A 72,089-nucleotide genomic window follows, 5' to 3' on the forward strand; every position below is an offset into this window, starting at 1 on the left:
TTTCCCAGTTCACCTTGACTGATGGTAACACATTCCGTTTGTTCACTTTTGTTTACTTTAGCGGGCTGCCCTGCGGTTACCGTGGCAGCGTACGGTACTCCTGTGAGTGCTCCACCTTTCTATTTTTCTTTCATCCATTTTTCATGTTCTTCTTCTTCTGCATGTGCACGTGCTGGAGAAGAGCGGGGGGGGGTGACAGTAGAAGAGGGGGGGGTGAATGTAGAGGGGGAGTGACTGTAGGGGGAGTGAATGTAGAGGGGGGTGAATGTAGAGGGGGAGTGACTGTAGGGGGGGAGTGACTGTAGGGGGAGTGAATGTAGAGGGGGAGTGACTGTAGGGGGGGAGTGACTGTAGAGGGGGAGTGACTGTAGGGGGGGAGTGACTGTAGAGGGGGAGTGACTGTAGAGGGGGAGTGACTGTAGGGGGAGTGAATGTAGAGGGGGAGTGACTGTAGGGGGGGAGTGACTGTAGAGGGGAGTGAATGTAGAGGGGGAGTGACTGTAGAGGGGGGAGTGACTGTAGAGGGGGAGTGACTGTAGAGGGGAGTGACTGTAGGGGGGGAGTGACTGTAGAGGGGGAGTGACTGTAGAGGGGGAGTGACTGTAGAGGGGGAGTGACTGTAGGGGGGGAGTGACTGTAGAGGGGGAGTGACTGTAGAGGGGGAGTGACTGTAGGGGGGGAGTGACTGTAGAGGGGGAGTGAATGTAGAGGGGGAGTGACTGTAGGGGGGGTGAATGTAGAGGGGGAGTGACTGTAGGGGGGTGAATGTAGAGGGGGAGTGACTGTAGAGGGGGAGTGACTGTAGGGGGGGTGAATGTAGAGGGGGGTGAATGTAGAGGGGGAGTGACTGTAGAGGGGGAGTGAATGTAGAGGGGGAGTGACTGTAGAGGGGGAGTGACTGTAGGGGGGGTGAATGTAGAGGGGGAGTGACTGTAGAGGGGGAGTGACTGTAGAGGGGGGTGACTGTAGGGGGGGTGAATGTAGAGGGGGAGTGACTGTAGGGGGGGAGTGACTGTAGGGGGGGTGAATGTAGAGGGGGAGTGACTGTAGAGGGGGAGTGACTGTAGAGGGGGGTGACTGTAGGGGGGGTGAATGTAGAGGGGGAGTGACTGTAGGGGGGGAGTGACTGTAGGGGGAGTGAATGTAGAGGGGGTAACTATAGAGGGAGAGTGACTCTAGGTGGGGGTGGCTGCTCTCTGGGGACTTCAGACACTCTGATCCACATTCAGCTGTAGGACTGGGGGTTATTACCTGTGATAAGACCTGTGATAAGACCTGTGATAATACCTGCGATAATACCTGTGATAAGACCTGTGATAATACCTGTGATAATACCTGCTATAATACCTGTGATAATACCTGTGATAATACCTGCTATAATACCTGTGATAATACCTGTGATAAGACCTGTGTCACGTAGGGCTACGCCCCCCTCTCCCCGCTGTCACTCCAACGTCTCTGTTCCTCCTGGTTTTGTTATTCCCTGTCTGTTTATCCCGCCCAGCTCGTTGTCTCTGATTCCTCGTTGTTACCACGCCCCTGTCGTCATTGTTTGCACCTGATCCTTGTTTGGTGTTCTGTGTATATATAATCCCTGAGTGTCCCTTGTCCCTTGTCGGTTGTTTTGGATGTTGGGTTTTGTACCAGTTTGGATTGTCGTTCGCCTGTGGTTCGAGTTCTCTGTGTTTCCCTGCCTTGCTCGTGTTTGGGGAATTCCCAGATTCGGGCAGACGGAATGAATGTGCAGACGAGCGTTGGCTTGGCTCTCGGTTGGCTTTCAAAAGCCATTGTGAGCTCCCGATACCTCCGACGAGGCGGAGTCACAATGAAAGCCACCGAGAAGCAGTTGTGTCTGTATGTTCTTCCAGGCGCAGACCAGACCGGGGAAGGAGGAAGACCACGCCCCCGGTCCAGAGCCCCGCTGCCACAATGCATGAGGTCGTCGCCTACCCTGAGGAGCTCCTCCCTCCTTCGATCCTGCCGGCCTCTCCCCTAGATACGCCCAAGAATTTTTTGGGGGGGAGTAGTGGTCACTCAACCCAAGAGTGACCGGCTCGGACCCTTAATGACGTCTGTATGGCGGTCACGCCCCCCGAGGACGTCTGTATGGCGGTCACGCCCCCCGAGGACGTCTGTATGGCGGACACGCCCCCCGAGGACGTCAGTATGGCGGTCACGCCCCCCGAGGACGTCTCGTCCACGCCGGTTCCTGTCCCCACGACCCGGAGGAGGTCCACGCCGGTTCCTGTCCCCACGACCCGGAGGAGGTCCACGCCGGTTCCTGTCCCCACGACCCGGAGGAGGTCCACGCTGGTTCCTGTCCCCGCGACCCAGGAGGGGTCGTCCACGCCGGTTCCTACGCGGTTCCTGTCCCCGCGACCCAGGAGGGGTCGTCCACGCCGGTTCCTGTCCCCGCTGCCCGTCGGCAGTCCATGCCGGTTCCTGTCCCCGCGACCCAGGAGGGGTCGTCCACGCCGGCTCCTGTTCCCGCTGCCCGTCTGTGCCCCCTGCTCTGCCCTGTGCCCCCGTCTCTTTGCCCGTGTTCCCCTTGCTCCCTTGTTCTGTCCCTGGTTTTGTGTTGGTCCTAGTCCCTGTGTGTGTGCCTGTTCGTGTTCTTGTGCCCGTCCCTGTGTCGGTGTCTGGTGGTGTCCTCTCTGTCCCCGTTCCCATGTCTGTTCCCCAAGTTGTGACCCACCTTGTGCCTGTGCCTGTCTCTGTTGTTCATGCTGTCTTTGCCTCCGTGTTCTCCTCTGCCCTGTCCCCTGGCCCGACTCCCGTGTCTGTTCCCAGTCCTGCTCCCGTGCCTCGCCCTGTCCCTGCCTGTGACACCATACCCCAGCCCAGCTCCTGGCCGGTCTCTGGTTCCCCTGTCTCTGTCCTGCCTCTGTCTCCTTGTCCTGCTTTGTCCTGTCCTAGTCCGTTTCCCTGTCCTGTCTGCCCTTGCGTGCCCCGGAGTGGCACGCTTTGAGGGGGGGTACTGTCACGTAGGGCTACGCCCCCCTCTCCCCGCTGTCACTCCAACGTCTCTGTTCCTCGTGGTTTTGTTATTCCCTGCCTGTTTATCCCGCCCAGCTCGTTGTCTCTGATTCCTCGTTGTTACCACGCCCCGTCGTCATTGTTTGCACCTGATCCTTGTTTGGTGTTCTGTGTATATATAATCCCTGAGTGTCCCTTGTCCCTTGTCGGTTGTTTTGGATGTTGGGTTTTGTACCAGTTTGGATTGTCGTTCGCCTGTGGTTCGTGTTCTCTGTGTTTCCCTGCCTTGCTCGTGTTTGCCTTGTTTTCGTTATGCCCGTACCTGTGTGTGTTTGTGTGTGTGTGTGTGTGTTTGTGTGTATCCTGAACTCCGCCCACCCACAGCATCCTCTGTGATGCCCAGCTGTGCCTCCCTAATCTGGTCTGGCTGATATGTTCTCTCTCTCTCTCTCTCTCTCTCTCTCTCTCTCTATCTCTCTCTCTATCTCTCTCTCTCTCTCTTCAGTACCACAACACTGTCCATTCTCTCTAAATCTGGCTGCATTTTGCAGGGCTTGAGTCAGCGTCTGTCTAATAGAGCCAGTTTTGATGATCCTGTGATGTAGTTAATCCTGTTTACAATTCTGGGAAAGATACTGTAAAAACTAGCTAGCAGGGTTCTGTAAATGAATTGTAAAATATTCCTTTTCTTTGGTGCAATTATTCCTTTTCTTAACATCAGTAATGATTCTGACCCCTAAAACAGAGCAAGGAGTTGATCTGTTACCTAATTAACATGGAAATCCACGTGGATTCACTGGTTTACACAAAAGAAAGAAAGACAAAGCGTGGGGTCATTTTTTTAGACATAATGTCGATAATGTGCTCCTTGGTTCACCTGGTCTCCAGTCAAAGGATGGAGGGAATAATTAAACTCACCAAACACAAATATTGACCCAGAATAATGCACTGAGCCCAGTTTCCTGCTTGCCGTGCGTGAAGAAGAGAACCCTGACTGCTGGTGCAGTTAGATCAACATTAACCATGCGCAGAGTGCCTGTAAATGTGCGGCCCTGGGGTACATTTGTCATTCATATTCAGAAGAAAACTCCTGCCACTTCTGTCTTGCATCCATAATGGCCTGGTGTAGCCACTTGGGCCCGGAGTCTCGGGCTGAGCTCCTGGTTTAGTGTTTAATATTGCTCTGGAAAACATCAGGGAGTCTGTGTTTCTCAGGTAGGTCCTTCAGACCTAACAGACAATCCACAAATGTATTCCAGTTCATTTCCCACATCACCTGAACTGAATTATTTTAAAAGAATATCCCAGTGCTGAAGCTTTCATCTGTGTATGGGGTCCTTTAAAGAAGGTTCACAAAGTATATTTGACAAATGTTTTATGAGAGAGTTACAGACGGCTTAAACGTGACTCATGGCACAGTTTTACATTCAAGTAATGAATGTTTACAATCACTGGCACAAAAACTGTATCTTAGTAATATCACATGCTCAGCTTATTTTGTGAACCTTTAAATGTTTTAATGTAATTGTCCAAAAAGTGAGTTATAAATCTTCATTTATGGATTAGCTCAACAGCTAGTTTAGTATATCCAGCTGACCTAGAAGCTCCAATTACTTATAATCGAGGTCAGGTTGCTTAGTTCCAGAAGCTACTTCCTTATAGGAACCTCTGCAAAGAATTCAGTTTGATGTAATACACGATGATGAGGCTAAAATTTTACCATATTAAACAAATCTGTATTTATATGCAGTGATAAACAGATGTCATTGATGGAGGTAGAATGCTCATGGCAGTTCTAGAGTGTTGGGAACGAGTTCTAGAGTGTTAGGGAGACAGTTCTACAATGTTGGGAAACAGTTCTAAAGTGTCGCGAAACAGTTCTAGAGTTACAATTCTAGCTGCAAGGGCCTTTTCCTGCATGCTAGTCAGGTGTAGATATATGGGCATAGGTGTAGTTAACGCCAGGTCAATCAATCAATCAATCAAAGTTTATTTGTATAGCGCTTTTCACAACACATGTTGTCACAAAGCGCTTTACAGGATTTAAAAGGTTAACAATACTATGGGTCCAGAACCCTAATGAGCAAGCCAAAGGCGACAGTGGCGAGGTCGTACTCATAGCTAATTTACGTAGTGGATACTGCATGACTTTTGTCATCTCAGAATCCTTACACAGCATGCACTGTGTGACATTCATCACCCATGACCTGCTGCTTCGGTGATGTAGAAGTGTGCTCAGAGAGACTGCAGAGGAAACTGATGCACAACATGACCTTTGACCTGAAGGGATCCCTGACGAAGTTCTCTTGATCTCTGTTCACTAAATCACATATGGGAATTGTACATCATGTGACTTTGAAAAGATGGAGCCCGAGCTGCTAGTTTGGGAGTCGTGGTGATGGTCGTCATGCTCGTCATGCTCGTCATGCTCATTATGGTCGTCAGGGACAGGTGCAGGTCCCAGATTTCCTGCGTCAGGAATACCAGGGTTAAAATCATGTAGTGTGCACTAGGCATTAGTTCATTATAATTATCATTAATACCCTAAACACTTGTGGGTGTAACTTAAATCTCATTCTTCACTCTTTTCACATTAGGTTTGATGCAGTTTTTATTTCTGAGCAACACTGTGTAAGTATAACACATAACTACTTAGTCTTTGGTTTAGAAGTTAAATGATGATTCACTACTGCAAATTCAGCATCTTAATCTGGGATCAAGAAATCCATTCCTGAAATTTGATTTTAAGACAAAAAGTGGGCAGTTTCTCTGAGTGTGTGTGTGTGTTTGTGTGATAATATGTGCATATGAGTGTGTTTGTATGTGTGTATATTTGTGAGATTGTGTACTGTATGTGAGATGCATCATGGTATTAGGTTAATCCAGAGGCTGATGATAAATTTATATCCAAGCAGCCAATGTTTTCTCTCTGGTACCGTCAAACATACACCAATGTGAGTTTGCCCCCAGCAAGCCCTAAGTCAGCATTACTGTAAGGCAGTCTGTAGGGAGCTGCACTAGGTGTGGGTGAGCGTTCTCTCCGCTCTGATGCCCCTCCTGCTACACATCAGCTATTTAGCCCACTCTTTAGGAGCTGTGTTGGGTGTGTGTGTGTGAGAAAGCACAGAGGACCATGTGTGTGTGAGAGAGAAGCACAGGGGTCTGTGTGCGTGCGTGTACTGTATGTGTGCGTGTGTGTGTGTGTGTGTGTGTGTGTGTGTGTGTGCGTGTGTGTGTGTGTGTGTGCGTGTGTGCGTGTGTGTGTGTGCGTGTGTGCGTGTGTGTGTGTATATGTGTGTGTGTGTGTGTGTGTGTGTGTGCGTGTGCGTGTGCGCGTGCGCGTGTGCGTGCGTGTGTATGTGTGTATGTGTGTGTGTGTGCGTGTGTGCGTGTGTGCGTGTGTGCGTGTGTGTGTGTGTGTGTGTGTGTGTGTGTGTGCGTGTGCGTGTGCGTGTGCGTGTGCGCGTGCGCGTGTATGTGTGTGCGCGTGCGCGTGTATGTGTGTGCGTGTGTGCGTGTGTGCGTGTGTGCGTGTGTGCGTGTGTGTGTGTGCGTGTGTGTGTGTGTGTGTGTGTGTGTGTGTGTGTATGTGTGTGTGTGTGTGTGTGTGTGTGTGTTCATTTCTTGCCCAGCTGCTGCGGATGTGAGAAGGGATCTAAAAGGAAAAACCAACAGGATGCACAAAGACTTCACAACATTATTATCATTGTGTGTGTGTGTGTGTGTGTGTGTGTGTGTACTGTATGTGTGCGTGCGTGTACTGTATGTGTGCGTGTGCGTGCGCGCGCGTGCGCGTGTGTGTGTGTGTGAAGCACAGGGGACCGTGTGCCCTACTGGTCCAGTTCCCACAGTTCTAGCCTTGATGTCACAATTAGGAATCTTAGGTAAACAGTGTAGCCATAGCAACAAACATGGAAGCAGTATGGTAGCTAATCAAGAGATATCGATACACACAGATACTCTCAGATACTCTCAGATACTCTCAGATACACACAGATACACACAGATACTCTCAGATACTCACAGATACTCTCAGATACTCTCAGATACTCTCAGATACTCATAGATACACACAGATACTCACAGATACTCTCAGATACTCACAGATACTCTCAGATACACAAAGATACTCTCAGATACACAAAGATACTCTCAGATACTCTCAGATACACACAGATACTCTCAGATACTCACAGATACTCACAGATACTCTCAGATACTCTCAGATACTCACAGATACTCTCAAATACGGTACTCACAGAAATACACAGAAACTCACAGATACTCACAGATACTCACAGATACAGATACTCACAGTTACACACAGATTCTCACAGATACTTCCAAACACACACAAACTGACTCAAAAAGGGTAAATGTTTTTGCTTTGTAAACACCAGAGTGAACAAAGTTAAATACATCTTAAAAATGGTTCTTCAGTGGGGTAGAATAGTGATATGTAATTAGAGCATACATTTGATATGCTAATCTATTCCATTCAAAATAAGACCTTACTAATATGACATTGCGTTTTCCTGCTGCATTGTCCTTTCTCCTCTCTCTCTTTGTCACAGACAGAATGGATGACCTGCCAATCATCATTAGATTTCCCCGCCCACACCCACGTCTCCTTCCGTATTGAAATTCTGTTTTCATTGCTCATACCCACTGTTTTACAACACGTGATTTCTGGTTTCACTTCATTTTGATTAAAGTTACTGGGATTTGCTAAAGCTATTGTGCCTCGTCACGTGAGACTTGGTGTTGGGTCAGTGTTCTGTGGTCAGTGTTCTGGGTGTTGGGTCAGTGTTCAGGGTGTTGGGTCAGTGTTCTGTGGTCAGTGTTCAGGGTGTTGGGTCAGTGTCCTGTGGTCAGTGTTCAGGGTGTTGGGTCAGTGTTCTGTGGTCAGTGTTCTGGGTGTTGGGTCAGTGTTCTGTGGTCAGTGTTCTGAGTGTCGGTCAGTGTTCTGTGGTCAGTGTTCTGGGTATTGCAACAGTTTTCTGGGTGTCAGATCAGAGTTCTGGGTGTTGGGTCAGTGTCCTGTGGTCAGTGTTCTGAGTGTTGGGTCAGTGTTCTGGGTGTTGGGTCAGTGTTCTGTGGTCAGTGTTCTGAGTGTCGGTCAGTGTTCTGTGGTCAGTGTTCTGTGGTCAGTGTTCTGGGTATTGCAACAGTTTTCTGGGTGTCGGATCAGAGTTCTGGGTGTTGGGTCAGTGTCCTGTGGTCAGTGTTCTGAGTGTTGGGTCAGTGTTCAGGGTGTTGGGTCAGTGTTCTGGGTGTTGGGTCAGTGTTCTGTGGTCAGTGTTCTGAGTGTCGGTCAGTGTTCTGGGTGTTGCAACAGTTTTCTGGGTGTCGGATCAGAGTTCTGGGTGTTGGGTCAGTGTTCTGTGGTCAGTGTTCTGGGTATCGGGTCAGTGTTCTGTGGTTAGTGTTCTGGGTGTTGGGTCAGTGTTCTGGGTGTCAGGTCAGTGTCCTGTGGTCAGTGTTCTGGGTATCGGGTCAGTGTTCTGGGTGTCCGGTCAGTGTTCTGTGGTCAGTATTCTGGGTGTTGGGTCAGTGTTCTGGGTGTTGGGTCAGTGTTCTGGGTGTCCGGTCAGGGTTCTGTGGTCAGTGTTCTGGGTGTCAGATCTGTGTTCTGGGTGTTGGGTTAGTGTTCTTTTGTCAGTGTTCTGGGTGTTGGGCCAGTGTTCAGTGGTCAGTGTTCTGGGTATTGCAACAGTTTTCTGGGTGTCGGATCAGATTTCTGGGTGTCCGGTCAGTGTTCTGTGGTCAGTGTTCTGGGTGTCAGTCAGTGTTCTGTGGTCAGTGTTCTGAGTGTCGGTCAGTGTTCTGTGGTCAGTGTTCTGGGTGTTGGGTCAGTGTTCAGGGTGTTGGGTCAGTGTTCTGGGTGTTGGGTCAGTGTTCTGGGTGTCCGGTCAGGGTTCTGTGGTCAGTGTTCTGGGTGTCAGATCTGTGTTCTGGGTGTTGGGTTAGTGTTCTTTTGTCAGTGTTCTGGGTGTTGGGCCAGTGTTCAGTGGTCAGTGTTCTGGGTATTGCAACAGTTTTCTGGGTGTCGGATCAGATTTCTGGGTGTCCGGTCAGTGTTCTGTGGTCAGTGTTCTGAGTGTCAGTCAGTGTTCTGTGGTCAGTGTTCTGAGTGTCGGTCAGTGTTCTGGGTGTTGGGTCAGTGTTCAGGGTGTTGGGTCAGTGTTCTGGGTGTTGGGTCAGTGTTCTGTGGCAGTGTTCTGAGTGTCGGTCAGTGTTCTGTGGTCAGTGTTCTGTGGTCAGTGTTCTGAGTGTCGGTCAGTGTTCTGGGTATTGCAACAGTTTTCTGGGTGTCGGATCAGAGTTCTGGGTGTTGGGTCAGTGTCCTGTGGTCAGTGTTCTGAGTGTTGGGTCAGTGTTCAGGGTGTTGGGTCAGTGTTCTGGGTGTTGGGTCAGTGTTCTGTGGTCAGTGTTCTGAGTGTCGGTCAGTGTTCTGTGGTCAGTGTTCTGTGGTCAGTGTTCTGAGTGTCGGTCAGTGTTCTGTGGTCAGTGTTCTGTGGTCAGTGTTCTGGGTATTGCAACAGTTTTCTGGGTGTCGGATCAGAGTTCTGGGTGTTGGGTCAGTGTCCTGTGGTCAGTGTTCTGAGTGTTGGGTCAGTGTTCAGGGTGTTGGGTCAGTGTTCTGGGTGTTGGGTCAGTGTTCTGTGGTCAGTGTTCTGAGTGTCGGTCAGTGTTCTGTGGTCAGTGTTCTGGGTATTGCAACAGTTTTCTGGGTGTCGGATCAGAGTTCTGGGTGTTGGGTCAGTGTTCTGTGGTCAGTGTTCTGGGTATCGGGTCAGTGTTCTGTGGTCAGTGTTCTGGGTGTTGGGTCAGTGTTCTGGGTGTCAGGTCAGTGTCCTGTGGTCAGTGTTCTGGGTATCGAGTCAGTGTTCTGGGTGTCCGGTCAGTGTTCTGTGGTCAGTGTTCTGGGTGTCCGGTCAGGGTTCTGTGGTCAGTGTTCTGGGTGTCAGATCTGTGTTCTGGGTGTTGGGTTAGTGTTCTTTTGTCAGTGTTCTGGGTGTTGGGCCAGTGTTCAGTGGTCAGTGTTCTGGGTATTGCAACAGTTTTCTGGGTGTCGGATCAGATTTCTGGGTGTCCGGTCAGTGTACTGTGGTCAGTGTTCTGGGTGTTGGGTCAGGGTTCTGTGGTCAGTGTTCTGGGTGTTGGGTCAGTGTTCTGGGTGTCCGGTCAGGGTTTTGTGGTCAGTGTTCTGGGTGTTGGGTCAGGGTTCTGTGGTCAGTGTTCTGGGTGTTGGGTCAGGGTTCTGTTCGCTCTAGCTCTCTACCATGTCTACCTGGCTGAAGCTCAGGGAAGGATGTACCCACTCTTTGCATCACATAGGTTTCTGTGCACTGGTCACGGGGGTGATGGGGGTGATGGGGGTGCTGTCATTGTGGTGTAGGTAGACTAGCACAGTTAGGTAGCTCTCTGTTTCAGGACTAGGTTAGACAATCAACATCCATATTAGAGAAGCTCCTCTTTGATTTATCAGCCATTCACCCAGTCACAGCCAATCAGGGTCAAACAAGAGAACAAATGTGGTGGAAGCAATGGACATTACCAAAAAAAAAGCTGTCAAGCTGTGTAAAAGTACCGCATGAAACACTGCATTAGACTAATGTACGTGAAACACTGCATTAGACTAATGTACGTGAAACACTGCATTAGACTAATGTACATGAAACACTGCAATAGACTAATGTACATGAAACACTGCATTAGACTAATGTACATGAAACACTGCAATAGACTAATGTACATGAAACACTGCATTAGACAAATGTACATGAAACACTGCAATAGACTAATGCTGCTGTGTGGTCTTGTTTAATGATAACTGGAATCACTGTCAATAGAAGATATAACCTAAAACGAAATGATCATTGTTGGACTGAATGCATTAGCATTGCTATAAGTAGCTAGTGAGTAGCATGTGAATGTCTGGATAAGTCATTATGCCACTGCATTCCCACTGCACTTCCACTGCGTTTCTACTGCATTTCTACTGCATTTCTCTGCATTTCTGATGCATTTCCACCGCATTTCATCACACTCTGAGAGAAAAATTAAAACAATCCTAGATTTCTTTTTAATACTATTTCCAAACTTACAAAAAATCAAGCAGGCACAGAACCTCAGATTCCAGTAAACCTCACTAGTAATGTATTTATAGATTTCTTTGATAATAAAATAGAGAATATTAGACAAAATATAAAACCTTTTATTAGCAATACAACTGGTATGTCATCTGGTTTGGTTGATATTGATTTAAATTACAGACTTGATGCTTTTCATCCACTTCCACAATCAGAATTAGAGAAAATAATTTCTTCCTTAAATTGTGCTACCTGCACACTAGACTCGGTTCCCTCGAAGTTATTAAAAGAGGTATTACCAGCGGTAACTGAACCTCTTCTAACTATAGTTAACTCATCCATTACAATAGGTCACATGCCCAAATCATGTAAATTAGCAGTTATTAAACCTCTGATTAAGAAACCAAATCTTGATCCTACTGTACTATCTAATTATAGACCCATTTCAAACACATCATTTATATCTAAGATCATAGAAAAAGCTGTTGCCCAGCAGTTATGCCTATATCTGCATAGGAATCACATATTTGAAAAATTCCAATCTGGTTTTAGGCCCCATCACAGTACTGAAACAGCATTAGTTAAAGTAACAAATTATCTCCTCCTTGCTTCAGATCAAGGCTATGTATCACTGTTAGTGCTTCTTGATCTTAGTGCAGCTTTCGACACAATTGATCATAGGATCCTGCTAGAAAGGTTAGAACGCTGGGTTGGAGTCTCAGGCACAGCCCTTTCATGGTTTTATTACTGTAACTCACTACTGTCAGGATGTTCAAATAGGAATTTAAATAAACTTCAAATAGTTCAAAATGCTGCAGCCAGGGTTCTGACCAGAACTAGAAAATTTCAGCATATCAGTCCAGTCCTATCAGCCCTGCATTGGCTCCCAGTTAAATATCCGTATTCCTTTTATTAACTTATAAAGCATTGCACGGGCTTGCTCCTGAATACCTTCAGGATCTTATTTCCTATTATGAACCCCCACGTCCACTAAGATCACAGGGTGCTGGCCTTTTATTAGTTCCAAAAATTAACAAGGTAACAGCAGGGGGAAGAGCCTTTTCTTGTAAGGCCCCCCAGCTTTGGAATGATCTTCCTAAATGCGTCCGGGACTCTGACACAGTAACAATCTTTAAGTCTAGGTTGAAAACCCACTTATTTAGTTTAGCGTTTGATAATTAATATCCCCCTTAGATAAAGGTACAGATCCAGGGGTTCATAGACGAAGGGTTTTATGGTAGACTGGGGCGCTGGTGCTGTCATCCTGTCACTGCTCGTGGTCACTCAAGTTTGTTGACAGTGCAGTGGACGGATGCCATTGTCTCAGGATGCCCCCAAGCCTGTGTTACCTTCTGGTTCTGCCTTTGTTAGCTAGGCTGTAGTAATTTAACTTAGTGCCGGAGTTGCTGCCACACTCCAGAAATGTTTATAATTTCACCTGTCCTGTATATGTCCCCATGCAGCGCTAATTTTCCCTGTTTCATTTCTCCACATGGCTGCCCGCCTGCTTGAGGAATAATGAGATGAGGAGACCAGCGATCCATCCTGGGCCAGCCACCTCCTGCCAAACCGGATGCCTACACCATGATGGACATTATTATATCTCTTTCCTTTTCTTTCTCTTCTTTCTGTATAAATTGTTGTTGTTGTCATGGTGACCGGTGTCGGCCAGAGGATGGGTTCCCCCCCTGAGTCTTGGTTCCTCTCAAGGTTTCTTCCTCATGAAAAAACTAGGGAGTTTTTCCTTGCCACTGTCGCCCTTGGCTTGCTCACTGGGGGCTAGGACTCGGCACTTGTAAAGCTGCTTTGTGACAACAACTGTTGTAAAAAGCGCTATATAAATAAAATTTGATTGATTGATTGACTCTCACTGCATTTCCACTGCATTTCTACAGTACTACCGCTGCATTATTCACTGCATTTCCACTGCATTCTCATCTCATTTTCACTGCATTTCCACTGCATTTCACTGAACTGCACTATCAATTACAGTTAGTGGAGTCCATTCAAATGATAAACTCAATCCTGACTCTGAAGCCTAATGTATGGAAGCAGATTTACATTCATTCAATTGTAAGTGATTTATCTGTATTTGTGATACAATTCATATACTTTTTATTATTAATATATACATTTATTTACTCACCTCCCTCTCCCAGGCCCCCTCCCTCTTGACTTTCCCTAGTAAACTAATAGTGAGAAGGAGCACACCTTAAGCTGTTATCGAGACATTGAGCACAGGACAAGTAAAGGCAGTGAACATGAGCCCCAAATGAGCCCAAGATGAGACAACATACTGTAATAAACAAAGAAAGAAGGAGCTTTTATCTGCTTAAAGGAGCTGCTTAAAGAAGGAGCATTTATCATCAGGTCTAAAACTGGAACTCAGCCCAATGGCAATCAGGTATTTTATGATTCATGTGATTATCAATTATCATTGAATTCATTAAAAAGTTTAAGCTTAATATATTTTAAGATGACATTTCATACAATATAGCCTGAAGCTGCTTTCCAATTCTATGCTTACATTTCAGACTGCAGTGGCAGATACATGAAAAAAACCATTCAGAAATTGAGATGAAAAACAGACCCAAATACATCCATCACCACATAGGTCATAGGTCATAGGTCAGACCACCTGCAGTGTGCAGGACCCAGCTGGCGAGCCCCTGGTGCAGAGCAGCCTTCAGCTGGGTGGCAACAGAACACTGATGTAGCACTGACCAGGCAGTAACGACGTGATGTTTGTCCTGAAGGGGAGTGATCAGCAGGACATGTGCTATTGGGGGGCGGCGGGTGTTTGGGGAAAGAATCTCGCCTTCATTGTCGAATCACTATGTGTTTTGCAATGATTTGCACTGGGAACAGGATTAATTTTTCCCCTAAAGTTCCTGCTTGCTCTTATTATGCTGAACGCTGAAATAACTTTAAATAAAGCTGAAATAATCATTAATGTTTAATGATGTTCAATGCGCTTTAATGGAGGCGTTTTGATTCGTTGTTGTGTATTCGTGTTGGAATTCGAAATCAAATTTCCTCTGAACCTTGGACATGCCAGCCTGAAAGAGAGAGAGAGAAAGAGAGAGAGAGGAAGATGAAGACAGAGAGGAAGAGTAGGGGACAGAGATATTTTGGTAGCCTCTGATTTTGCAGAACTCACAGACGTCCTTTCAATGGCACCTCAACTTTACATTTGCATTCATTCACGTAGGCAGAGATTTTTAACCAAAGTCCTCTAGTCAGCACTCAAAAGTGCAACTGCAGAAAGATGGAGGACTCTGGTGGAATCCTGATAGAACACTCGTGGAACCCTGATGGAACACTCGTGGAACCCTGATAGAACATGTGTGGAACCCTGATAGAACACTCATGGAACCTTGATGGAACCCTGATAGAACACTTGTGGAACCTTGATGGAACGCTGGTGGAACCCTGGTGTAAGGTCTGTTGAGAGCTCTGGGTATGTGTCCTGCAGCTTTCTGTCTTTTTCCCATAGTATCTTCATCATGTTGAAAACTGACTTCTCAATGGGATAGGCAAACTTTAAAATCAGTTTTAAGTTTATGATTCATGTTATCATTTCGCAATAATTCACAGATTGGAGCAAAAAATGTTGAGGTGTATAATTTGATTTGATAACTATTCGTGGAGAACCTGACTGTGAGAATATGATTTTGTGAGAATCTCAAAAAAAAAATCACATTTCAGCCTTTTACTGTCTTACTGTTCAGATCATGCTGTTGTTGGACTGAATGCATTAGCACTGCTATAAGTAGCTAGTGGGTAGCATGTGAATGTCTGTATAAGCCCTTATGCCACTGCACTTACACTGCATCTCATCATATTCTCACTGCACTTCCACTGCAGTTCACTGCATTTCTGCTGCTATTCATCACATTCTCACTGGAGTGTAAGTGCAACTTGTCTCCTGCTCTGCCTCTGTCGGCCTGTCAGCAGTAATTCCCACGCACACACATTCGATGTGTTGAACACACTTTTCCTCTCAGCCTGGTGCCAGCTTGCCCTTCAGGCACGATGCCACCTCTCCTCTCGGGCTGGTTGTCATGGTGGGATAGTGATCAACACCTCACAGAGTGAAGTAGTGCCCTAACGCTGCACTCCTCACATCCCCACAGAGGTGTCATATAATGGTTATATAATAAATAAAGCCATGTAATGTCATGATACCAATGAACACATAACAACACACAAGATCCCCAAAGTGTATTTCATATAGTTTCAAAAATGAAATCCCAGCTTTGCATTAAACTAAGGGCGCTGATCATTTCACAGAATTTCACAGATTTATCATTTCCAATAGCAAAGCATTTTACACTATGGACACTGGATTAATGGCATATCTGTTTGCACTGCCAGTTGTCGTTATGGCATATCTGAAGTAAGGACATAAGACAAGATCTTCTTTTGGAACTTTTGAAACCCATGGGATGAATGTTATGATTTAAACATATACTTTTTCTATTACATACTGGTTTAAACTCCTAGAAGTTCAGAAGCACTTTGCTTGCACAACTGATGACGGAAACATCTCAGGTAGAGGTTTGAGCAGCTTCTGCAAAAGCATCGCTTTTTTGACTTTTTTGTGGGGTTTTTTTGAGAATTTCAGAGCATTCCAGGTTAGTTTCTGTGTAGAGAAAGTTCTCTCTGAAGTCCTTTTCTGTCATGAGTCTCTTGGTTGGTTTTGCTAATAGGAAGAACCAGACATTATGCATGCACACAAAAATCTACTGGAAAACATCCACAGAATGGCACAAATATTCATCTTTTTTACAGGCTGGACTATGTGGTTTTAATTGTGTGCAAATATAATCATGTCCAGGTCATGTGACCATGGGTTTTGCATTTCAATACGCCAGAGCAAATGCTACAGAAAATGTTTAACGTTGCTTGTGTCCGGGCTTAGATCCCTTCCCTCCTGGGTCTCGGCTCTGATTGGGTCGATCCTGAAGCTTCACACCCAATGAACCACAGTGCCGGGACAGTCTCAGCTTCCCAGGCTCTCCATTCAGTAGCATTTCTTGAACTTGATGAGTTTGTGGAAGGCCTGTTTGAACTCGTCGTTGAACACGGTGTAGATGACGGGGTTGATGAGCGAGTTGAGATATCCGAGCCAGGTAAAGAGGTCGAAGAGCCCTGGGTGGAACCAGCAGTCCTTACAAATGGCCGTCACCAGCGTTCCCACGAAGAAGGGCAGCCAGCACACGATGAAGGCTCCCAGGATGATGCCCAGAGTCTTCGTCGCCTTCCTCTCCCTCGCCGCACACAGACGCTTTCTCTCCAGCACGCTGTCCGCCAGCTTTACCTTCACGCTGTTGGTGAAGAGTGGAGACCCTCCTCCTCCTCCTCCTCCTCCTCCTCCAGGATGAAGGTGCCCCTCCGGGTGGGCGGAAGAACTGAGCGAGCAGAGCGAGGAGCCGGCCGATGTCTGGATGAGCTGGGCCGTGGTGAAGCGCTTCCCGTGCGACGCTGACGGCGTCTTGAATATCCTGGAGCGTGCCGCCACGTAGATGCGTCCGTAGAGGATGACGAGCAACACGGTCGGCACGTAGAAGGCGCCGAAGGTGGAGTAGAGCGTGTAGGAGATCTGGTCCGTGTTGACCATGCACTCGGTCAGCTCCTCGTGGGCCTTGGCCTGCCTCCAGAACAGGGGCGGCATGGAGATGGAGACGGAGATCACCCAGACCACGGCGATCATGACGGCCGCCCTCCGCGTCGTCCGTCTCTTGGAGTACTCCAGCGCGTCCGTGATGGCCCAGTAGCGGTCCAACGCGATTACGCACAGGTGCAGGATGGACGCCGTGCAGAAGGTGATGTCCGACGACAGCCAGATGTCGCACACCACCTGGCCTAGTGTCCACGTCTTGCTCACCGTGTAGACGATGCTGACGGGCATGACCAGGATGGACACCAGCAGGTCCGTCAGGGCCAGAGATCCGATCAGGAAATTGGCAGGAGTGTGCAGCTTGCGCGTCAGGACAATAGTTGCGATGACAAAACCGTTGGACAGCATGGTGGCCAGGGTGACCAGCGCCAGCAGGGCGGCCAGGGAGATCTGTAGAGCCAGGAGAGTGGACTTGTCCCAGGGCTCCTCGCTCTCTGGGCCGCCCGTGGTGTTCGGAAGGTAAAACTCGGTGGTGGTGTTATAAACATCCATTAATCTCTGCTGATTTTATGCCGATCTTTTTTAAAGAAACTGTTGCTTCACATGGGGTAGCAGCTGCTGTTTCCGTTTTGTTCAATTCAATACTTCATCAAGCAATGAAGAAAAGCAGTGGGCTGCTTCAGAACTCAGCTGCTTCAGAACTCGGCTGTTTCAGAAGTCAGCTGTTTCAGGAGTCATGTTCATTGTGCACTTTAATTTCCCATGCTTAGAACAGAAGCTTGCACTGCGGTTTGATCATTCCTGCATCAGGACTTCATCCAGTTCTGTCCATTCCCGTCCGGGTCAGCTGTGAGGGAGCTCACACGAGAGAGCACAGCATCGTGTCTCATACTCGTCTCCTGACCTAACCCGCACTCGTCAGATCACACTAGTAATGTCTGTTTCAGTCGTGTGTGTTTGTTTAGCTTGCTCTCTCCGTATGGCAGAAGCAAACCTCACAGGTTGTTTCGATGGCCTGCTGGAGCTTTGCTCTCACGCCGACACGCTGCAGGCTGCCGGTTCTCCTTCAGGAATGTCGTGGGCGCCACCCCCACATGGAGGAGGAGAAGCCAACGCGGCCTCAGGAGTGACAGACGTCCTGAGATGTCCAGAAGGAAGTCCTGACGGAAGACGCTAAGTGCCACCCAGATTGAGCTGAGCTCAAGAGGAAGGCTGGATTAAATCCACATCATCGTGAAGATCTACACAACAGAGAGGGAGAGAAATAGAAACACAGAGAGAAGAAAACATTAGGATTTAGGATCCAGAAGCACACATGAACACGTTGGCCCGGAGGGCCCCTGACCTGAGTCTGTGCAGATGGAGGGGCCCTCGAGGGCCACATATGAGCCACATATGCAGGAGGGGCTTGGCAAACACTTTAATAACATGCAAATGGGATGTGTTATCACCACTTCTATTATCTGTAATAGAGAAAGCATACGCACACACATCAAAACACAGTGTCATTCATCTTCAGCATATCTCCCTGCCCACTCACACACACACACACACACACACACACACACACACACACACACACACACACACACACACACACACACACACACACACACACACACACACACTAAACCACCCACAAATGATTTCAGTTATGGTTAGCTATTCATCAATGCCTGAGCAGGCTTGGGCTACTAAGAGCTTTGGTTCTTAATCACACGCTAAAAGTAAAAACAGCACAATCCAGCACCTTGTCCAGGGTCACTGCAAAGATCTGAGCGTGTCTGGGCCATGTTTCCATCAACTGACTTACGTCTTCTATAAAACAGAACTGCTGAGAGCTTTATCTTCCTCCATGTAACATTTATTAAACAAAACAACATGGGAAGGATTTGGCCATCTCTCATCAAACACACTTCCGAATTAGGACCTTAACTCAGTGCTGGTGAATCCAGCCATTACAGAAAGTGGTCAATCAAACACAGCAATCACACTTCACCCCATGACTTCAGCCTGATAAAAAGCTATTTGTTCAGAGTCCTGTCTCTGCGGTAGAACACACACACCTTAAAGCTCCTCTGTTGTCTTTCTAGCAGGTTGAAAGGTCAGCACATAACGGTGTGGCAGTTTTTATGCTGAAGGCGTATAAATGGCATTTAGAGGTGGTAAGAATGTGATTTGAAGACACACTGAATCACATTTTCCACTGTCAAAGCTTTTAATTCTGAGAAGAGAGAGCAAGAGAGCATGAAAGAGAAAGAAGGAGAACAAAAAGTGACTGCATAAAAAAGAAAGAGGCACTACATGAGAGGCAGAGTGAGACAGAGAAAGAGAGGGGGAAAGAGGGAGAGGGAGAGGAAGAGTGACAGAAAGGGAGAGAGGGAGAAGCAGAAAGAGGGAGAGAGAGGCAGTGGGAGAGAGTGACACAAAGAGGGAGAGAGAAAGGGAGATGGAGAGAGGGAGAGACAGAGAGTGACAGAAAGGGAGAGAGGGAGAAGCAGAAAGAGGGAGAGAGAGGCAGTGGGAGAGAGTGACACAAAGAGGGAGAGAGAAAGGGAGATGGAGAGAGGGAGAGACAGAGAGTGACAGAAAGGGAGAGAGGGAGAGACAGAGAGGTTTGAAGATAAGGAGAGAAAAAAGTCCTTCTTCCCCGTGCTGATCACACAGTTAACTCACCAGATTAATAATCCCCACTAATGAATGTAATCACTTTTCCCACTGGCCTGTTAATCCTGAGAATCCCCATAATAACAGATGTGAGCAAAACTACTGCAGCATAATCACAAATGTCAACTAAACTCATTCAGAGAGTGGTAGCGTTGGTCCTGAAAGTAGCAGTCAGACGCTAACAGCAGTCAGACGCTAACAGCAGTCAGACGCTAACAGCAGTCAGACGCTAACAAACTCTGCACTAGGTGATGGAAACAGTGGCGAGTCGTACGGTGAGTTCACAGCATTCAATCATCATCCCCTTCACGTTCACGTCTCACTCTGGCTGGTTGGAACTCCGTCCAGTTAGACCCAGCAGGATACGGGTCTTCACCCACTGGATGGCAGCGTACCCGCCCCGGCGGGACAGAGGGGCGGCGGCAGGGCTGTGTGGGCTTGTGGTGATTGGGCCGCTGGTGTAGGAAGGAAGATGTGGCCACAGGTCGTCAGCATGGAGCATCCAGCCGCTAATAAAGCAGAGACGAGAAGCTGGGACGGAACAGCTTAAGGGAGGAGTTCTGGGTTAGGGGAGGAGTTCTGTGTTAGGGGAGGAGTTCTGTGTTAGGGGAGGAGTTCTGCGTTAGGAGAGGAGTTTTGTGTTAAGGGAGGAGTTCTGTGTTAGGGGAGGAGTTCTGCGTTAGGGGAGGAGTTTTGTGTTAAGGGAGGAGTTCTGCATTAGGGGAGGAGTTCTGCGTTAGGAGAGGAGTTTTGTGTTAGGGGAGGAATTTTGTGTTAGGGGAGGAGTTCTGCATTAGGGGAGGAGTTTTGTGTTAGGGGAGGAGTTCTGCATTTGTTTTCCTTTGGTTTTGCGGAATTGGCACAAAAAGAGCAAAACAGACAGATTGAACAGTCTAGTCATTAAACTACAGAAGCAGAGCAGTGTGGACAGAGAGAGAGAGAGAGAGAGAGAGAGAGAGATAGTGAAACAGAGAGAAAGAGTAAAAGCTGCTGACAGAACTTGGGCACTTTTGTAGGTCTATAAGAAAGCATTCTTATAATACCAATGACAAAGATTTAAAGGTGGATACCTAATCTTAATTATCTTATTTTGATTAAATGGTTAAATGACCAGCAATCATCTGCTCAGACACAGCAATGAAATGTATCAGGGGAAATATTGTCCATTCATAACCTACAAACATTAATATTAATATTAAATGTAACATATAAGCATAGGCTAATAATTCATGCATGATATGTGTTATGTAACTTGTGTGTGTTGCACAGAGGGCACAGCAAGTTAGTGCTAATAGACACTAGTAAGATAGTAGTAAGATAACAATAGATCAAAGACTTTATCATCACACATCTCTTTGGGGTTTTCCCAGCTGCCTGTGGACAAGGTGCACCTGGCCCCCTCCACTGAATCAAAATTCATATTTGTGGCCCACTGATTGAGTGGACTCTCCTGACACTCTCTGGTGTCCCTCTGTGCTTACATCACCTGTCTGCTGCTTCATTACATCACTATACACCTGTGGCTGTAAGGCCCCACTACTGAGAGAGAGAGAGAGAGAGAGAGAGAGAGAGAGAGAGAGAGAGAGAGAGACATGCAGACACAGAGAGAGAGCATGAGAGAGAGATAGAGTAAGAGAGAGAGGGAGAGAGAGTGTGAAAGTGTGTGTGTGTGAAAGAGAGAGAAAGAGAGTGAGAGAGAAAGAGATTTATAGCGAGAATGTGTGTGTGTGTGTGTGTGTGTGTGTGAGAGAGAGAGAGAGAGAGAGAGAGAGAGAGAGAGAGAGAGAGAGAGAGGCATTGCTTGGAAGTCCAAAGGAATCCTGATTTAGAAGGTCATGCAAACTGCATCATGTTTTAACTAGATGAGTCCCACTGTGAGAGGAGAAAGAAGCTGGTATCAGGTAGACACAGGCAGCTGGAGAACGAGGGTGAGAGAGAGAGAGAGAGAGAGAGAGAGAGAGAGAGAGAGAGAGAGAGAGAGAGAGAGAGAGAGAGAGAGAGAAACAAAGAGGGACATAGAACAGTGAGAGAGGGAGAGAAACCAGAAGAGAGAGGGAGCAGAGGGAGCGAGAGAGAAAGAGTGAAGGTGAAAGAGAAAGAAAAAGAGAAAGCAAAAGAGCGTGAGGGAGACAGAGATAAGATATCAGCTGTAATTCAGTCAGACCTGAATTGCCAATTTTTTTTTTCAATTTTTTAGCAAGCAACCACAGCGCCGGTGTGTGAGTGTGTGAGTGTGTGAGTGGCTTGGGGGGGGGGGGGGGGTGTCTCCTGTACGGTAAGAACCCCACTCTCACTGCAGGAGGAGAGACCAACACGGTCTCCAGCACACGGAGCTGTAGCACCTGTGGTCTAAATAGTGAAATCATATTAAAATAGAGCGTTTACGTTCACGAGAATTCTGCATTCAGGCTGATACCTCAGAGGTTGGTGTTAACCTTGAGATCATGAAACTCCTGCATTCTGACATGATGCTGAAGTTGGGCTGTGTTTCAAAACAAGCGACTCATAACAGTAGTTGGGGCACATAGTGAAATCGATCAGTGCATGAGATTCGAGCTTTCTGCATGCTACCATGTTATCTGTGGTTGTGCAGTTGAAGCCTGTGCAGGCGTGCTGTGACATCACAGACATCCCTTCAGTCAGAGGAACAGTGAGAAGAACAGTGAGAAGAACAGTGAGAGGAACAGTGAGAGGAACAGTGAGAAGAACAGTCAGAGGAACAGTGAGAGGAACAGTGAGAAGAACAGTGAGAGGAACAGTCAGAGGAACAGTGAGAAGAACAGTGAGAAGAACAGTGAGAGGAACAGTAAGAGGAACAGTGAGAAGAACAGTGAGAGGAACAGTGAGAGGAACAGTGAGAAGAACAGTGAGAGGAACAGTCAGAGGAACAGTGAGAAGAACAGTGAGAAGAACAGTCAGAGGAACAGTGAGAGGAACAGTGAGAAGAACAGTGAGAGGAACAGTCAGAGGAACAGTGAGAAGAACAGTGAGAGGAACAGTGAGAAGAACAGTCAGAGGAACAGTGAGAGGAACAGTGAGAAGAACAGTGAGAGGAACAGTGAGAAGAACAGTCAGAGGAACAGTGAGAGGAACAGTGAGAAGAACAGTGAGAGGAACAGTCAGAGGAACAGTGAGAAGAACAGTGAGAAGAACAGTCAGAGGAACAGTGAGAGGAACAGTGAGAAGAACAGTGAGAGGAACAGTCAGAGGAACAGTGAGAAGAACAGTGAGAGGAACAGTGAGAAGAACAGTGAGAGGAACAGTCAGAGGAACAGTGAGAAGAACAGTGAGAGGAACAGTCAGAGGAACAGTGAGAAGAACAGTGAGAAGAACAGTCAGAGGAACAGTGAGAGGAACAGTGAGAAGAACAGTGAGAGGAACAGTCAGAGGAACAGTGAGAAGAACAGTGAGAGGAACAGTCAGAGGAACAGTGAGAGGAACAGTGAGAAGAACAGTGAGAGGAACAGTCAGAGGAACAGTGAGAAGAACAGTGAGAAGAACAGTCAGAGGAACAGTGAGAGGAACAGTGAGAAGAACAGTCAGAGGAACAGTGAGAGGAACAGTGAGAAGAACAGTGAGAGGAACAGTCAGAGGAACAGTGAGAAGAACAGTGAGAAGAACAGTCAGAGGAACAGTGAGAGGAACAGTGAGAAGAACAGTGAGAGGAACAGTGAGAAGAACAGTGAGAAGAACAGTCAGAGGAACAGTGAGAGGAACAGTGAGAAGAACAGTGAGAGGAACAGTCAGAGGAACAGCACAAGAGAAGTATGAACTGTACTTATATGCAATGGTTTGCTGGCTTCCAAAGTTCGATTTAGTTCAAACATCAAAATAGGCTTAACAATGAGAGCAAGACACTGAAAATAAGAAGATTAATGACAGCAAATGTTTCTTTTCTGCCTGATCATCAATGGTTAACACGTTTACGCTTCCCACGTTATGTGCATTTCATCTGCGTACGTAGGATGATTTCCTACCTAACACACTCTCCTTGTTCTGTGCTCTTCTCATCTCAGTGCTGCAGGAAACTGTGGGGCGTTGGGACAGAAAAACAAACATTTGATGCAGTAGGAGAGAAGCATTCTGAGTTACCAAAGTCCAAAAGCCAAAAGCCTCTGAAGTCTTGGTAGCCTGATCCACCTGACAGGCTGATCATTTTAACAGGTTGCTCCACCTTGCAGGCTGCTCCACCTAACAGGTTGATCATATTGACAGGCTGCTCCACCTTGCAGGCTGCTCTTCCTGACAGGCTGCTCCTATGGACAGGTTGATCTTCCTGACAGGCTGCTCCACCTTGATACGCTGCTCTGGCTCACAGGCAGTGGGCTCTGCCATCTCCTCATGACGCAGGCAGGGTGATGGTTCAGAGAGCAGCATCGATTGGATCATGTGAGACACCTGAGTTGCGGTCACATTCCAAATAGCAAGTGTTCACTCAGAATCTGTGGCTCTGCTGAGGGGATAACAGACCAGTGGGCCCTGGAGAGTCTGCAGCTGAGGAGGAGACGCTGGTCTCCTGAGCAGCATGGCCTGGTCACCACACTGCTAGGGGCCAGACTGCGAAGCCTAGCCGAGACCCTTGTTAGCATGATGGGATGCAGCAAACCATGCGTAATGTAAACTGCTCCAAGGATTCATTCAAAATCACCATAATTTTATACAGCAGGCTCGAATACAGCAGGTTCACATACAAAAGGTCGAAGATACAGCAGGTCCAGGTTCAGAAGGTCCTTACACTCCTGAATTAAATAAGGCAGCCAGTCTGGTCAGAGACAAATGAGCTGAAAGGGTGAATGAGTGAATGAAAGAGTGAAAGAAGCACTGAGGTATTTTCTCTCTTCAACATATACTTCTGACAGCTGGATATAGCATGGAGACAGGGCCTGACAGGGAGATGGAGAGACAGACAGGTGTGGAGAGACAGATGGAGAAACAGACCAGCATGGAGAGACAGATGGACAGACAGATGGGAGAGACAGATTGGTGTGGAGAGACAGATAGAGACACAGACTAGCATCAAGAGACAGATGGAGAGAGACTGCTGTGAAGAGACAAATGGAGAGACAGACGGGTGTGGAGAGACAGGTGTGGAGGGACAGATGGAGAGACAGGTGTGGAGAATGAGAAGGGAACGGGTTCAGATGGGGCAAGGACACAGTTCACCCAAAAAGCTCTGTTACAAAAGAACTTGGCAATGCCGCTAAACTTCGTCTCTGCGCCAAACCCAAACTTTTTCTCTAAGTCAGCTTATGCAAATCCCCGTCAGAGACTCTAGTTGCAGGTGCAGGTGCCGTCTCTGCAGGGCCACGCTGCTGCAGTAAATCTTCACAGCTCGTACCTGTCCGGCCTCCACAGGAAACCCCTCACCAGCACCTGGCAAGGTGGAAACTCTGCAGTCCACTGAGCTAGAGCTACTCATAACCCCACCTCCAACTGGGCTAGAGCTACTCTTAACCCCGCCTCCAACTGGGCTAGAGCTACTCTTAACCCCGCCTCCAACTGGGCTAGAGCTACTCTTAACCCCGCCTCCAACTGGGCTAGGGCTACTTTTAACCCCGCCTCCAACTGGGCTAGAGCTACTCTTAACCTCGCCTCTAACTGGGCTAGAGCTACTCTTAACCCCGCCTCCAACTGGGCTAGAGCTACTCTTAACCCCACCTCCAACTGGGCTAGAGCTACTCTTAACCCCGCCTCCAACTGAGCTAGAGCTACTCTTAACCCCGCCTCCAACTGGGCTAGAGCTACTCTTAACCCCACCTCCAACTGGGCTAGAGCTACTCTTAACCCCGCCTCCAACTGGGCTAGAGCTACTCTTAACCCCGCCTCCAACTGAGCTAGAGCTACTCTTAACCCCACCTCCAACTAGAGTAGAGCTACTCTTAACTCCATCTCCAACTGCAGTGGAGCTACCCTTAACTCCGCCTCCAACTGGGCTAGAGCTACTCTTAACCCCGCCTCCAACTGGAGTGGAGCTACTCTTAACCCCGCCTCCAACTGGGCTAGAGCTACTCTTAACCCCTCCTCCAGATGTCTGTGCTCCACAGTCCCAGACGTGAAAACAGCTGTACTGTATGTCTGGCAGCGTGTGCGAAACTAGACCAGCGTCTGGCTCTTCCTCACTGCTACCACAGCTCCTGTGTGCTGGTCCGTGCAAAACAAAAGAATAAATTCACATATAAAATGCCAAAGCTGCTACCTTTGAGGCAGTGCCCTGAGCTGCAGACCTGGACAGCTGGTCCAGACGGACTGCTCTAAAGGCGCAGGGTTACATCATGCGTCTGAAAACACCACCTCTTCTGCTTTTTGATGCATTTTGACAGCGAGATCGCAGGGCCCCAGTGGGGTGGGCCGCTGTGAAAACAAAGCATATGCTGAAAGCTATTCCTGCCCCAGCCACCTAGCGGCAGCAGTGAGGTCTCCAGAACAGACCTAATGGTAACCCCAAAACCATAAGGGAAAGACTGTAGATACTGAATAACTACAGAAGGCCTGGACCACAGAGCGCATATTAAACTTTAATGAGGAAATTAACCTCTTTTAAGACCTAGTGACATGATTACTCACTGATTTACAAAAGTATTTTTGACCTTTATTTAAAAGAATCTATCTAAGAAACTTTCTCCAGGACTCAGGACCCATTCACACCTGTCATCAGCTGTTCAGAAACATGCCAAAGCCGTCCAACTATGTGGATATCCATGAGGTTAAAACTGGAGTGATGAAAGTGAACCCAAAAGAGCTTCAAACGGAGTGTAAACACGCATTAGTCTTTCACTGGAGTCCTGGGGCTGTACAGCACCTCTAATGAAGCAGCACAGGTGAGCTGTGTGTTTGTGCGGGAGTGCTCCCAGCCACCAGGGTCACACTCCTCTACGGTCATTAGCCTAGAACACAACACGAAAAAGAGGTTGCTAGCGTTTACTTTCGTGTGACTTTTATTGAAAGTTGCTCAAGGCCATTAATTAACTGGGTTAAATCTTGTTTACTGGTCATATTGGAGATTAACTGATAAAATCTGTTTGGGTTGCATGTCACAGGAACGTCTCATGGTTCCAAGTGATCTGCACATGGTTGAAAATGCAACCAACCTTTATTCACAGTGTGTAACATTCAATAAAAGGCAGTGAGGTAAACTAGGAAAGGAAAAGTATGCAGATAAGTGTTCATATGGGTCTAGAAAACAACATTCTCAAAAATAGCACGGCAGTCCTCTCCTAGACACAGAGCCTACATCCGTCAGTGGTACCAGGAAAAGCCTCGCTGAGATTTCTTCCAACAGACTCTTCCAGAAATGTTAACGCTCAACGCAACAACACTGTCTGCACAGCAAAAAGCAAGTGTTGAATGAACTCTTACAGTGTTGAATTACAGTGTTGTCATTTGTATTTTATTTAGACTAACAGAAACATGGCAGGTGTTTATTTTCATGTATGCCAAAAGGATTTCATCACTGAAATCAATGCTATGGATTTAAAATCACTTCTGTAATGGCACGAGGCTTCAGCATAAAATGAATAATCTCTCCACCTGTTCCACTTTTACCATAACCAGTCATATCACTTAGAATTGAAGCTGGTATCCATCAAAACATAATAGCACAATGATTTGCATAATTTGCATAATGTTAACTGGTGCTTATATATTCCATTCATCTTTTGCAAACAAGTTTTTGACTGTTTTGATGTGTAGAGTGGTAAGACGTAGTCAGCTGGGACTTTATTTAAGCTGTGAACTATGAGAATGATGTACTGTTTCAAAGCAAAAGGTCATTGTATACAGTAAGGGTACACACACACACACACACACACACACACACACAAACACACACACACACGCACACACACACAAGCACAAAACATTTAGCAGCTGGATATAAGTATGTCTCACTAGTGAGGGACTCACTAGTCTCTTCTCTCACTAGTGGGACAGATGGTCTCTTCTCTCACTAGTGGGACAGATGGTCTCTTATTTCACTAGTGGGACAGACGGTCTCTTCTCTCACTAGTGGGACAGATGGTCTCTTATTTCACTAGTGGGACAGATGGTCTCTTATTTCACTAGTGGGACAGACGGTCTCTTCTCTCACTAGTGGGACAGATGGTCTCTTATTTCACTAGTGGGACAGATGGTCTCTTATTTCACTAGTGGGACAGATGGTCTCTTCTCTCACTAGTGGGACAGATGGTCTCTTATTTCACTAGTGGGACAGACGGTCTCTTCTCTCACTAGTGGGACAGATGGTCTCTTATTTCACTAGTGGGACAGACTGTCTCTTCTCTCACTAGTGGGACAGATGGTCTCTTATTTCACTAGTGGGACAGACTGTCTCTTCTCTCACTAGTGGGACAGATGGTCTCTTATTTCACTAGTGGGACAGATGGTCTCTTCTCTCACTGGTGGGACAGATGGTCTCTTTCTGTCTTTCCTTTTGCAGCTTTGTCCTCATTCCATTTTTTTCTGTATATTAACTTTCACTAACACGTTTTATAAATCACGGATGTTTCACCAAGGCAATTGCTAATAACTCTACATAAATAATGGCAGTAAAAATTCATTTTTAAATATACAATCAACTACAAAATAACTTCCTGAATTCATTAAAGTGGCTACGCATTTACAAATGTATGTTATGTAACTGCAAACAATATTTCTTAGTCTTCCAGTAAACAATGACTGAAAGTGAAGACTTGCTCTAGGTTGATTATATTATCGCTCTCCCTTTAAGGAGATGAATGGACTTCTTTAAGGAGCGTTTATTTCACTTAGTTATTTGACTTATAACATTTCTTCAATTTTGTTCAGTCATGCATACCCAGTTCTTCATACGATCTCCTTTCTTTGCTCTGGCAGCAGATAGACTGTGGTTGTATGCCAAAGACTTTTGTGTGGTGACTGGAGTGGATTGAATGTTCTTTGCAAGGGCCTGACAGACGGATGGAGAGACAGACAGGTGTGGAGAGACAGATGGAGAGACAGACAGGTGTGGAGAGAAAGATGGAGAAATAGATGGAGATAATCTGCAAAACCATGACCCACCCCACCATATCCACCAGGACGGTTGTGTGGATGGCAACACACGTGTTCTTCACGTGTTCTTCATGTGTTATTCATGTGTTTGAGCTTTTGTACTGTTAGGGATTCATGCTATCTACATTTCAGGACCTTCGCCAGTATGAAGATGAAGATAAGTGCTTTTGCTGTGTCTTTAGAGTTGTGTCTTTAGGGTTGTGTCTTTAGGGCTGTGTCTTTAGAGTTGTGTCTTTAGGGCTGTGTCTTTAGGGCTGTGTCTTTAGAGTTGTGTCTTTAGGGCTGTGTCTTTAGGGTTGTGTCTTTAGGGCTGTGTCTTTAGGGTTGTGTCTTTAGGGCTGTGTCTTTAGGGTTGTGTCTTTAGGGTTGTGTCTTTAGGGCTGTGTCTTTAGAGTTGTGTCTTTAGGGTTGTGTCTTTAGGGTTGTCAAGGGTCTGGGCTCAAGTTATTGTTTGCAGAGGCTTCCAGAACCTTTGGTTGGTTACTGCTTCAAGGTCAGTTGGATTTCTCAAGGATGGGATGTCCTTGTCAATGTACACAAATGGGACAAAAAATATATCCCACACACACACACACACACACACACACACACACACACACACACACACACACACACACACACACAAACAAAAAAAGAAACCATGATGGTGCCCACTGTAAAGTCAGCTGTTTAGTTTAGAGTGAGAATGGGAAGTAGAGAAAGAATGATAGAGGTGACAGAGGGAGCAGGAAGAGAGAGAGAGAGAGAGAGAGAGAGAGAGAGAGAGAAAGAGAGGCAATGAGACAAGGAGCAAGATAATGCATGCAACTGCATTTCTATGTCTGAAGGGTCCAAACAGCTTCATAACAAACAGTCTCCAAAATTTACAATTGTAAAAAAAAGTGTTTTGCTGCAGAAAACTGAAAGACTACATTCAAAAGTTTCAGTCTGGTCTAAGTTGAACAAGGCCTTGTTACTGCATTAACTGAGCCAATGTGAGCCCATATCAACATGGCAGTGCGTAGGGTAATTTGTGTCTGGGAGTGGGTGGATTACTCATGCATATGTAAATGTAATTGTAATAAGCGGCAGTGGAAGTTGGGAGTGTTTAACTTCACAGTGCTGACCAGGAGACCTGACGCTCCCCTGCAGCACTGGCTTCTGTCTCAGGGAGAGAAAACTCACTTAATGAAGAGATAGAAGTGTAAATAGAGCAAGACGTGCAGAACGCTGACTGGTGTGAATTACAAGTTCTCTCTCTCTCTCTCTCTCTGTTTCTCTATCTATTTTTCTCCCGTTCTCTCACTCTTCCTTCCATTCAATAATACACATTTAAGCACATCTTGTTTTTTCTGTTTCTCTCTCTCTCTCTCTCTCTCTGTCTCACACACACACACACATACACTCACACACACTACGCTAACACTGATGTTCTAGGCTTTCATGAAAGCTGCCATATTAGTTTAGCTGAAATGGTACAGAATGTGCAGGATGGTGGACACGTGGTCACATGACCACCCCAGGTGTGAGGATGTTTAGGCCACACAACTTTCAAATCATTCCAGATCGCATCTTATGTGAAACCTAGAAAACTGGCAGATCTTTCTGGTGAAGGTGTCTTTTTGTACAGGTCTCATAATGCTATGCCCTCTTTAAAAGAAGTTACCATCATGTTCCTCACAAATGACGGAGAGCGGTCACACAGAGGCACATCCTGAAAGGTTCTCTTCCTGTTTCTGTCCTGTTTGTGGACATCTCTGCTACTCTCTGATCCATAGCAGATCAACTACTGCTTCACAAACATGTTGACATCTTCATACATAAGATCTTCACTGCTTTGGCATCAGAGCTTCGTTTTTATGCTAAACATCTTCAGATGTCAGATTGCTGGGGTGAGATTAGTGAATGTTAGAAGCTGAATTCTGTTGGCATGTGACACCCAAATGTAAAAGAGCCTCCATAGGTAGGTAATGGGTGGGAGGAGTCACGGGTGGGAGGAGTCACAGGTGGAAGGAGTCACGAGTGGGAGGAGTCACAGGTGGGGAGAATCCATCTGCACCTGAACGCATCTTCTGAGTGAGGCTGTGTCAGACCCTTGATAAGTACCCTTACATGTTAACAGTTGATGTTAGCACATAGTGATCTGTAGTGAACATCTCTAAAGCAATCTTTCTAGCAGAAAGTGTCAAAGAAAACATGTAAGACCTCTCACTGCTGTCACCATATGTCTAAGTGCACAATGCATCTAACCAGCCCCCAGTTGGCTGGAAACTGAACTGCAGCGTGGAGCGTCCATCTAACTGCCTCCTGCTCCACCCAGCAGGATGGAGATGGAACACTGGAGTTCACTGTCCTGCTCAGGCAGACCTGCTTTCTCCAAACACATTAAATAATAATAAAAACCCACTACAGCAATTGACTTGAGTGAATATCCAGGCCCCAGTGCAGACTGGAATGATCTCAAGCAGATCGATGTGTGAATTATAGATGTGTGCGGCTGTACCTGAGCAGGAGAGCTGCTATGTAGGAATGGGGAGAAATACTCTAAGTGGTTTACTAGACTCAAAACCCAAAAACTGCTGTCTTAGGAGCTGACATGAATGTGTGCATAAATCCTGCATGACGGAAACGATGTTAAGTGTCACAGGTGGGGGTGGGTGGGGGTGTCACAGGAGGGGGTGGGAGGGGCTCGTCATGGAAACAGCAGCAGGATGGAGGGGGTAGTTCAACTTTGGCTCCTGCACAGCTTCAGTAGGAATTACAAATGAGCTACGATGTGAGAATCGAAAATATTTACTGCAACACATTTCACATCATTATGATTATGTCAGCAGGTCGAGTTGTAGCTGTGCGTGGGTCTCAACGCTCTGCTGTCTGTTGCCTGATTGCTACGTCCTAAACCCGTCAGGCCTGACAAACAGCATCCACCCTCACATGTGCCCCCTCCTCTCTGCTGGTCGCACCATCTCTGAATGTTAGGAGTGCTCAGACACATGGCTGCTTGTTCAAAAGCGTGAGATTAGCACTCTCCAGCTAGTGATGGCTCTCTCCAAGCTTAAGCTCAGACAGAGAGCATGAAAATGGACCCCCAGAAGACTCCTGCTCATTGCACATGAACCCCAGGAACACCAGAAACACCCCAGGAACACCCCAGGAACACCAGGAACCGGTTCCCCATTCTGGAATGTCAGGATGTTCCGTCACAGATGGCAATGACCCAGTAATCTGGTACTGTAGGCAAAGAAATCTGGACCAATCTGGAGTAGATAATCTCACAGTTCTAAGAGGATGAAGACAAGGAAAGAAAATGGAATTCTGCAGGGCAAAGATGAGTGGGCAAAGATGAGTGTGAGATTCAGACTGTCTGACTGTATGTAGCTGACAACGTTGCACTACTGTTCACTGATGGTATCTTTAGGGAAAATTCAATCTCCAAGGGCATTTTCAAAAGCTGGACTCAGACAAATCTCACTTTATACTTCAGAGAGGTTGAGCACTGTACCGATTTCACACCACAATGATTTTCTATTTTCTTCCCCCTCAGATTAATTTCCGCTGTGATAATATTTTAATTCTAATGCCGCTTGATGTCTGGAGAAATTGTTGAAAAGTGTCTCTGCTGCTTTGCTGTGGGTAAATAAGTTGTTAGATCAGTCCGGGGCTAACTCTCTCTGTCTCTCTGTCTTTCTGTCTGTCTGTATGTCTGTCTCTATGTTTGTCTCTTGGCACTCAGTGGTTTTCTTTCTCACACTGTCTATGTCTTTTCTCTGTTTCACTCTGTCTTTCTAGATCTCTCTGCATCTCTCTGTCCTGCAGTCTCTCTCCATCCTGCAGTCACTCTCTGTCCTGCAGTCTCTTTCCATCCTGCAGTCTCTCTCCATCCTGCAGTCTCTCTCTGTCCTGCAGTCTCTCCATCCTGCAGTCTCTCTCTGTCCTGCAGTCACTCTCCGTCCTGCAGTTTCTCTCTGTCCTGTAGTCACTCTCCATCCTGCAATCTCTCTGTCCTGCAGTCTCTCTCTGTCCTGCAGTCTCTCTCCATCCTGCAGTCTCTCTCTGTCCTGCAGTCTCTCTCCATCCTGCAGTCTCTCTCTGTCCTGCAGTCTCTCTCCGTCCTGCAGTCTCTCTCCGTCCTGCAGTCTCTCTGTCCTGCAGTCTCTCTCCATCCTGCAGTCTCTCTCTGTCCTGCACTCTCTACATCCTGCAGTCTCTATCTGTCCTGCAGTCTCTCTCTGTGACTCTCTCGAAGAGTTTCTGTGTTTCTTCAGCATTTTTGCAGGTTTTCCTTACTCTCTCTCTCTGACATTTCTGACATTTACTCTCTCATTTGCTAGTACAGGACAGTTCACTGACTGACAACATTCTGCTTCATAAATTATTGCTTAAGTGATATTCTGTGGTCAAATATAAGCACAGCCTGCACCAACCGCTTATCAACAAAACAATACAAACGACTGAACGAGAGCTAACGGTGTCGGTCGGCCTGAAGCTACGCTAGCCGAACACACCATCTACTACACTATAATTGGCACTGTAATTAGAATCGTTTGGCCTAACTACCCCTTTGGACATTAACAACTTTTTGCTGTTCAGCCGAGTTTGCGTTTAATAGGAAAGTGCTCAGGGTGCATAAATCGTGCGCAGCTACTGCCGTATGATTAGTGTGAAACAGGAGGGCCAGACTCCTTTGCCAGAAGCTGATACACTATAACTGCAGTATTATAATTGCAAATACACACGAATGCGCTGGAACAAGAGAATGAAGCATTATGAGTATTTAGCACTGGCTCTGGTGGAGGTGGAGTTAGGGCTGGCTCTGGTGGAGGCGGAGTTAGGGCTCATCTCACAGATGGCTGGCTCTGGTGGAGGCGGAGTTAGGGCTGGCTCTGGTGGAGGCGGAGTTAGGGCTGGCTCTGGTGGAGGCGGAGTTAGGGCTCATCTCACAGACGGCTGGCTCTGGTGGAGGCGGAGTTAGGGCTCATCTCACAGATGGCTGGCTCTGGTGGAGGCGGAGTTAGGGCTCATCTCACAGATGGCTGGCTCTGGTGGAGGCGGAGTTAGGGCTCATCTCACAGACGGCTGGCTCTGGTGGAGGCGGAGTTAGGGCTCATCTCACAGATGGCTGGCTCTAGTGGAGGCGGAGTTAGGGCTTATCTCACAGATGGCTGGCTCTGGTGGAGGCGGAGTTAGGGCTCATCTAACAGATGACTGGCTCTAGTGGAGGCGGAGTTAGGGCTGGCTCTGGTGGAGGCGGAGTTAGGGCTCATCTCACAGACGGCGGTGCAGATGGTGCAGATCCTCCAGTGTCCTTTGACAGGTCAGTAGTTTGTTTTGAATGCGTAGCACAAATGCAGTGGGACTGTCTAAGTAACACAGAGGAGTTTGTTGGCCATGATATTCTCACACGAGTGAGACTGAATAAGTTCTGTTTGAGGAAGGAATCCTCCTGGGCTGGTTATTACATTCACATGAGCAGGTAGCAGAGCTGGTCTTCAACCTCACCATGAACTGAAGCAGAACATGACTGCCAGCACACACACACACACACACACACACACACACACACACACACACACACACACACACACACACACAAAGACACACACACATTTTGAACATTCTTCCAGGAGCACCTTTGTGAGGTCACATACTGATGGTATGTGTTCTATCAGGTGTTCTATCAGGTTGAGGTCACTCAAATTCATCCACACTAGACGCCATGTCTTTGTGGACCTTGCTTTGTGCACTGGTGTACAGTCATGTTGGAAGAGGAAGGGGTCAGCTCCAAACTGTTCCCACAAAGTTGGGTACATGGAATTGTCCAAATGTCTTGGTATGCTGAAGCATTCAGAGTTCCTTTCACTGGAACTAAGGGGCCAAGCCCAGCTCCTGAAAAACAACCCCACACCATAATCCCCCCTCCACCAATCTTTACACATGGCCCAATACAGTCAGACAAGTACCGTTCTCCTGGCAACTGCCAAACCCAGACTGGTCTATCAGATTGCCAGATGGAGAAGCGTGATTCATCACTCCAGAGAACACACCTCCACTGCTCTAGAGTCCAGTGGTGGCGTGCTTTACACCACTGCATCTGACGCTTTGCATTGCACTTGGTGATTGATGATGGTGATATATGGCTTGGATGCAGCTGTTTGACCACAGACACCCATTCAAACAGCTAATCTGAAGGCCACATGAAGTTTGAATGTCTGTAGTGATTGACTCTGCAGAAAGTTGGCGACCTCTTTGCACTATGCACTACTTGCACTTCGTGGGTGAGTTGCTGACGTTCCCAAACACTTCCATTTTCTTCTATATAGCTCACCTGATTCCAATAATTTGGATATATGTAGTGTATATATGACTGTGTGTGTGTGTGTGTTTTCAGGGACTCTCAGACATGTACCATGACCTAATCAGACACGTGACTGTACCATGACCTAATCAGACACCTGATTGTACCATGACCTAATCAGACACCTGATTGTACTATGACCTAATCAGACACGTGACTGTACCATGACCTAATCAGACACCTGATTGTACCATGACCTAATCAGACACCTGATTGTACTATGACCTAATCAGACACGTGACTGTACAATGACCTAATCAGACACCTGATTGTACCATGACCTAATCAGACACCTGATTGTACTATGACCTAATCAGACACGTGACTGTACTATGACCTAATCAGACACCTGATTGTACCATGACCTAATCAGACACCTGATTGTACTATGACCTAATCAGACACGTGATTGTACTATGACCTAATCAGACTTCTGTTTGGAGGTACAGTCAGTGCCCTGCCGTGTTCTGTCAGCCTCTCCATGTGTGAGGTCACGTACAGGTTAGGTAGAGGTCAAGTAAAGGTCAGAAAAAGGTTATGTACAGGTCAGATAAAAGTCAAGTAAGGGTCAAGTACAGGCTAGGTACAGGTCATGTAAAGGTCAGGTGCAGGTTAGGTACAGGTCAGGTGCAGGTCAAGTAAAGGTCAGGTAAAGGTTAAGTACAGGTCAGATGCTAGACAGGTGCAGGTCATGTGACAGGATCAACATCAATGACCAGATCATGGTTTGGTTCTGTAATAAGGGAGGAGCCTAATTGCAGAACTGTTAAAGTTAACTGTTAACTGGATGCACTGGATACGATGGATCCACTAGATTCTTCAGTCAATAACGTTAGAGCGACTCTGTTGATAGGCTGAGCCTGAGATGTGCGTTGATGCCACTCCTGCACTTGTGGACTGAGCCCTTAATGGACTTTCGTCTGGCTGCAGGAGCTGGTCAATGTGTGCTATAATGAGAGCAAATAGGTGTAGTCAGTGAATTTGAAAGGGACAGCGAGTGAATACTTACACCTGCTCTAGAGTTAACGAGATCAGAGCAACCAGCAGACCGCTGCCCGTTCGAGAAACTCACTGCCGCTTTGGAAAGTCATAAACTAACAGTCAGAGTCGCTGTCTGATTGATTTTCTGGTTGATAGATCAATATAATGACTGATCGCTTTACTCTTTGTGGTTGTTTAATTGATTAAGTTTGAGTTAAAACATTTTTCACTGTCAACAGTGTCTCTGTCAACAGTGTGTGTGTGTTGAATTTGATTGACACCCTTGTACATTAGTGGAAGTCTCACTGGACATCCTGTGTCCATCACATCTGAGCCAAGATGTGGCTTCAAGGGCATAAAGGACCTGGGGCAGTAGAACTGGGACTGGAAGATGGAACAGAGATACAATGAGGCCTGGCTTGGGTGCCAGAGAGAGGGGGAGGATGAGAGAGAGAGAGAGAGAGAGAGAGAGAGAGAGAGAGAGAGAGAGAGAGAGAGAGAGAGAGAGAGAGAGAGAAGATGGAGAAGTTGAAGAGGAAGGCAAAGAAAAAGACACTGCAGGCTTAGAACATTGAGGATGAGATTAAACACATCTGAGGGAGGGGGATGGAGGAGATGAGAGGGATGGAGGTGGTGGAGGGGTAGAGGGGGATGGAGGAGATGAGAGGGGTGGAGGTGGTGGAGGGGTAGAGGGGGATGGAGGGGGATGAGAGGGGTGGAGGGGGTGGAGGGGTAGAGGAGGATGGAGGGGGATGAGAGGGGTGGAGGTGGTGGAGGGGTAGAGGGGGATGGAGGGGGATGAGAGGGGTGGAGGTGGTGGAGGGGTAGAGGGGGATGGAGGGGGATGAGAGGGGTGGAGGTGGTGGAGGGGTAGAGGAGGATGGAGGGGGATGAGAGGGGTGGAGGTGGTGGAGGGGTAGAGGGGGATGGAGGGGGATGAGAGGGGTGGAGGTGGTGGAGGGGTAGAGGGGGATGGAGGGGGATGAGAGGGGTGGAGGTGGTGGAGGGGTAGAGGGGGATGGAGGGGGATGAGAGGGGTGGAGGTGGTGGAGGGGTAGAGGGGGATGGAGGGGATGAGAGGGGTGGAGGTGGTGGAGGGGTAGAGGGGGATGGAGGGGGATGAGAGGGGTGGAGGTGGTGGAGGGGTAGAGGGGGATGGAGGGGGATGAGAGGGGTGGAGGTGGTGGAGGGGTAGAGGGGGATGGAGGGGGATGAGAGGGGTGGAGGTGGTGGAGGGGTAGAGGGGGATGGAGGGGATGAGAGGGGTGGAGGTGGTGGAGGGGTAGAGGGGGATGGAGGGGGATGAGAGGGGTGGAGGTGGTGGAGGGGTAGAGGAGGATGGAGGGGGATGAGAGGGGTGGAGGTGGTGGAGGGGTAGAGGGGGATGGAGGGGGATGAGAGGGGTGGAGGTGGTGGAGGGGTAGAGGGGGATGGAGGGGATGAGAGGGGTGGAGGTGGTGGAGGGGTAGAGGGGGATGGAGGGGGATGAGAGGGGTGGAGGTGGTGGAGGGGTAGAGGGGGATGGAGGGGGATGAGAGGGGTGGAGGTGGTGGAGGGGTAGAGGGGGATGGAGGGGGATGAGAGGGGTGGAGGTGGTGGAGGGGTAGAGGGGGATGGAGGGGGATGAGAGGGGTGGAGGTGGTGGAGGGGTAGAGGGGGATGGAGGGGGATGAGAGGGGTGGAGGTGGTGGAGAGGTAGAGGGGGATGGAGGAGATGAGAGGGGTGGAGGTGGTGGAGGGGTAGAGGGGGATGGAGGAGATGAGAGGGGTGGAGGTGGTGGAGGGGTAGAGGGGGATGGAGGGGGATGAGAGGGGTGGAGGTGGTGGAGGGGTAGAGGGGGATGGAGGAGATGAGAGGGGTGGAGGTGGTGGAGGGGTAGAGGGGGATGGAGGAGATGAGAGGGGTGGAGGTGGTGGAGGGGTAGAGGAGGATGGAGGAGATGAGAGGGGTGGAGGTGGTGGAGGGGTAGAGGGGGATGGAGGGGGATGAGAGGGGTGGAGGTGGTGGAGGGGTAGAGGGGGATGGAGGAGATGAGAGGGGTGGAGGTGGTGGAGGGGTAGAGGAGGATGGAGGGGGATGAGAGGGGTGGAGGTGGTGGAGAGGTAGAGGGGGATGGAGGGGGATGAGAGGGGTGGAGGTGGTGGAGGGGTAGAGGGGGATGGAGGGGGATGAGAGGGGTGGAGGTGGTGGAGAGGTAGAGGGGGATGGAGGAGATGAGAGGGGTGGAGGTGGTGGAGGGGTAGAGGGGGATGGAGGGGGATGAGAGGGGTGGAGGGGGTGGAGGGGTAGAGGGGGATGGAGGGGGATGAGAGGGGTGGAGGTGGTGGAGGGGTAGAGGGGGATGGAGGGGGATGAGAGGGGTGGAGGTGGTGGAGGGGTAGAGGGGGATGGAGGGGGATGAGAGGGGTGGAGGTGGTGGAGGGGTAGAGGGGGATGGAGGGGGATGAGAGGGGTGGAGGTGGTGGAGGGGTAGAGGGGGATGGAGGGGGATGAGAGGGGTGGAGGGGGTGGAGGGGTAGAGGGGGATGGAGGGGATGAGAGGGGTGGAGGTGGTGGAGGGGTAGAGGGGGATGGAGGGGGATGAGAGGGGTGGAGGGGGTGGAGGGGTAGAGGGGGATGGAGGGGGATGAGAGGGGTGGAGGTGGTGGAGAGGTAGAGGGGGATGGAGGGGGATGAGAGGGGTGGAGGGGGTGGAGGGGTAGAGGAGGATGGAGGGGGATGAGAGGGGTGGAGGTGGTGGAGGGGTAGAGGGGGATGGAGGAGATGAGAGGGGTGGAGGTGGTGGAGGGGTAGAGGGGGATGGAGGGGGATGAGAGGGGTGGAGGTGGTGGAGAGGTAGAGGAGGATGGAGGGGGATGAGAGGGGTGGAGGTGGTGGAGGGGTAGAGGGGGATGGAGGGGGATGAGAGGGGTGGAGGGGGTGAAGCACTGTCAGACAGACTGGATTAGTTCTTCAGGCAGGATGAGCATGACTGTGTCACCATCACTGCACTGGTCCACCAGTAAAGCTCCCCTGAAGCCCCGGTGACACTATCGGTGTGCTTTAATTCCTTTGTGCGTCTCCGTCTGGTGGACACGCGGACTGGACAGGCATTAATGAAACAAGAAGCAGAGCAAAACGGATGAGATGAGAACAGGCGTGTGAGGGAGAGTGGTGGTCTTGCCCTTTAAACATTACAGCAGATGCAGACTAGGGCAGGTGTGTAGAAAAGGACTTGATCTGCACACAGTGAGACATGCTCCAGTGAGACCTGCTCCAACGAGACCTGCTCCAGTGAGACCTGCTACAATGAGACATGCTCCAGTACTGGATATGCAAGCAGTGAGACCTGCTCCAGTGAGACCTGCCTCAGTGAGACCAAATCAAATCAAATCAAATCAAAGTTTATTTGTATAGCGCTTTTCACAAAACATGTTGTAACAAAGCGCTTTACAGGATTTAAAAGGTTAACAATACTATGGGTCCAGAACCCTAATGAGCAAGCCAAAGGCGACAGTGGCGAGGAAAAACTCCCTATGATGGTGGGGAATAGGAAGAAACCTCGGGAGAACCAAGACTCAAAAGGGAACCCATCTTCCATTGGGCGGCCCGTTAACACACAAATCACACAATCAGACTAAGTAAAGGTAAAAATGAAAATTCTGGGTTATGATATTGTCACTGTAAATGTCTGTTGATGAATGCCAGGCTTTCATTCCGTGTCGGAGCAGCGATGCTGGTATTGTAGGCTCCAACTGCAATGTTACTCTCCAGGTGAACCTCGGAGAAAAGATACGTGATGTAGTAAATATGTAACAGATTAATCAAAGGCCAAACTAAACAGATAAGTCTTTAATCGAGTTTTAAACATTGAGACTGTGTCTGAGTCCCGAATAGAGGCAGGAAGATTATTCCACAATTGTGGAGCTTTAAAAGAAAAGGCTCTTTCACCTGCTGAGACTTGCTCCAGTGAGACATGCTCCAGTACTGGATATGCACGCAGTGAGACATGCTCCAGTGAGACATGCTCCAGTGAGACCTGCTCCAGTGAGACCTGCTCCAGTGAGACATGCTCCAGTGAGACCCGTACCAGTGAGACCTGCTCCAGTGAGAACTGATCCAGTGAGACCTGCACCAGTGAGACCTGCTCAAGTGTGACATGCTCCAGTGAGACATGCTCCAGTGAGACCTGCTCCAGTGAGACCTGCTCCAGTGAAACCTGCTCCAGTGAGACCTGCTCCAGTGAGACATGCACCAGTGAGACCTGCTCCAGTGAGACCTGCTCCAGTGAGACCTGCACCAGTGAGACCTGCTCCAGTGAGACCTGCACCAGTGAGACATGCTCCAGTGAGACCTGCACCAGTGAGACCTGCTCCAGTGAGACCTGCACCAGTGAGACCTGCTCCAGTGAGACATGCTCCAGTGAGACATGCTCCAGTGAAACCTGCTCCAGTGAGACATGCTCCAGTGAGACCTGCTCCAGTGAGACCTGCTCGAGTGAGACATGCACCAGTGAAACCTGCACCAGTGAGACCTGCTCCAGTGAGACCTGCTCCAGTGAGACATGCTACGTGCATTTGTAGACTTGTTGTCTCTGACAATGATGAATCCCTGAGGCTGAATCACTCAAGTTGATCCACTCAGCCACTGAGTTTCTGTGCCAGCACTGTGTCCTGAAAACAGCTGTTGTTGGCACATCACAAGCACAACAACGACCATTTCAGTGATGTCCCATGAGCTGAAATACCAGGCCAGAAGAAAGATGACAAACCAGCATTCAACACTTTAACCGTTGGCACCTTCATTCTGGTGGATTTCGAGGAGTGTGTAATTTATGAATTATGTTGAAGTTTTTTTTCAGTATCTCAATAGTCTTAGCCATAAGAATTCATTTCCCTCTCAGCACTCAATTCTAAGGCATCCGAGTTCCATTTTGCAGTCATATCTGAATAAAGACCTGCTCTGTCTGGGAGGGAGATGCGTGGTACAGACTCATCTTCTTCTCCTTGGTTCTCTTCCAGAGATTCTTTAATTTATGGGTAGGAATGAGAGCTGTGAGGCTGCAGGTCAACGCAGCAGCTCTTTAAGAACACTGAGTACCTGGTCAAACGGCAGAGCGGAGAAGACTTAGTCGCTGCTCTGATACCTGAACATTTCAGGTTCCTCTCTTTTGTACCTGAGCAATCAGTGGTTGAGCTTAGCTTCACAGACACTTGAGCTGGAGATGATATCTACAATGCAGAGTGTAGAAAATCAAGCTCTTGAGAATGTCTCCGATGCTGCAGTATTGGTAGACTCTAAAGGTGTAAGAGAATAAATAAATAAACAACCCTCTACTCTCTAAACAACCCTCTAGGTGGATCCGTATCTGGGAATGACGGGGAAGGTGTGTGAGATTTGGAAGCATCTCCTGGCTGGAACTGACCCACTCCTCTGAAATGTGCTGTATGATGTTGCAATGACAGCTTCTCAGTTCTGTCAACTGCTGACAATTCCATGCAGGAGCACACAGAGGATCCCGGCGTGCCGCTGCTCTCCTGCTGTGATTCTGAGCAGGCTGGCGCCTGGTTCTGACAGTGCAGCCGTGGCCAGAGATCTTTATTCTGCAGCAGGTGAATACAAGCATCTGTGGAGGTTCTGATTAAGGGAGAGGATCTTTCTCCTTCTGATGTGGCTTCTGGCCTCTGTGTGTGTGTGTGTGTGTGTGTGTGTGTGTGTGTGTGTGTGTGTGTGTGTATGTCAGTATTCCTTTTATCACCTATTCATTTTATTTCATGTTATTTCATTAGTCTTTATCCATGTTATATTCAATAATGTGTTCAATAAAATGCACAATACATAGTTGACAAAAATCAATCAATAAAAAACCCCCAGCAGTTTTAGTCATTCTTCATATTCATATACCACATGCCTGTGGTCCACCTGAAGCAGACAGTGCCTGGTGTGCAACAGAATGTCTCCTCATACAGAAAGGACGTCCTAGACCTACACTGACAGGACAGGTTTGGGAGCGTAGAACAGCGCTTCAGACTCTAGTGGCATAGGTGTGATGTGTGTGTACACCAGCAGGTCCTCACACTTCTCTCCTGAAACACGTGTCCCTGACCTCTAGGGTTAGGTGTTCACCTCCCAGGATGCAAAGTTTCTGGAGTCGCTTTCCCAGAATACCGTGGCTGGGGTTTTTAAGACTGAACAGTCTGAGAATAAGACAAAGAGTGACAGTGAAGAGAGGAGAGAGAGAGGGGGGGGGGGTGAGAAAGAGGGCAAATGAAAGAGAATATCTCAAGATGAAGAAGAAGAGAAAATCAACACCGACTCTGTGAGAGTGAATGTGCCCACAGCTTGTGCCGAGGCCAGTGGGCAAGGCTCCCGTACAGTGGCGGCGTGTGGCTGTGTGCTATAATTACCTGTTATCACCGAGTCCGTAAATCACTTCTCTTAGCGAGCCTTACGTGTGCACGCGCACACTCACTAACTAAACACCGAATACTGCTGCTCGTGATTACAGCACGGGGAGCGCGTGAGGCGGACAGCGTTGATCACTGCAGTTCAAGGACATGTTTTGAATGAACATGTGAAGAGGTTTCATTTTAAATGGCATTTTAGTGTTACTGGGACTCTACTGTAACTGAATTGTGGAGTCCTCGCGTGCGTGCATCTTTGAGAATAGCAGGTATCTCACCAAACTTCATGCCTTCTGCTTTGTTCTCTTGTGATGGTTTAAGCCTCTTGTGGTGACGCAGAGTAAAGAGTCGCGCTGATTAACATGTACAACGTTAAACCCCTTCGCTATTCGGATACCTCTAGATGGACCCAAATGAACTTCAACATCCTAAAATCGAATTACATATTCTGGATTATGCTGTTTGGGAATGACAGGAATCATAGAAACAAGTGGATACGACAGATAGAAAACCAAAAAGAGATGCGAGTGGAATGAATTCATCCATCTCTCCATCAGCTTCAACGTGCACAGCGCATTTATTCCGTCATACCGTTTGTAGCTTTGCGCCAAACCCGCTGTTCTTTGAGACAGACTAAGGTTTGTCCAGATTAAATCAACTACTGAAGTGCAATCGGGATGCAAATAAGGGCGGTGGAAAAGAGCCTATAAAATGATAAACACAGGTTGAAATATTGTTTTCGGTTGCATCCCATCATAAACTTCATTAAAATTTCGAAGCGTTCGCTTAACGGATTGAAACTCAAGTCTCGAGTCTCACTCTTTGCAAACTACAAAGAACTCAAAGTTATGTAGAGTTGGTTTGGCTTACTCGGTCCATTAGACAGAAACGCCGCTCCGCTGCCCCGAGAGAAGTTGCATCATATTACAGGCGTGCGTGGGTGGTGTGTGTCCATCTCAAATCCACATCCCATCATATATATATATAGAAGCTCCCACAGCCCTTCTGATGTGAGCCTGGTCCGCGTGGCTCAGTCTTAGTCCACAACCCGTAGGTGATCCAGCGCACAGTGTCGCGCTAGTGCGTCGCTTTCATTTCGAAGTGGCTTGAAAAGTGACTCGGTCGGTTAAACGCGGTACACGACGCCTTCACCAGAAGACGCAGGGAACAAACAAACAAACAAAAAAACTCCGCAATGAAACAAAATAAAAATAGACTGAACATACACCGACGCCTCTGCGACCCGCCCCCCCACAACCCAAAAAGCGCACTGTCCCGTTTGGTTCTGCAGGACGCGGGACACGGGACGGGGACGTGTCCTCTGAGCGCGCGCTGTTCTTCCGTCTGCATGGGTTGCGCGCGCAATCCGGTTGAGGCGGTGGGTGCTTTGAGCTCTTCTGCGACTTATAAAAGCAGGAAGTTTTTTTTCTCGGGGATCTCATTCTATTATGAGAAATGTAGCAGCGCTATAACGGTATGACACGTTCTGTTACTCCCTCGGTCTTTCCTCCCTTTCAAGAGTTATATACTATCAGACTCTGGAGCACCCTCATCAAACCCAAACGTCCTGAAGCATCTGTCCTGGTTACGCACACGTAAACCAGTCTGTAGTGAAACTGGAACATTCTGTGTGAATGATGTGAACGTCATTATGGTCAGATATTAGACTGCAATCACGAACACAGTAGCTTAATCTTTCTTGAATGATTCGGGGTTACACAAACCCAAACACGTCCCATGCGGCTGCGTTATTTACGGATTTAGACTCAAACACAATGAGAAAGTTTACCGAGGTGCCATGTTACTGCCCGGATTCATTACCACTCTCTGGATGGGTTTAAAACACCGGGCGCCTCCGTTTCTCGGTGCTAGTCACAGATCGCCCTGTCCGTTTCCGTAATGAGAAGATAACAACATGGAACAGAAATCTAAATGGAAAAGGCGCGCGCGTGCTTAAGTGCGTCTTTCTCTCTACACCGCTGTGTGTGTGTTCCTGCACGGCAACATTTCTGGGAACCATATGCATTTATACATAAGTGCCGATTCAGCAATCTGAACTCTTTTATATTATCTTCAAGAATTCAAATGCATAAAAATGAATGAAAAAGAAGAAAGAGTTCAGTTTGACTACACGTTTGAACACATGTCCCGATGCAGTGTACGGTGGACAGGCAGTGACGAGAGTCCATGTGTAGAAATTAATCTGGAAATTATCTAGGCATTAAAGTAGTTTAAGCATTCAAAGAACATGGAAGCTCAGGTTACATTCTAGAACCTCAGGTTACATTCTAGAACCTCAGGTCACATTCTAGAACTGTATCAGACTGTTTTTGGTGATGTGTTTCCTCTAGCATCACTGTAAAAACACACAATGGCAACCACACACACTCATGCACTCATCCGTCTACATTACCCTTCAACCACACACACTCATGCACTCATCCGTCTACATTACCCTTCAACCACACACACTCATGCACTCATCCGTCTACATTACCCTTCAACCACACACACTCATGCACTCATCCGTCTACATTACCCTTCAACCACAGCCAGGGATTCTGCAGAGTTTCTGTACAGACCTTTTTTCCTAGTAATTGAGCAACACCAACACCCCCCCCCCACCCCCCACATGCACGCACACACACACACACACACACACACACACACACACACACACACACACACACACACACACACACACACACACACACACACACACACACACACACACACACACACACACACACACACACACACACACACACACACAAACACACACACACACACACACACACACACACACACACACACACACACACACACAGTCCAAGGAGAGCTCTGCTAGTGGTGCTTGTATTCTCCTTACCCATTCTAATGAACCATCTCAATTCCCATGTGTCCTGGAACTAAGAAATTGAAGGCGTGTTTTTTTAACGAGGTCCTCCTTTATGCTCGTTTAGATGGGATTTATAAACACAGAACTCATTAAAGTTGCAATATGACAATAATTTGACAGTACATCCTTAAAAGGTAACAATTTATATGTAATTTGCCATTCAGGAATATGGAAGTAATCGTTAGCCTTTCTGCTGTTATATGAGCATTCGTTAAAGGAAGAGTTGTATAAATATAACACCAAAGCAGTTTCTTCCAGTAGAGTAGAAAAATCTGCAAAGCACTTCATGTGTTGAAGAATATATGGTCTTATGAACATATATGCAGCACTAACAGCATTTCGAAAATGTCAGCTTGTCCCTGAGATTTACACTAAAAGCTGTTAGAGCAGATCTCCCATCCACACACAGGTACGCAGAAGAGCGTAATCAGGACCAGGAGGGGCGGCAGACCGAGCCCACTCTAGGCAGGCGTCTTTGATGAAAAAAACATTGGCTATGTCATCGTTATCTGCTCCAGAGCAGGGCAGGTTGTCCCCTGCCATCTGGACTGAGGTAGCAGAACTGTAACTGGTGCAGAGATTATTGGTTCATGTCCCATCAGATTTTCATCGTAAAAATGATAGGACGCATCATTCACATATGACTGCAAAGTCACGGCTCTTGGCAATGAGGCACGTGGACATGCAGAGTCCTGCAGAACCGCTCCACAGGTAGAATAGAATCACTCCACAGGTAGAATAGGGTCACTCCACAGGTAGAATAGAGTCACTCCACAGGTAGAATAGGGTCACTCCACAGGTAGAATAGAGTCACTCCACAGGTAGAATAGGGTCACTCCATAGGTAGAATAGAGTCACTCCACAGGTAGGATAGGGTCACTCCACAAGTAGAAGTCACTCCACAAGTAGAATAGGGTCACTCCACAGTTAGAATAGGGTCACTCCACAGGTAGAATAGAGTCACTCCACAGGTAGAATAGGGTCACTCCACAGGTAGAATAGAGTCACTCCACAGGTAGAATAGGGTCACTCCACAGGTAGAATAGGGTCACTCCACAGGTAGAATAGGGTCACTCCACAGTTAGAATAGGGTCACTCCACAGGTAGAATAGAGTCACTCCGCAGGTAGAATAGAGTCACTCCATGGTTACAGTGGAGTCACTCCATGGTTATAATAGTCACTCCACAGCTTGTTAAATTTGACAGGGATTCAGTTTAATACTTTCTTCTCTCTTTTTCCAGATACCAGTGGTACCTATACTGCATTTCTTTGCTCCGTACTTGTGACATGTGCAATGACAATAAAGTTGAATTTTATTCTATTCTATTCTAATTGAGTAAAACCAAAGACTTCCCTCAACACAAGTACACACACACACACACACACACACACACACACACACACACACACACACACACACACACATGCGCGCGCACACATGTACGCACACACGCACCTGCACGCACGCACACACACACACACACACACACACACACTTCCAAAGAAGATTCTAGGGAGCAACTGCAGTGTACTGTAGTAAAATATCTAATGTTAGTCACCTTGTTTATTGTAGTGGAGTAAACAAGGTATGTGTGTGTGTGTGTGTGTGTGTGTGTGTGAGAGAGAGAGAGAGATAGAGAGAGAGTGCAGGTACATGCACGGCATACATACAGTCATGGTCTGCATGTCCTGTGTAATCTGGAACTTTAGAGGCAAATCCAACATGATTCAATAGTGCCTTCGTGTTTAAAGTAGTTTCACATCACTGCTAATGTCCAGTGGGGACTCCTGAGCTCTGCTGTGTTGCTTCATCTGTGATCTGAAAGGAACAACAGTCTGTCACTTCTCTTCCAGTTGCTAGAACTCTAGTTGCGTTTAGGTTTTACTCTACAATGTTTTCCTAGAATAATTTCTGGAATAATGTTTTGGCCTTTTGAGCCTTTTTGAATTGCACAAGACATTTAGTCTTAATTACACAAATGTCAGTGAAGATTATGTTATGGTGTTTTGAAGAGAATGGGCCTTGAGTGATGATTCACAGTGTGTGCACCTCCAGCACTGCCTCTGTTCATCAGTGTGTGTGTGTGTGTGTGTGTGTCACCGCCTCTGTTCATCAGTGTGTGTGTGTGTGTGTATCACCGCCTCTGTTCATCAGTGTGTGTGTGTGTGTGTTTGTGTGTGTGTGTATCACCGCCTCTGTTTATTAGTGTGCGTGTGTGTGTGTGTGTGTCACTGCCTCTGTTCATCAGTGTGTGTGTGTGTGTCACTTCCTCTGTTCATCAGTGTGTGTGTGTGTATCACTGCCTCTGTTCATCAGTGTGTGTATCACTGTCTCTGTTCTTCAGTGTGTGTGTGTGTGTGTGTGTGTGTGTGTGTGTGTGTTGTGTGTGTGTGTGTGTTTGTATGTTTGTGTGCCCATCAGGATCAGAACCACCTTATCCAGAACCACCTTATCCCTTATCCAGTCAACTGGCTGTGTGTTTCTGTAACAGTGAAAGTGACGAGGCATTACACAAGTATTGTGTATTGGAGTGTGATTTATATGGAGCTTTGCCCTTATGAAAGTAACCATGACCACGGTATACAGGACACACAGGGTCCTTCAAGTCACACTGGTTTATCTGTGATTGAATCAAAACCTTGTGTGAACAAAACAAGCACCAAAAGACCAAGCAAGACCCAACAATAAAGACACTGGTAACTCAGTCTAAACATGAGGATGAAACACATGCCAACACAGGCTAAACATGAGGATGAAACACACAGGCTAACCCAGGCTAAACATGAGGATTAAACACACAGGCTAACCCAGGCTAAACATGAGGATTAAACACACAGGCTAACCCAGGCTAAACATGAGGATTAAACACACAGGCTAACCCAGGCTAAACACGAGGATGAAACACACAGGCTAACCCAGGCTAAACATGAGGATGAAACACACAGGCTAACCCAGGCTAAACATGAGGATTAAACACACAGGCTAACCCAGGCTAAACATGAGGATGAAACACATGCCAACACAGGCTAAACATGAGGATTAAACACACAGGCTAACCCAGGCTAAACACAAAGATAAAACACACAAGCTAAAACAGGCTAAACATGAGGATAAAACACAAGCTAACACAGGCTAAACATGAGGATTAAACACACAAGCTAACCCAGGCTAAACACGAGAATGAAAATGAATACATACAAGGCTTTGTCAAGTGTTTGAAATATCTACACATAGTCAGAGGTGGGCATTCCAGGTTCAGAAAGTAAAAGTCCTCACTAAGATTTTGCTCAGGCTTCCTGGATTGTGTTAATTCCACTAATTTTACCAGGATTGCCCTAATTAGAAAATCTAGCAAGCCTGAGCAAAATCCTGGTGAGGAATGCCCGCCTCTGCACATAGTATTCAGCCACTTCAAGAAACTGTGAGTAAATGTTGTACAGTCATTGCTTATGAAGACCCAGTTTCTGCAAGCACCAGGTTGACCCTGATCAACCGCTCGGAGTTCCTCTCTCGAGCAAATGGACAGGTGCAGAAATTCAGGTGAACAAATGAGCTTCCCACTGGGGATCTTTTTATAGTTTTGATGTGGTTGTATGTTTTTTTATATACTCGGTACTCAGTTTTAAGTGGTTCACAGTTCTGTCTTGATGGCTGAAAATGGCCCAGCCTGTCACACTTCTGCTAGACTGGGTCTAGACTGGGTCTAGACTGGGTCCTCCATCCAGCTAGCTTAGTTGGCTCTGTACTGCCGCCCTGAAGGGACTCACAGAATGGCTGAGCTGGGACCCACAGGCTGATGGCTCTGTTTAAACACTGAAGGGGGCATTCACCTCCACCCTCATTCTGAAACATTCCCTCCCATCTGAGACTTTTGAAGTGGAGGGGTGTGCTTGGAGTAAGGGCTGTTCTCTCAATGGTTTGGATATCCCATGAAGCTTTAGCTGCTGGAGTTTTTGTCCAATACGGTAACTCCCACAGAGTGGAACTATGGTACTGAAATCTGGCATGTCCTCACCAACAAAAAGAGACTTACAAACTTGATGACATATATTGGAAAATGATATTTTAAAGGGTTTTAAAGGTGATTGTATTATTGGTCTGCCCCATTTCGACATAAACTGTTAAGGAAACAGCAAACACCTTAGATCGTGATATCTTTGTATCAAGAGCAAGGAGACAAAATACTTTAATAGCGACAAAAGCACAAAGTACAGGAAGAGCGATAAATGCAGCATGAAGAGTCACAGGTGTACAACATGCAGGAAGACTGGGTGACAATGCACATGCAAAACAGCAACAGAAGAGCTTAATGAAGTCCAAACCCATGAGAAAAGTGGACTAACCTGAACAAAAGACGTCAATATAATGACCGACAGTCATAGAAACTAAACAGGCTTCTAAGAGGCATAATGCAACAGTTTAAGGAGCCTTGGGTGGTGTGTGTTGTGCACTATTACCTGGGGAGAATCCAAAACAAAAACCATGTTCAATAAAGGACAAAAAACACACACAAAAGCCACGTGCAGTTCACAAAGAGTGGGACCGACAACAGGCTTTAAACAGGTGAGCAGGTGATCAGGTGAACAGGTAAACAGGTGAACAGGTGAGCAGGTAAACAGGTGAGCAGGTGAACAGGTAAACAGGTGAACAGGTGAGCAGGTGAACAGGTGAGCAGGTGAACAGGTGAATAGGTGAGCAGGTGAACAGGTGAACAGGTGAGCACATGAACAGGAGCACACAGAGCATCTGGCGGGAAGAATCAAGAGACCTGGAACAATAATATGGATGGAGGGCTTGGTTAGTGGTGTCGGCTTCTGGGATTGATGACACAACGAGCTCTGGATTCAACCTTGAACTAATGCACATAACTCAGGACACTGTTGTCATTAATGCTTCAATTTGCGAAGCGATATGTTCTTAAAGTGAAATTCCCGTACCGTCCATAAACCTCTTACTGTCACGTGTGTCCTTAGTCTAACTGACTGAATGTGACACATTTCTAAGTTACTGTGTGATAGGTGGAATGACTATGGAGACACCAAAGGTGGCTCTCAAAATCTGGCCAGTTCCTGCAGTAACCAGGGGAATGTCCTGGCTGACAGACACTTCTCCGTCCTGCTGCAGGAAGCGGAACATCCAAAATGCAGGACCATTTTGAAAAATGAACAATGAACATTACAGCAACGGGGGAGCCTTTTCTGACACCCCCCAGCTGCACAGTGTCTCAATCATATCTGGGATGCAGACTCGTTCCCAGGCGTCTGGCTGGGGATGAAAACCTGTTTCGATGTTTTTCTCGTTTGTGTAACTGGAAGAGGAGACTGGGGTTTCGTGGACACACAGTCATGCTAATTCTGTTGTCTCTGTGGTGAAGTTGGATAGACGGGCTCTTGGAGTTCCCTCACTACCTTCTGTTCCTCTGTTTCCTTCTGGGTTTTAATTTTTTATTTTTTTGGTAAGCAGTCAAACATAAATAGTCCCATTGGGACCTTTACACTCTGCTTATTTAGTTTTCTTAGACTTTCACATTTTACACTGTGTGAAATAATCGCTAACACATTCAAAAAGTTTTTAAAACATCTGATATTGTCTATGGGATTGTCGCCGTTTTTCCTCTTCTGTATTGTCTAATTGCCTCTATGTTTTAATCTGCTTATGTAAATTACATCCACCTAAAGATGCACTGTAGGAAGACTGGAGTCTCCCCTCTTCTCCTGCAGTTTTTCTAACCACAAACACCTTCAGATCACTCATTAGGGGCTTGAGCCAGGATCTTTGTAAAGCTGATACTGTGAAAAGTCCTTAGGAATTAAACAGTGTTCAGCAGTTTGTGTGTGCAGCAGGACACTCTGTCCAGTTTGTGTGTGCAGCGGGGTATGTGGAATACGTAACATAAATCCCTGATTTAAAGATCAAACCATTTCTTGAGACATTATGATTGCAGGGAAAATCTGGATAAAATACCAGTAAATATTTACTTATTGAATTATACATCTCTTGTCATGTTTCTAGGTGAAAACACACAAGAGGAAAACACAATAACTAAATTAATAATTATAAAAATAATACTAATTTTTATTTCCACAGTGGATTTCACAAACCCAAGGATGACAGGAAACTTTCACTAAGTTTCTAGGCTGTTTATTTTCTGGATTTAACATCTTGAAAAAAGAAATCAGTGTGTAGTTACACCCACAGTCAGTGTGTAGTTACACTCACAGTCAGTGTGTAGTTACATCCGCAGTCAGTGTGTAGTTACACCCACAGTCAGTATGTAGTTACACCCACAGTCAGTGTGTAGTTACACCCGCAGTCAGTGTGTAGTTACACCCACAGTCAGTGTGTAGTTACACCCACAGTCAGTGTGTAGTTACACCCGCAGTCAGTGTGTAGTTACACCCACAGTCAGTGTGTAGTTACACCCACAGTACTCTGCCAGCTTTCCAACATTTCTAGAATATGTCTCCACTTGGAGTCTTGCCTCTATTAAATGTCTCAAATTCTCTAACATTTCTATAAAATGTCTCGAGTTTGTCTTTCTATTTTTGCCTTAGTGTTTTCCCCTATTCTTTTCCTTGCAGAATGCTTTTAGTTCAGAAATATTCCTGGGTTATTTTACATGCAGAGAGCTGTACTGGCAGATTTTAAATAATATGAGACACTGTCTTGTTAAACAGAACTGAAGTTGTATGTGTAATATAGAGCAGATATAGCATTCAAAAGCAGGTTATATAATATAATATATTTCATAAAAACGTCAGCAGGCAAATCCAAAGACATAATGCAAATTTAATGCAGATAAAATCCCAATAAAGGCTAAACAAGTAGACAAAACAGGAAGAATAGGGTCATAAAACAGGACAGGGGACTGTGTCCAAGGTTTGGTTTATATACCAGAAGACCCCGTGTTACTGGAAGGTGCCCACATTTCCTTAGTTTCAATCATTTAGTGTATGTTCCTGTATGTGTGATGATCCAAAGACGTGTGATGAACAGAGACAGCAGGTGCAGACACGTGTGATACACAGAGACAGCAGGTGCAGACACGTTTGATACACAGAGACGGCAGGTGCAGACACGTGTGATACACAGAGACAGCAGGTGCAGACACGTGTGATACACAGAGACAGCAGGTGCGGACACGTGTGATACACAGAGACAGCAGGTGCAGACACGTGTGATACACAGAGACAGCAGGTGCAGACACGTGTGATACACAGAGATGGCAGGTGCAGACACGTGTGATGAACAGAGATGGCAGGTGCAGACACATGATGAACAGGGACTGCAGGTGCAGGCACGTGTGATGACCAGAAATGGCAGGTGCAGATACGTGTGATGAACAGAGATGGCAGGTGCAGACACGTGTGATACACAGAGACAGCAGGTGCAGACACGTGTGATGAACAGAGATGGCATTTGCAGACACGTGATGAATAGAGACTGCAAGTGCAGACACGTGTGATACACAGAGACAGCAGGTGCAGACACGTGTGATGAACAGAGATCGCAGGTGCAGACACGTGATGAATAGAGACTGCAAGTGCAAACACGTGTGATACACAGAGATGGCAGGTGCAGACACGTGTGATGAACAGAGATGGCAGGTGCAGACAGATGATGAACAGGGACTGCAGGTGCAGACACGTGTGATGAACAGAGATGGCAGGTGCAGACACGTGTGATGAACAGAGATGGCAGGTGCAGACACATGATGAACAGGGACTGCAGGTGCAGACACGTGTGATACCCAGAGATGGCAGGTGCAGACACGTGTGATACCCAGAGATGGCAGGTGCGGGCACATATGATGAATACAAATAGGTGCAGAGATTTGTGAACAAAGACAGCAGGTGCTCACCATCTTAGTATAACTGGCCACGCCCCTTCCACCCGGTGCCAGTTTACCTGCCTATTTAAAACCTGGGCTGTGTAGGACTAATTGCAAAGTCTTGTATTTGTCTTTAAGTGCTACACTATTTATTGTGATTTATAGTTTTCCTTCTGTTCCTTTTAGAATCACCTCTGATTTGTTGTACACTGTTTGCATGTCTGGCTGATGATTCCGAGATTGCTTGTTCCTTTGTTAAACTACACCTGTTTGTGATTGTACCCAGTCTGCCAATTGTGTGTGTGTGTGTGTGTGTGTGTGTGTGTGTGTGTGTGTGTGTGTGTGTGTGTGTGTGTGTGTGTGTGTGTGAGCAGAACAGAAGATTTTTGTCTCTGCAGCTTCTACCATTCTAAACTCTTTCATGTTGCCCATCCCATAAATCCGTCTCTCTGCTTTACTAGCACCTGGAATCAGTGAAATTAACATCACTAGTTCTAGTCCGTCTTCCCCTTTAACACACACACACACACACACACACACACACACACACACACACACACACACACACACACACACACACACACACACACACACACACAACCCGATGTGTAAAGAAAGGGTTTCTGGCTGTGAGACAATTTGCATTACCTACTGAAGACCTTATTTTCTCAAATGTCATCTGAGGTTAATACAGTGAATGCAGGCATGGTAGGGAGTGGGACCATGCTTCTGGAGATACTACCTGGGTTCTTGTCCAGCGAGCATACATTACCAATCAGAACCAGTCCAACAGAACCAGTCCAACAGAACCAGTCCATCAGAACCAGTCCATGAGAATCAGTGCAACAGGACCAGTCCATCAGAACCAGTCCATCAGGAACAGTCCAACAGCACCGGTCCAACAGAACCAGTCCATCAGAACCAGTCCATCAGAACCAGTCCATCAGGACCAGTCCAACAGCACCGGTCCAACAGAACCAGCCCATCAGAGAGCGCTAAGACTGCTTTCAGTGGACTGTAGAACTGGCTGTGCTGCAGGATAGATCACTAGACAGATGTGCTGATGGACAGATGTGCTGATGGACAGAGGATGGACTGATGGACAGATGTGTTGATGGACAGAGGATGATGCATTGATGCACAGATCAGTTAAGAAGGAACCCTTCATTGAAAAAAATAAAATAAATATAAAGCACCTTTGGACCTTTATTTTGCCAATTAAAGTATATGAGGTCTGAAACCACTTCTACTGTATCAGATATTTCGAACCCTTTCTAGACTGGTGCATTAGAAACAACAGTTTTATTAGAAACAACTGCTTTACGGCAAAATATAGTTTGAATCCCCCCCAGCTCATACAGATACCATGTCCTTTACTGGTCAAAGCTTTTCAAAGTGCTTCATTTTCACTCCGAGATTAGTTTCAATCAGCTACAAAGGAATCAGATTGAAATTTCATTCTCATTGATTGTAACAGTCAAAGTCATCGCAAGAATCTCTTACCTCATTAAATTTCTTAATTCTTCCTTGTCTCTGTCTAATAAACTTGGAGATATATTAACTAGTCCTTTCAGATTATGCTTCCCCTGTGAGTCAGCGTATCTGAAGATGTTCAAGTCGATTTCCAGCACTATTTATTGATGGTTTCAACAGCTCGTGTGCATGTCAACGTTTTCCTCATTTCTCCTCTCCCTGTCCCACTAACTTCGTAGGTCTGACCCTGAAGGCAATGCTGCATTAAAACACACATTCCTGCTGTCTGCACAATGAATATTCCACTGTTGCCTCATACTGGGTGTGTGTGCAGAATTTTCATGATGCATTTTTGGGGTCGCAAAAGTTTATGTAAAAAAATTATGTAAATATGAAAAAGTGATGATATGAAGTGAAGTTTAAATGTAAACAGGAGAGCTGCATGACTTTGGGACAGAAGTTCAACAGAGACAGATCAACAGAGACAGATCAACAGAGACAGATCAACAGAGACAGATCAACAGGGACAGATCAACAGAGACAGATCAACAGGAAAAGATCAACAGAGACAGATCAACAGAGACAAATCAACAGAGACAGATCATCAGAGACAGATCAACAGAGACAGATCAACAGGGACAGATCATCAGAGACAGATCAACAGGGACAGATCAACAGAGACAGATCAACAGGAAAAGATCAACAGAGACAGATCAACAGAGACAAATCAACAGAGACAGATCAACAGAGACAGATCAACAGAGACAGATCAACAGGGACAGATCAACAGAGACAGATCAACAGGAAAAGATCAACAGAGACAGATCAACAGAGACAAATCAACAGAGACAGATCATCAGAGACAGATCAACAGAGACAGATCAACAGGGACAGATCAACAGGGACAGATCAACAGAGACAGATCAACAGGAAAAGATCAACAGAGACAGATCAACAGAGACAAATCAACAGAGACAGATCAACAGGAACAGATCAACAGAGACAGATCAACAGAGACAAATCAACAGAGACAGATCAACAGGAACAGATCAACAGAGACAGATCAACAGGAAAAGATCAACTAAGACAGATCATGAGAGACAGATCATCAGAGACAGATCAACAGGGACAAATCAACAGGGACACATCAACAGAGACAGATCAACAGGGACAGATCAACAGGGACAGATCAACAGGGACAGATCAACAGAGACAGATCATCAGAGACAGATCAACAGGGACAGATCAACAGGAAAAGATCAACAGGGACAGATCAACAGAGACAGATCAACAGAGACAGATCAACAGGAACAGATCAACAGGGACAGATCAACAGGAAAAGATCAACAGGGACAGATCAACAGGGACAGATCAACAGGGACAGATCAACAGGGACAGATCAACAGGAAAAGATCAACAGAGACAGATCAACAGAGACAAATCAACAGGGACAGATCAACAGAGACAGATCAACAGGGACAGATCAACAGAGACAGATCAACAGGGACAGATCAACAGGGACAGATCAACAGGGACAGATCAACAGAGACAGATCAACAGGAAAAGATCAACAGAGACAGATCAACAGAGACAAATCAACAGAGACAGATCATCAGAGACAGATCAACAGAGACAGATCAACAGGGACAGATCATCAGAGACAGATCAACAGGGACAGATCAACAGGGACAGATCAACAGAGACAGATCAACAGAGACAGATCAACAGGGACAGATCAACAGGAAAAGATCAACAGAGACAGATCAACAGAGACAAATCAACAGAGACAGATCATCAGAGACAGATCAACAGAGACAGATCAACAGGGACAGATCAACAGGGACAGATCATCAGAGACAGATCAACAGAGACAGATCAACAGGGACAGATCAACAGGGACAGATCAACAGAGACAAATCAACAGAGACAGATCAACAGGGACAAATCAACAGGCTAAATGGCCCTGCACATAACAGTTCAACCAATCTGTGTTGTGTTCATGTTTACAGGGAATACTCGGGCAACAGGAGCAGTTGTAATGAATGGATGATGAAGTACTTGGGAAGTGTAGTGTCAAACGCAGACAAGCCGTACAGCAGGAACACAGACGAGACTCCAGGACACAGACAAGACTCCAGGACACAGACGAGACTCCAGGACACAGACGAGACTCCGGGACATAAATGAGACTCCAGGAACACAGACAAGACTCCAGGACACAGATGAGACTCTGGGACACAAATGAGACTCCAGGACACAAATGAGACTCCAGAACACAGACGAGACTCCAGGACACAGATGAGACTCCAGGACACAGACAAGACTCTGGGACACAAATGAGACTCCAGGACACAGACGAGACTCCAGAACACAGACGAGACTCCACCTTGGAGCCACAGTGCTGACGGAGGTCTGGAGTCTAATTACATGTGGCAGACAGCAGGTGTCAGTATCCTGGAGAGCAGGAACAAAGCCGTGGCCTCTGCTGTTCCCACGCTCCCGTAGACGTCAGAGAGAGTGCAGCGTGTTCACATCCCTTGGAAGAGTGGACTGTGTAGGTGTGAAAGGTCCTACTTCACCCCACAGGGAGGGCAGGTGGGCCAGGGAGAGCGTCACACAACCTGTGCTCACCACTGGGAAACCTGGGCCCCAACCATCCTGTGTTCAGCCAGGGTGGCGTAAGGCTTTAAATGGCACTGATGCCTACACATGCTCAGGTCAAAGAATAACATGCTGAACCTTCGTGTGTGTGTGTGTGTGTGTGTGTGTGTGTGTGTGTGTGTGTGTGTGTGTGTGTGTGTGTGTGTGTGTGTGTGTGTGTGTGTGTGTGTGGTTGTGTGGGTGTGATGCAGCTCTGAAAGACCATGAAAGAGAGAAACAGAAACAGGCAGATGAAGAGACACACACATATTCTGAAGCAAAATACAAATGCAAAAGCAAAATTTCCACAATTCAGTTATTGGATTTTGCACAGAACACAGTGTTGAGGACAAACAGCTAGCGCGCTACTGGGGACGTGGGTGTTATGTAAGGCTGTGTCCCCTTTGCCATGCATAATGTCCCTACTTAATCCTGTCCACCTCTGATTCAGTCTGTCCACCTGTCTTATAGTGTTTATGCAATATCTTCTCTGTCTCTCTCAGCCTGTGTGTCTCTTCCTTCTCTCTCTCTCTCTCTCTCTCTCTCTCTCTCTCTCTCTCTCTCTCCCCCCCTCTCTCTCTCTATCTATCTATCTCTCGCTGCTGTGTGCAGTGGAGGTTGATATGATCAGCACACCCTGGTACTATCCTGTCTCTCTTGGCACGTTGTGTGATGGGTATGATTATAGGAGTTTTCACATGTACATTTTGGTCACCAGTGCTAAATACTCCCCCTCTCTCTCTTTCCTCCTCCACCTCTCTCCCCTCTCTCTCCCCTCTCTCTCCTCCCCCACCTGTCTCTCCACCTCTCTCTCTTTCTTTCTGCGTCTCCCTGCCTCTCTCTCTCTCTGTATCTCTTTTACTTAGCCTCTCTTGTACACATGCATAGATGTGTCTCCATGTTTCATCACCAGAACAACGAATCACTTTGCTTGCTCAAAGCACTTGTATTTCAAACGGTCATATCTCAAATAGAGGCAGACGGTGAAATGGGAGTGGAGCTGTGAACTGTGAACTGCCCCACACTCTGAGGGGGTTGAGGTGCTGGCACTGAAGATGGTAGATGTTTGATGGGATTGTTGTCCTCTGAGACTCCCGTAGCCTCAGAACTGTCTGGTGCAAGATTTGAAAAGCTGCCGTCTTGTGAGGAATAAAATCACAACTTCTCTCCTTTTATCTTGCCATAATGATTCATAATCAATGTGGTGCGGTAGTGCATCTGTAGAACGCTGTATATAAACATTGATCTTTTGCTGAGAGCACCATATCAAGACCAAGTTCAGAATGACTTTTATTATCCGAAAGGTGACACAATGATTACCTTTTCAGAAACAGATGGCTCCAACGAGGGCCTAAGGTCTATTAGCTTTATAGTGCACTAGGTCTTTAGTGCACTAGGCCTTCAGTCTACTAGATCTTCAGACTATTTTAGAAGATAGCAAAAGGCGCCGATGTATGGTCAGATAATGGGAGCTCATTCCGCCGTCTGGGTGCTGGTAGATTTTTATTGCATGATGGTTCGAGCCGTGCGGTTCCTGAGAAATGGTGCAAGAAGAAACAAGTGCCTGCAGGTAGGAGAGGGCGGGGCTAGTGCCAGCTCTGTAAGGAGAGGGCGGGGCTAGTGCCGGCTCTGTAAGGAGAGGGCGGGGCTAGTGCCAGCTCTGTAGGGAGAGGGCGGGGTTAGTGCCAGCTCTGTAAGGAGAGGGCGGGTTAGTGCCAGCTCTGTAGGGAGAGGGCGGAATTAGTGCGGGCTCTGTAGGGAGAGGGCGGGGCTAGTGTCAGCTCTGTAGAGAGAGGGCGGGGCTAGTGCCAGCTCTGTAGGGACAGGGCGGGGCTAGTGCCAGCTCTGTAGGGAGAGTGCAGGGTTAGTGCCAGCTTTATAGGGAGAGGGCGGGGCTAGTGCCGGTTCTGAGAGAAGGCGGGGCTAGTGCCAGCTCTGTAGGGAGAGGGCGGGGCTAGTGCCAGCTCTGTAGGGAGCTAAGTAGGCCCACCCCTGTAAATTATGCCCCACCCCTATTAAATATTCCCCTCCCCTCTTAGATAAGGTCCACCCCTATTAAATATGCCCCACCCCTCTTAAGTAAGGCCCATCCCTGTAAATTATGCCCAAACCCTTATTAACTATGCTCCACCCCTCTTAAGTAAGGTCCACCCCTGTAAAGCAGCATCAAACCCCGGCATGGTTCTTGTGGCTTTAATGGTCTTCCAGTGCCTCACTAATGAACATGTCAAAATATCAAAACAAACTACAGTCTACACAATCTATGCAGATTCATATACAACAGTAAATTACATATAATTAATGCATGAACATAGTGATCTCTGTAGAATAGGTTAAGTTGACTATGTATTACAATCAAAACACATTTGGTGGACTTTAAGAATTGGTGGTCTTTTATATGTTAACAGTATAATATTAACTTATTAATTATGAATATAATTCAATATACATGAATCTTTTATTTGACATTATTATCACACATAGTTCATGACTAGTTTATGAAGGTGTTATTAAGGGCTGCTGTAGCAGAGCGATGTTTGAATATGTGTCCCCTGCGTGTCCAGGCTGTGGTGTAGAGAAATGCACCCCTGCCTGGTCCTGGTCCTGCTCCTGGTCCTGGTCCTGGTCCTGGTCCTGGTCCTGGTCCTGCTCCTGGTCCTGGTCCTGGTCCTGGTCCTGCTCCTGGTCCTGCTCCTGGTCCTGGTCCTGGTCCTGGTCCTGCTCAGCAGCAGTGTGACGTGGCCATTTTGGCTTTTGTAATTTCTAGTGAATTCCAGATTAATAGTAAGAGCTGCTGGCCCCCTCCCACACCAAGAACGTCCTGTCTCACTTTATATGATCTCCAACACCAAGAACGTCCTGTCTCACTTTATATGATCTCCAACACCAAGAACGTCCTGTCTCACTTTATATGATCTCCAACACCAAGGACGTCCTGTCTCACTTTATATGATCTCCAACACCAAGAACGTCCTGTCTCACTTTATATGATCTCCAATACCAAGAATGTCCTGTCTCACTTTATATGATCTCCAACACCAAGAACGTCCTGTCTCACTTTATATGATCTCCAACACCAAGGACGTCCTGTCTCACTTTATATGATCTCCAACACCAAGAACGTCCTGTCTCACTTTATATGATCTCCAACACCAAGAACGTCCTGTCTCACATTATATGATCTCCAACACCAAGAACGTCCTGTCTCACTTTATATGATCTCCAACACCAAGAACGTCCTGTCTTACTTTATATGATCTCCAACACCAAGGACTTCCTGTCCCACTTTACTTCCTGTCCCACTTTACTTTATGTCCCACTTTACTTCCTGTCCCCCTTTACTTCCTGTCCCCCTTTACTTCCTGTCCCACTTTACTTCCTGTCCCCCTTTACTTCCTGTCCCACTGCTCTTAGGCCTCATGTTGCCAGCTAACATTTTACCCAAACTGACACAAGTACATTTCTCTCCTCAGTCTCTGTATTGGCGTTCTAATTAAGCTACTGCTGGCTTTGCTAATAGTAAATAATTGTGATTCCCACAGTTTGTGTGTATAGTGTGTGTATGTGGTTTGTTTTTGTTTTTGTGTGGTATGTGTGTGTGTGTGTGTGTGTGTGTGTGTACTGATGTAAATGGTGAGTGAGGGCAGCTGGTGTGTGTGATGTGCATTTATTTATGGTGTATGAGTTTGTATGTTTATTGATGCTCTTCTGTGAACATCGGCAGCTGATGTGTGGTGTGTCCATGTGTGAATGTGAGCAGCTGGAGTGTGTGTGTGTGTGTGTGTGTGTGTGTGTGTGTGTGTGTGTGTGTATTGGTGCATGTGTGTCAAAGTGGGCCCTGCTGTTTGTAGTGTTTTCATGTGTGGTGTGTGTGAGTGTGGGTAGGTGTGACAGAAAAATCAATGTGTCAGTATGGGAGGTCTGTTAGTGCGAACTACAGTGAAACATTTAGAGAAGGACTTACTTGTATGTGGAAATGTCTGTGAAACACTGTATGTACAAATATGTATATGCAAGTGTAAGTTAACATATCCAGATGTATGTATGCAAAAGGGGAGTTTCAAAAACATATCACTCTCTTATGTGCATATGAAACAACAAGGCCTGCCTAGTGTGTGTGTGTGTGTGTGTGTGTGTGTGTGTGTGTGTGTGTGTGTGTGTGTTTCTGATGTTCAGCCAACAGAACTTCAGATACCCTGTACTCACAGCCTGTTTACACCTGTACTCACAACCCATATACACCTGTACTCACAGCCTGTTTACACCTGTACTCACAACCCAAAAAAACTGTACTCACAACCCATATAAACCTGTACTCACAGCCTGTTTACACCTGTACTCACAGCCTGTTTACACCTGTACTTACAACCCAAAAAAACTGTACTCACAACCCATATACACCTGAACTCACAGCCTGTTTAAACCTGTCCTCACAACCCATTTACACCTGTACTCACAACCCATATACACCTGAACTCACAGCCTGTTTAAACCTGTACTCACAACCCATTTACACCTGTACTCACAACACATATACACCTGTACTCACAGCCTGTTTACACCTGTACTCACAACCCATATACACCTGAACTCACAGCCTGTTTAAACCTGTACTCACAACCCATTTACACCTGTACTCACAACCCATATGCACCTGTACTCACAAACCCATATACACCTGTACTAATAGACTGTTTAAACCTGTACTCACAACCCATATACACCTGTACTTACAGCCTGTTTACACCTGTACTCACAACCCATATACACCTGTACTCACAATACATATACACCTGTACTTACTGCCTGTTTACACATGTACTCACAACCCATATACACCTGTACTCACACAACCCATATACGCCTGTACTCACAGCCTGTTTACACCTGTACTCACAACCCATATACACCTGTACTCACAACCCATATACACCTGTACTCACAGCCTGTTTACACCTGTACTCACAACCCATATACACCTGTACTCACAACACATATACACCTGTACTCACAGCCTGTTTACACCTGTACTCACAACCCATATACACCTGTACTCACAAACCCATATACACCTGTACTAATAGACTGTTTAAACCTGTACTCACAACCCATATACATACACCTGTACTCACAGCCTGTTTACACTTGTACTCAACCCATTTACACCTGTACTCACAACCCATATACACCTGTACTCACAACTTGTTCATACCTGCACTCACAGCCTGTTTATATCTGTAATCATTGCCCATGTCATCCCCAAACTACTCTGTTCTCTTCAGCATTTGAAGGTATTTCATATTCCTGTGGGTGTTTTGTTGATGCCTTGTTCACCATGTTGAGAATGCTAATTTCTTATTTATTGTTCTATCAGTGCTAGCACTTATTCTCCTGTGTTTCTCTTTATTGATTCATTACACGCATTGCACTGTTCAAATCTTTTTATTTTATACAAAATTTCAATGAATGGCTGTTGTGTTTGTCTAAGATGAATAAGATACAACATAAAACATAAGTGTAATAAAACAGTAAAGATCAAACTCAATAAACACTAACCGCACAGACAGCCGGCAGTGTTGGTCAGGAGGATTCTTCTACTCTAACTCATTTGTGCCTGCTAGGGAGACGATTAAATCACTCCTGTGCGTCACTCTGGAGAAGAGCGTCTGCTAAGTGCCAGAAATGTAAATGTACGTCTTACATACTTATGAAACTGTCAGTGTGGTTACTGCGGAATGCACCGTGGTTCTCTTATAGTAAATATCTGCCCACGGCACTGCTAAATCTGATCGGAAGGAATGAGAGCTCCACTGAGATTTGTTAATCTGGATAAACATGCCTTTCACTCGGTTAGAAGTATAAAGCAATATATGTTCTCAGTGGTGACAGAGGGTGTCCTTCCACACACTAAACCCTGGAGGACTGTGCACTCCGTGTAAGCTTCTATAGGAAGTCAGAAGCTCGTGCACGCATCGTGGACTCATAGTGTGCTCTCCTTCCTGAAACACGTTTAGCTTCTACCCATCATGTCATGATGTCAGTGAGGGTTTTTTGTCACTGAATGTTTAGAGTGTGAGTGCGAGACTCGCAGTTGCTAATGAAGTACTCCAATTGGATGAACACCAGCAGAAGCCCCAGGTGGGGTTAATTGATTGGTCTCTTAATTTCCACGCGGTTTTGTTTTACAGTAATTACGAGGAATTAATACTCTGTAGACTCAAAACAACACATCTGCTTTGGGATGACTTAGCATAATATACCATATACATATTCCTTATCAGTCTATGTGATGACTTAACTGACTATACTCACATCAGTCTACATGATGGTTTAGCTGACTATACTCACATCAGTCTATGTCAGCGGTCACTAACAGGCGGACCGCGGTCCGGATCAGGACCCAAACGCAGTCCTGTCTGGACCCAATCTCATTCCTGATTAACTCTGCAAATTTCTATTTCCGTGGTCCGCAACCAACGGACGGGATTTTGACGGGAGAATTAATTTTACAGGGCTATTGAAAAAACACTCTGTCACGAGTGTGACGTAGGAAACACACACACACACACACACACACACACACACACACACACACACACACACACACACACACACACACACATGTGCAGCCATACAACAGGAGCTTCCAGCTTTACTGAACATGCTTATGTGAGTGTTAAATCTTACCAGGTTTTGCCATGGTAAATGAGTTAGCTGTTTTCAGTTAACCATCCCCCCCCATGAAACATCCGTGCAGCACAACCAATGAGAACATGTGCAGGTATCGCTCTACTGATGTAAAACTGTGGCATGAGACTGAAGCACAGAAGGTTTATCATTGACCAGCATCAAAAGGAGCATCAGAAATGCTGAAAACAGAAAATGTGAAAAAAATGGATGTTCCACGATGTTAGTGATGTGGCCAGCGCCTCCCGCTGCAGTGACTGTGCGTGTAGGCTGGTGCCTGACCCCTCGGCTAGCTCCGGAGAGCTGCTGGAGCACGCGTGGGCCTCGAGAAGGTCTTCACGTACGTTCCTCTGGAGAGCAAGAACTGGTCCTTGCATAAAATGTTACATAAAACTAGTAACTGTTGCAACTTCAGTACAGCATAACACTGCATGATAACACTGCATGATATCACTGCATGATAACACTGCATGATAACACTGCATGATAACACTGCATGATAACACTGGATGATAACACTGAATGATAACACTGAATGATAACACTGCATGCCTCATCCACATGTATGACATGCATCATCATGTATGTAGCATCCACATGTTGTGTTTTTCCACCAAACCAGCTGGCTGTCTGGTACATCTGGCATTCTTCACCACGGGGGGTTAAAAGAGAAATAAAGTGACTGATGAGTTATACTGTTATAGGGAGGCAGGTGTGTATGTATGCATGTATTGTTATATGTGTGTATCAGTAACGGTGACGTCAGCACCTGAAACATCACGTTCTGTGGTGCGTGACTGTGTGGTGACGTGTGAAGTCTGCCCCTGTATTTCCACAGTAGCCTCTCTGCTTAGCGACAAGATGAAAAAACTAAGAAACACAAAAAAACAATTACACTTAAACAAATTAATGATTAGGAAATGTACACACACAAGAAGGCTGTAGATTCACTGGTGTAATTAGGGAAGAAATTGAGAGTTGGAATCAGCTAGCATGGTGCCAGTGTAAGTGTGAACAGAATTAGAAGCAGCTCAGTAATCTGTTGTGTAGTCAAAATAGTCTAGAAGGATTACGACTGCAAATCAGATATGGTTTCCACTTTTTATGCATGGATGTATAAATTCAAGATGTAAGCCTTCTAACTTTGAATAGATTAGATTAATTCTTGACTTGATTATGTGTGGTTCTGTTTGTTCCGTACCAGTGTAACTGTGAATGTGTCACTTCTTTACACAGATAAACACACACAGGTACTGCTTGCAAAAAAACTTCTGGTAGCTGAGCTTTCTCATCTGTTTCTCTGTCTAGCTCTGTCCCACTTCCATGTCAACGCTGTAACTGTCTCTCTGTCCCACAACCGTCACAGAAGCAAGACAGCAGAAACAAGTCCTGACGTCCCGCTGCGTAGAATGCGATTGTGCGAGCTGCCCACCTAAATGTCCACAGCAAGATGGTGTTGAATCCCTACGCAGGTACGAGACAGACCATCAGGCAGTGAAATGTAGCTCTGCCTGCTCTGAAGCTCAAGCCACTCTTAGATGAGCAGATTTGCATTTACAGCCTCTCAAACAGAGAAGAGAAGCAGAGAGTAGAGTGGACCTGCAGTACTTTGTATGCTAAGCAGTTCAAGACCCGATCAATCTATCTGCCAGTGAGCGTCTTCTGTTGAACGGGTCCACAGCGGCTAGAACGCTCACCATACAGCACAGGAAACGGGGCCAATGTCTGACGATTTACACATGTCTCAGGATTCTGCACTTTGCCTTTGCAGCAATTGGTAGAGATTTTTAGAATTTGCGAGACTTACATCTCACACATTTATCTGTATGACCGTACATGTGCTCCGGGAAGAAAGTGCATGATCTTGTTGTTGCTGGCACCTTGCTTTACCAGCCGAGCTAAATGAGTCTTTGTGTAGTCTGTGTTTTACACACACACACATACACACACACACACACACACACACACACACACACACACACACACACACACACACACACACACACACACACACACATAGCATTTGTGTTACACATTTTGTTTTCCTGAAAGTATAAATTAGGATTTTTCTTTTAAAAACAACATTACTCTGTTATGCTGAGCCCTTCTCTATAGGTGCTCCAAGCCTTGTGAAGTGTGCTTGCCCGGGTTCAGCTCTCTAAAGGCTGAAGTTCTTACACCTCTCGCTCACCTGATGTGTTTCGTTCCTTCAGGCATAAACACAGAGAGAATCGGCCTCTCCATCTTCATGCGATGCCCGTGCCAATGGTGTCACTGGAAAGTAAGAATGAGACATAAGAAATGTAGTTTGAGCAGAACTGGAGTGTGACCAGCTGGGGATGCCTGACAGGGGGTATCACGGCTCCTTCTGCTACAGCAGGTTGCACCTGGGGTCAAATCTCTCACATAGCTGCCATTTGTAATTTCAGTAAACATAAAAAGAAAGAGTTCACAAAAAGAAAACAAAATAAACATTAAAAAAGCCTCACCATAACTCATAAGCTCTGTATTCATTTTATCTGGTGTCCCAGAATCATTCAGCAATATTTGGTGGCTGCACCTGGCCTTCCCATGGTGAAGGCATGTGGCAAACAGCTTTGAAAGGTCTGTGTAACTCACTGGCCTAACACTAACACCGCTGTATGCTAATCAAGAATTATTTAAATGTCCTGATTTGCATGTTTTTATGGTAAATGTTAAAAAAGGATCTCTTTAACTCAGCATCAAGGGATTGAGGAATAAAATAGTTTATTCTGTTTGAATTAACAGGAGAAGACAGGCACTTGCCCAGTTATAGTAGCATTTAACTGTTGTTTTAAAACTCAGGAGTTTATACATATGCAAATTGATGCTTTCCATTAAAAAAAATGTGCCAAACTGTTTATTAATTTAATTTTTGTAGGCCAAACAGAGAATAAAAACAGCTAACTTGATAACACTAGTGAACGGCACTGTTCAGAAGAGTACATGACACCTACATAAGCCCTTTATGACAGCTGACAAACATTTATAAATCCTTATGCTAACAAGCGACAGATCTCATAAAAGCTGCATTTGTCATCTTTGATATCAACTTGACGTAACACAACTATGTCAAGTGAGACAGATTCGGATGTGTCATGACACTTTGCGGCTGTAATGACATCATGTAATAACAGACCAGATATTTGAGTGACATTTTTGACACTATAATAGATTTCTGTGTATTTTATTAAGCTGTTGACACTAACTTTAACAAATTTTCCATAAATAATTTTGAAGCTAATGCCTATAAAACCTTTTTCGAATTTTATCAAGTGTGAATATTTAAGAATCTGCATGACTCTATAAGCCTGTATACCTTTATATTAATGACTTATTCGATTATGGCAACTAGCATAACAAGAGGTATTAAATTGTTCCATATGGCTGTTGGTATTGCAGTAGCCATGCCATATCACAGCCCAGGAGTTACACAGCCCAGGGGTAACACAACTGTACCTAACCCAAGCAGGACAATGAAATCACTGAAAGCAACAACAGATGTATATTACGATTATGTCACAGTAGGCCGGCCCCTAAGCACAGGGGAGACGCCCACATCACCTCACGTCACTGCTAGGCCTCTCCCCCGTTCACAATCACCCACATACTGACAAGCCCACTCATTTTCCGTCTGCACCTGCAGCACGTTATCTCTGCCCTTTAAACCCTTCCAGGTTCCATCGTCCAGTGCTGAGTGTTCGACTTACCTGCTGCCGAGATGTGTGTCCTCCTCTCCAGCCCTGGACGACGCTAAAAAGGACATTTATCGTGCTTCTGTTGCACTTAGTGCTATTTTACTGTGCTTAGTCCTGTAGCCAACTTGAAGCTTTTCTGTTCCGTTTTTTGTGTTGGACATTAAAAACGTAACCACCTCTTTTCGCCTCCTGCTGCTTCAATGTCGTCCCGGATTACAACAGGAACGAGACCGTGCTGATAAGTCCTCTCATCTGTTTTTACTTGTACTAGTCACTAGTGTAACGGCGGGTGGAGGAGGCAGACACCACGACGTTTAAGGGTGAACATACAACGTTTATTCGGAACACTGACGTGAGCTCCGTGCGGAGGATGAGAGCATCAAACAGCCACTCACACAGACACGAAACTTTAGACAAAGACGAGCACAAGACACTGCGCGAACGCACATTAAATAGGTGATTAATACGTACCCTCGTGATCTCGAGACAAGGCACAGGTGATACTACGAACACGCTCACAGACAACCCACACCTACGGAAATCCTTACATGGACATAACGACACGCAGACGACATAGCGGCACGCCCACAGAGAAGGGTCCGGGACTGTCACCGTAACAGAACCCCCCGCCAGGGGCTCGCTACTCCCGGAGCGTCCCGCGCAGCTGGAAAGCCCCGAACCTACACCGACGGGCAGGTCAGGAGCCGCCGGGATCACGAGCCTCCGAGAGCCATCTCCCCCACCTCCCGGGGTCACCGACGCTTTATCCCTGGACGTGTCCATAGGCTCCTCCTCCGAGACACTCCGGTCCAGGGACATGGGCTCCTCCGAGGCCGGGTAGCGTGACCAGCTCATACTGCTCCTCTCCGACCAGGCGCGAGAGACCTCCAAGCCTTGCGAACACTCTTTCTCCCTCCTTACGGTGTCCGCCGAGCCAACGGAGGTGCTGTCCTCTACCTCGCTCCCACTGTTAGACCCGGAAGGGGTCGAGCATACGGACAGAGGTGGACTGGTCTTCTCCCCTCCGTAACACACCGTCGACTCGGAGCACACGGATGGCGGTGGGCTGGCGTCCTCCCCCTCCCCGTAATACATCGTGGAATCTGAGTACACGGATGGGGGAGGACTGACCTCATCCTCCGTCGTCTCAGGGTGCTCCTTGGCTTCGGTGTGAACTGGCGGAGTGGGGCTGGTCTCCCTCTCCTCGTCCGACGTCTGGGGAGCCTCAGACCTGGGGGAAGGGCAGCTGACTTCACCCTCACTCTCCTCGTCAGAACACACGGAGGGGGGGGGGGGGGGGGGGGGGACTCTCCTCCTCTCCGGAGTCCTCACTCCCAAACTCATATTCGGGAGGTGTGAGGGCAAAGGCGCCTACACCCACCACTAGGGGCTCACTGGTCTCCTCCTCTTCGGGGAATACCAGGAGCGGTGCGCTGTTCTCCTCCTCGGGGTATGCCTGGGTTGGAGCGCCGCGCATTACGCTCCACATCTTTTCGGCAGCCAGCAGGAAGCACGCTTTCTCTGTTGCGTCCTCGGCCGCCTGAGCTTGTTGCAGCAGGCACGCACACACTGGGTCCTGCTGCATCTCCCCATCGGGTACTGGTACCGTGCAGCGACGCGCAGGGGAAGTGGCGTAGCGGCGCTTAGCCTTCTTCCCCTTCTTCCGTGCTGCTGTGTACCCTGGCATCCTTTAGGCTCGTCTTTCTGTAACGGCGGGTGGAGGAGGCAGACACCACGACGTTTAAGGGTGAACATACAACGTTTCTTCGGAACACTGACGTGAGCTCCGTGCGGAGGATGAGAGCATTAAACAGCCACTCACACAGACACGAAACTTTAGACAAAGACGAGCACAAGACACTGCGCGAATGCACATTAAATAGGTAATTAATACGTACCCTCGTGATCTCGAGACAAGGCACAGGTGATACTACGAACACGCTCACAGACAACCCACACCTACGGAAATCCTTACATGGACATAACGACACGCAGACGACATAGCGGCACGCCCACAGAGAAGGGTCCGGGACTGTCACCGTAACAACTAGTTTATTTAAAAATCATTCTATTCCATTTTATTTATTAGTATGTATAAAAATAAGAGATTATACAATGTACAAATTGTATTATAATTATTATTACAGTGCTGTCATTGCCTGGGATTGCTACATGTATCACCGCTGACGTTTTCCTGCATGTCTACTGTCACAATGTCTAGATGAATAGTCATTTGTTCATCTGTCTTAGTCTTGTTCTTCTCCAACTCTCACTGTGGTTCCTCTCAATCGGGGTGTCCAGCTCATGTTCCTGTAAATGGTTCCTCCCACTCCGAGGTGTTCAGCTCATGTTCCTGTAAATGGTTCCTCCCACTCCGAGGTGTTCAGCTCATGTTCCTGTAAATGGTTCCTCCCACTCCGAGGTGTTCGGCTCATGTTCCTGTAAATGGTTCCTCCCACTCCGAGGTGTTCAGCTCATGTTCCTGTAAATGGTTCCTCCCACTCCGAGGTGTTCGGCTCATGTTCCTGTAAATGGTTCCTCTCACTCCGAGGTGTTCAGCTCATGTTCCTGTAAATGGTTCCTCCCACTCCGAGGTGTTCAGCTCATGTTCCTGTAAATGGTTCCTCCCACTTCGAGGTGTTCAGCTCATGTTCCTGTAAATGGTTCCTCTCACTCGGGGTGTCCAGCTAATGTTCCTGTAAATGGTTCCTCTCACTCCGAGGTGTTCAGCTCATGTTCCTGTAAATGGTTCCTCCCACTCCGAGGTGTTCAGCTCATGTTCCTGTAAATGGTTCCTCCCACTCCGAGGTGTTCAGCTCATGTTCCTGTAAATGGTTCCTCCCACTCCGAGGTGTTCAGCTCATGTTCCTGTAAATGGTTCCTCCCACTCCGAGGTGTTCAGCTCATGTTCCTGTAAATGGTTCCTCCCACTCCGAGGTGTTCAGCTCATGTTCCTGTAAATGGTTCCTCTCACTCCGAGGTGTTCAGCTCATGTTCCTGTAAATGGTTCCTCCCACTCCGAGGTGTTCAGCTCATGTTCCTGTAAATGGTTCCTCCCACTCCGAGGTGTTCAGCTCATGTTCCTGTAAATGGTTCCTCCCACTCCGAGGTGTTCAGCTCATGTTCCTGTAAATGGTTCCTCTCACTCCGAGGTGTTCGGCTCATGTTCCTGTAAATGGTTCCTCTCACTCCGAGGTGTTCAGCTCATGTTCCTGTATATGATTCCTGCCACTTGGTTGTGTCTCTCTGTGTTTGCTTTCTTGGCTAGCATCTTTCATCCTGCTACCAGGTGCTGGGATTGTCTCAGGGGCTCCTTTGCGCTGTCTGCATCTGGAGTCTTGTCTGGTGTGATACGCTCTGCTTTGATCAACGTGGTGCTCAGTGTTTGATCTTGTGCTGCCATGATTAGTGCCTCTGTGCTGTCTTTCAGGTCTTATATCAGCCACCCCTGTTATATGTCAGTGGTACATTCCATGGAGGGGCTAATCATGTCATGGAATTTTGTCTGCTTCCATGGTGACTGGAACACACCATCATCTGCTCATTCTTGGGGGCCACTGCTTGGATGTATTCATGGATGAACCCGAGGCTTCCCATGAGTCTCTGTTCTTCTCCCTGTACACAAACAGCTGGGCCTCCAGCTACGAGACAGTCAAAGTCCTGCTGTTTGCTGATGACACCATCTTCATTGGTCTAATCTCTGGAAGAGACAAGTGTGGAGATTGACAAACTAACATCCTTGTGCAGCCAAAACGACCTGGAGCTCAGTGCGTTAAAGACAGCGGAGATGGTTGTGACCTTCATAACCTTCACATCCCCACCTATGACCTTCACTCTGGGTGACTTCTCAGTTGACAATGTGGAATCTTTTTGCTATCTGCGCACCACCATCGCCAAAGATCTCGAGTGGGGGCAGATCATTCGGCTCAATCTCCTAGAATACACAGCAAAGAAAGGGCGTCTTGCAGCAGTTGGAGAAGTTCAACGTGCCGGAGCCGATGATGGTGCACTTCTTCATTGCCCCCACCCAGTCCATACCCACCTCCTCCATCACCATTTGATACACCACTGCTACACACCCAACAACAAGGGCCGACCTCACTGCTGTAGCATTGGCGGGTCAGAGAACACACTTGGATCTAGACGCAGGTAAGAATGACGGCGATCTTTAATAGCAATAGTCAGAGCGAAGTTGAACGTAGGGAGGATCAGAACAAGAGGACAGAGAGAGGGCATCAATACGGAAGGGTGAGGTAACAAGGACAAAGTCCAGGGAGGTGTAAAAATGGGTAAAAACTAGAAGAATTTGCAAAACAGAAATGGCTTGCATGCGTGCTGAAAACAGAGGCAATATGTCGCAACATGTGAGGTGTGGTAAGGGGTAAATAGGTGACTTCCTCAGCGCTCCTGAGATGGGACCCTCCGCTGAGAGAGGCAGGATTTGCTAGTACTGACAGTTGTAACCTGATTGGCTGCAACCTGCCGTCCCTCCAGAATGTCGATGCCTCCAGAACACTGAGGCAAGCGGGTTAGATCATGACTGACCCGTCATGCGTTGGACATGGCATCTTCAGAACATTCCTCTCTGGCAAGAGACTGAGGTCTGTACAGACCAAAACCTACTGCAACAAGTACAGGTTCTGCAATCAGTCTCATCATTAAGATCCAGGTCTCTGACTGACATAAACTCATTGCACTATGACAATATTGCACGTTTCTTTCTGCTCGTCAATCTGGGCAAATGTTCTTA

The 72,089-nt window shown here is 47.0% G+C and overlaps 1 protein-coding gene across 1 annotated transcript; it reads right to left on the reverse strand.

Moving 5' to 3' along the window:
- Window positions 1-15,332: 15,332 nt before the first annotated feature.
- Window positions 15,333-43,458, reverse strand: htr1d (5-hydroxytryptamine (serotonin) receptor 1D, G protein-coupled). The gene is made up of 2 exons (XM_076978077.1): window positions 42,959-43,458; window positions 15,333-17,936 (listed from the first exon to the last, which is right to left on the reverse strand). The coding sequence occupies exon 2, from the start codon at window positions 17,245-17,247 to the stop codon at window positions 16,099-16,101; it is 1,149 nt and encodes a 382-aa protein (XP_076834192.1). The 5' UTR covers window positions 17,248-17,936; window positions 42,959-43,458; the 3' UTR covers window positions 15,333-16,098.
- Between the last annotated feature and the right edge of the window lie 28,631 nt (window positions 43,459-72,089).

The sequence above is a fragment of the Brachyhypopomus gauderio genome, chromosome 17 (genome assembly GCF_052324685.1).
Source record: "Brachyhypopomus gauderio isolate BG-103 chromosome 17, BGAUD_0.2, whole genome shotgun sequence".
Classification (NCBI taxonomy): Eukaryota; Metazoa; Chordata; class Actinopteri; order Gymnotiformes; family Hypopomidae; genus Brachyhypopomus; species Brachyhypopomus gauderio.

Bases quoted from the DNA above. Each gene is read 5' to 3' on its own strand.
- htr1d (XM_076978077.1), bottom strand. From the start codon at position 17,247: ATGGATGTTTATAACACCACCACCGAGTTTTACCTTCCGAACACCACG.